The following is a 72,089-nucleotide window of genomic DNA, read 5'->3' on the forward strand; positions in this document are numbered from 1 at the left end:
CTACTTGTTCTAATCCATTGTTGAAAATTTTGACTACATGTTATAATTCCCTAAATTTGTCTCTCATTTTCAGACGTTCTGACTGTTCTTCCCTTAAAATAGCTATCTCTTTTGAAAATATTTTATTCATATCCTGAATTTTTTTTAATTTCTTTATATTGGTTTTCACATTTCTCTGGTATCTCCTTGACTAGCTTAACAATCAACCTTTTGAGTTCTTCATCTGTTATTTCAAAGATTTCATCTTGATTTGGACCCATTGCTGGAGAGTTAGTGTGATCTTTTGGGGAGTTATAGAACCCTGTTTTGTTGTATTACTAGAATTATTTTTCTGGTTCATTCGCATTTGGGTAGACTATTTTTTTCTAATTATTCTTAAATTTATTTCTTATTTGACTTTTTAAACAAATTTCTCTTTTTCTCTCTTAAGAATATGACTTTAATGTTTATAGTTTATTATGTCTTAATTTGGCTTTCAGGAGTAAAAACTCTGTATGATAGCTTTTTCAGATTCTGGTTGTAGTTGCTGTGCTTGGTGTGTGAGCAAGTTCACTGTTTCCTATTTAGTTGAAATGGCAGAGATATCTTGAAGCTTACTTTTTTCCCCAGTCATGTTCACTTTTTAAATTTATTTATTTTTTCCCAGTATTTTGTTTACTGTGTTGAATAGTTCAGGGAGGATGTCCCTGTGTAGAAACTAGTTGTGACTAAAGCAGGTGGGTAAATGCAATGGCCAATGCTGAGCCAAGGTCCCAGCCTTGACAGAGGTGGCTGAGGGAGCTCTCAGTGAAATGCACTGAGGTCTTATCATGGGGAAGGGTGGGAGCCACCTCAGATCCCCTGCCAGGTCAGCAAGAAAGTCATCCACCTCCTAGACACATTCTTGACCCAGTTCCAGCTATTTGGATCAGGTAGTATCCTCTTTTCATCTGCAGAAATGTTGATGTTCCAAATAGAGAGGACCTGTGACTCTACCTCTCATGCATGCCTGAACCTGGAAGGTGTTTCACTTGTGGGGTGGAGTGTCTTTCCAGAAAAAAAAAGTGGTCTAGAAAGGCTGTCTATATGTGCACCCATTCTGAGCTTCCATGGAAGAAGTCCCAGTTGTGTCTGCAGTGGTTGACATCAGGATAAAGAAGTTCCTTTCTTCAAGACTCTTCACAAGTGCAGAGCTACATGTCTGCTAAGGTAGAGCAGCAGACTTTCCCTGCTAAGCCCAGCACTGCAACTTTGCCTGTGCTGAAATAAACTTCCTGTCAGTGGAAAAATCTGAAACTCATGGCCTACCATCCAGATTATTTTGTTCCATAGAGTGTTCACTAGATGTGGCTCATCCCCCCTTCCCTTAGGAGAAAGATTCCCTGAGAACCAGACTATTATGGATGCTGCTGCTCCTTGAGGTCTAGCCTCTCAATGGGGCTGACACTGCAGGCTGGTATTGAGGAATGTCTGCCAGGTGTCCAGTAATATGATCGGTTCTGATGGGGGTGACAGGGGAGTGACATAGACTCTGTGAGATTCTTTGGTTGTAGATAGCCATACTGTGTAGGCTTTCTCAGATGTTAATTGTAGTAATAATGAACTTGTCACATGGACAGACTCAAGACCTTCTGGTTAGCTAGGGTGATGAAGGCAATGATAGCTGAGGTCATGCACAAGTTTTATCCTTCCTGAGTGCAGTTATCCTACCTGTAGATGCTGTATTAGACTATGTTGGTTGGCCTCTAGCCAAGAGTTGGTTCTTGCAAAAGAGCACCAGCTGCCATAGAAGCAGTGCGATTTGTGCTTGCCTTATATTACCCAGGGATATACTCTGATTTCTCTCAAAAGTTTCTGTCCTTTATATTAAGCTATGAGGGTGGGTGAAGGGACAAATCCAGGTAAAGCCTGGGTCAGGCAGGTCCATATTCTGGCTCTTCACATATAGATATGTGAGGCCCTTTTGGGAGATGGGGGTGCTTCTCTGGCCACTGGGATAATGTTGCAGGAAGGAGTGTACCTGCATCTGCTGCACAGGAGAGTTCACATAGGGAGTGGGGAGTATCTGGTGGCCGTAAGCTTCACCCAGCTTCCATGCACTTGGCAAGGCAGGACTCTCACCCACAGTGTTCACTAACGGCAGCTAGCTGAATTCCAAGCCAAGCCATCAACGCTCAGAACTCAAAAGTGTCCCAGGCAATAAGCCTTCCCTTTAGAGACAGAAAGTGTGGCTTTCAGGCCATACCCTTCCCCTTCCCCGCAAAGCCCAGGTACCCAGCACCTGTGCCATGACTGCAGCCCACTTCCCACTTGCCCCCCAGTTCTGGCCAAGGGAGTCTGTCCTTCCTGAAGTTTATATTTTACATTTTAGTTGGGAGTTTATTTCAATCTGCAACTGCTGCCTAAGTTAGTTTGCAGACTTCCACAAGGTCACCTGTGAGTAGAATCAGAAATGGCTTTCCTCAGTCCACACTGGAGACTGGGAATGTGTGCAGAGATCTTTGTGCTCCTTCTCCTACTTTTATATTTCTCACTGCACTCTATATCAGTTCCAGCATTGGGCAGGGTTGAGGCCTTCCACGGTGGGCTGGATTGCCAGGTTACCTGGTGGAGGGCTTATATCCTCCAACCAAGGGACTTACAGTTTCTACTCAGCTCATGATGTAGGCTGCAGCCTGCTGCTTCTTTCAAAGGGTCTGTGGATTTCTTTCAATTTTCCTGTTAAATTCCTGCATTACTTCTTGGAAAAAACTTTTACAACATGACTCTCTATACATGATTTTGTCTTTCCACATGGGAGAGAAATGCTAACACTGATTCCAATCAGTCATCTTGGAAAAAAAAAAGCATCATAATATTTTCAAAAGATATCCAGTTATCTATGGAAATACATAATATTTTCTATAAATATATGCAAAAAATAAATGTAATTCCATAATGAAATCTAAAATCAGTCTGATATATTATTAAAAATTCAAGTGTTAATATTTGCTATGGAATCATAAGCCCAGTAAATATTTGGGAGAGCTTATCATTTATATTCTCCTTTGTGTATAACACTGAACTTTTATGAAGTGTTTTATTATTAGGCATTAACTACAACATTACCTTTTAATGGAACCATAAATCTTTAATTATAGTTCAATATGTTGCTGACTTAAATTGCTTTTGGACTAAAACAATTCTATTACAATATACAGTATGAAGAAGCAATTTATTTTTCCCTAAAATAAATATTCTAATTTCAAAACATAAAATAGATACATGTTGCAGCACATATCATTTTGGGGAGAAAATTAGTAAGACATTATCTTTTCTGCCAAAAATATGCTTACCTCCACCTTGTATTGCTATTCACATGTTTTGTACTAACAAGAGAAAGCCAGAATAGGATAAAGTGGAAAAGGAGGTAGACTTTAAAGGTCAGTGATTTCAACCACAAATAAAATCAGAATTTACTTTCATTGCATACATAGTAATTTTAACACAAGGACAAGAATAACAGCAGCAGCAGCAACAACAACAAAAAAGCCTTTGAATGTGCTCTATTTTTTAAAAGTACCTAAAAATATAGGTAAAAATTATCTTTACATTTTATGTGTATGTGCATTTAACTCAGTTTATATGGAACCTCATACATGTGTTCATCTGTACATTTATGTGATTTATCATATGTAAAAGTTAAGAGCTATGATGGTTAAGTGTAGGTAGAATAGCAGACTTATTTAATCTTAATATTTTTAATTTGACCATAGAAAATATATTGTAGTAAGATGGAAACTGGGTTTGAATATATCTTCACATTCAATTTCTTAGTTTTTCAAATAACTAACTTTTCTAAGTCTTTGTATGATCTTATATAAAAATTGAAAAATCTTATACCTAACTAATAAGAATTAATTAAAACATGGATGTACCTTGCTTGGTAACATATGCCTGGGTCATAGTAAATATATAACTAATGGATTTTTTCTTGTCCTACTTGTATTCTAAATAACTTCTATGTACATTTATAATGAATACTTATTAAGAAGTATATTATGCTAAATGTTTCTCCAAGTATTCACTTGTGGTGATGTCAGGTACATATATTAAATATATTTTCTCTTTTGATCTAGATTCTTACACAGGAACAGTTTTCTGTAAAAGTTTGGTTTTCTTTCTCACTGTGACTTTTTATTTCATTGAGTACATCTTTTTTTTTTAAAGTTTCTGCTGTAATCTACACACAAACTATTATTTGTAAAAAAAAAAACCTCCTTTGATTCTGATGAATAAGCAGACTATTTTTAAACACAATGAAAGATAAATTCCATGAGAAAAATAATTTAGATGGTCAATTATTTTATGTAGTTAAATCACATCAATGAAGAAAATATTACATAGAAAAAAATTAAATACATTTATTTTAAAATTTGATAATGAATTTCAAATATTGGTCACAAAACAAATAAGATAAGGAGAGTTTCCATTATTTTACATTCAGTATAGGCAAGTACAGAAAAGCAGCTGCCATCTTTTTTTTTATTAGCATTATAGTGTGATTTTTTTAATTTTTCTTTTTTCAGTAATAATATAGCAAATAGCCAATGTTTAAAAACAGACACAGTAGGATTAGCAAAATAGTGTAAACAGAGATTAGCTATCTAATGAATACAGATGGTGTGGTACCAAAAACAGGTAAATGTGGATTACATTTGGGACAATAAAGGAAACAAATACAACATATTTAAATTCCCATCCATATACATAAATTCAATAACTAGACTGGAGTGATATTTTTTACTTAATAAAGCCTGTATCAACTACTGTAAGCCTTACTAGGGAATGCAAAGATGAACAAAAAATAAAGACGTTTCTCATGTGAAGAAATACATGTATATTATATTAGAGAATGTCACATACTTGAAATGTGTAGATCAGGCTTGTCCACCTCACAGCCTGTGGGTCTCTTGTGGCCCAGGATGTCTTTGAATGCAGCCCAACACAAATTCATAAACTTTCTTAAAACATTATGAGAATGATTTTTTTGTGATTTTTTTTTGTTTTAGCTCATCAGGTATTGTTAGTGTTAGAGTATTTTTTGTGTGGTCCAAGATAATTCCTCTACTTCCACCATGGCCCAGGGAAGCCAAAAGATTGGACTCCCCTTATGTAGATGATTAGGAAAGGAGAAAATTGCTTTCTAAATCAAAACATAGATATTACATAGAAAGTCTGCTTTACCCACATTTAAACTCTGCCTCTAATATATTTATACAATAATATGTAGGGAACTCAAAAATATTCAGGAATGTTCTACAGCTACCTAAAAATAACTTGCATTTCCCTTTAAGGGTGGCAAAAACCATGTTGCCAGTGAAATAACTACTTCAAAGTAATCTCAAAATTTCTAGTGAAAAAGGACATCCAGAAACAATATCTACTATATAATATTCAAAATTAACACACTCATGTGTGTGTGAGTGCACATGTGTATGTGTAAGTGCACAAAACATGCATACCAATGAAACCCTATTTGCTGGCTTATATTTTCTGCTGTTTGGTACTTAGTATGTGTGTGTTTGCGTGTGTGCGTGTGTGTGTGTGTGTGTATATATATATATATATATATATATATATATATATATGCACATCTACATATTTATAATGTCCTGAAAGTATATATAATATTATTTTAGAATTAGACATTATAAACAGTAAAAGTTTTTTTTTTTTCCAGAATTAATGAGGCATGTTAATCTTTAAGGTACGTTAAATTTTAAGGTATGCTAACTAAGCCCAAATTGAAGAAGAGTAGTAACCAGTCATTGAAACTGTGTCCCATAGTTTAGATAAGAATTGTTTGTCCCCAAGTCCCATGTTGCAATTTGATCCCCAATGTGAGAGGTGTGGCCTGGTGGGAGGTGTTTTGTTCCCTGGGGGGAATTACTCATGAATGGCTTGCTGCCATTCTCACTGGAGTAAGTGAGTTCTCATTTTTAGTTCCTGCACGTAGTGGTTGTTGAGCCTGGCACCTCCTCCCGTCTCTCTTTTGCTTCCTCTTTCTCTGTGTGATCTGCACATTTTGTCTCCTCTTCACCTTGCATTGTGAGTGGAAGCAGCCTGAGGCCCTCACCAGATGCAGATGCTAGCACCATGCTTCTTGTACAGTCTACAGAACTGTGACCCAAGTAAAACTCTTTCCCTTATAAATTATCCAGGTGCAGGTATTTCTTTATAGAATACAAATGGACTAGGACACTATATATTTATTTTAGTATAAAGATGCTCATCAAAGCCTAAGGATAAAGTTAAAGATAGAAAATAAAAAAAAGACTAAATATAAATGGAATAGAATTAAAGAAAACAAAACTATCTATTTTGTAGTATTCATACTTTTAAAAAGTACAGTAGAAAATCTTAATAATATCAGGTAAATATTTATCAAATATTTTAAATGTCTTACATAGAATTACAAAACACACTTTGTGCATCACTGCATTTTAAAACATGACAGGACAGAATCTTTGCCACCTTTATATTTTATGAAGAGTTCTATGAAAAATGAAATTTTAGTCCATCAGCCAGATGGTTTGTTGGAAAGATGCCAAATTGCTGCCTGCTTAATAATAGTTGCATTATTAACTGTATTTCCTTTTTTACTCACATTTGGCAAAATGCAGAAAGAAAAGTTATTCAATGTAACTCTTTTAACTTGAAGAATTTAATGGTATGCCATTTCTGACAACAGAGAAGATCCTTGTTTTTCATAAAAAAATTTATTTTTAAGGACAGAATACCAAAGCTCAAAATGTACTGTGTGGTATAAGTGTTCACACTATTGTAAGCCTTTCACTTTTTATTACTTCCAGAATATATTTTCAGATTCAATTTTTCACCTATCTGCTACTATGTTTCTATCAATGTACAAAAATCTGAAGAACATTTATATTGAATGTTTTAAGTACAGAAGTTTTACAATGTTCCTTCCAGAAATTTGATTGTCAAAGTAACTTAGACAAGCTGATATTTCATGTATTTGTACAAATCATATTACGGATTTGCACAAATATTAAGAAATTTAATGAGAATTTGCACTGAATATCAACACATTTTAATACCCTTGTAGCTATCATAAAAGCCCGGCTATTTAACATTAACTATGCTAATATATATCATAAGCACAACAAAGTAATTAAATTCTTACAAACTAAAAACATTTTTTATCTTTGAGCACGATTAGTGCAGAGACTTTTTATTGTTTTAATTTTTTTCATAATTTCAACTTTTAGATGTGGCGGGTACGTGTGCAGGTTTGCTACTGGAAAATGGGTGGATCTCATCACCCAGGTACTAAGCATATACTTAGTTGTTGGTTTTTCACTCCCGCTTCAGCCTCCCTCTGGGAGTCCCCAGTATCTATTGTTGTCATCTTCATGTCCATGAGTATCGCTGGTTTAGCACCCACTTACAAGTGAGAACATGTGGTATTTGAATTTATGCAAAAAATAGACAATATATAAACATGGAATTTAAAAAGTAGTCAAGTACAGTTAGGTTAAAAGATTCTTAAGATTTTTATTATGAATGTATTTGAATAAATATGAATTTTCTGTGCTTTTTTTCTCTTTTATGCACATAGTATTCAAATACTATGCACAGTAATTACTGAAGTGGTTTTTGCTGTTTGGCATCTATTATGTACATATTCATAAATGCTGTATGAGGTTTGCTACCTGTCAGCTTTTTCTTCCAAATAAAACATTTTAATTATTCAGAAAGTTTTGTTATTAAAACAAGGCACAGCCACAGCTTTCTCCCCTCCTCTCCCTTTTCTTCTCATGGGTAAAGCATATTGGCTTCAGTTTCAAAAGTGGGACTTCCTCAGGCCTGGAATACACAATTTAAATAATACAAAGAATTTCAAATATTAATAGTACTGGACTCATAGATAAAGTATATGAATGATAAACTGTTTTAAAAAGTGATGTTGCTATTTATGGATTTTTAGATACTCGCTTATAGTTCTTGAAAAATTACAAATCTAAAATATTGCCTTTATATCCTCAACCTGTTAAAACTTTCAGAAGTTATATTCTGAAATCCAGACTTTTCCCAGACTCTTTTAAACTATTTTATCAATCCATTCCTTAATTTTCTCCTCAAAACAAGTTTATTTCTACATTTTTTATAATTTTTCCCACTCTGTTCAGCTAGTAGCTCAGTAATGACTTTTGCTGAATTGTTACAGCTATATTTGCTAAATAATTCTACTCAATCAAAGTCTAACAACATTCTCTGCCTATGTGTTAAGCTTCCATTACCACATAGAATTTTAAATCAAGGGTATTTGATCAGTACGATATATGACTTTTTAAATAAAAATACTACTTAAAATACAAAGGAGAATATCATATTAGTCAGAGACATTATAAGTGTATGTTGATCATTAATATTATTATGTAAACATTTTTTTCTTCAAAATAATGTTTCAAACACACCTCAGATATTTTCTGTGTAGTGTATTAAGGTGCTAAGAATTATTTCTACCTCTAGAGAAAATGAAGACAGTAGTACCCCCCTATAAAGAGACTATGGAAGGGAGAATTTTGTGTGTAAATATTTCAATTCATATGCGTGTATGTTTATATATGTTTACTATGTATTTCCATACACAGCCATTGTATTCGTCACTTTTAAAAAAATTATATTTTAGAAGATATTCGGTGTCTAATCTCTACCTTCATGGTTTATTATTTCAATGGTTGCTTGTAGGATCTTTTGCCGCTTTTGGAGTCACTGTACTTTTAAAACAGTGGTAGATTAAGCACATCCTTTCTCCATACCAGCCGTAAATTTTTAAATAACTTTTGCTTCAATACCATTTTTGAGACTAGTTCCTAAGCTTTTTTCAGTAACTTTCTACCCTTGGATTTGGGTTTAAATGGCAGATTTTTTTCCCAAAAGCTATATACAAAACATATTTTTATCTTCTAGAAGATAAAAGCAATTAATAGTCTTCAAATCCATTGTAATGTTAAGAAGTAGATACTGAGTATATTTTATCTTAAAAAGAAAAATACAAGATGAGTTTCATAAAAGTTCCACTACCATCCTTAGGAAGAAGTAAATCTATATTAATATTTAAGATATATAAAATAAACATGGTTTACTTAAACAGTTAATTCAAGATAAATTTGTACATCGTGACAAAATCTGTTTAATGTTTTTATTTCTAGTAGCTTTACATTTTTGCAATGAGACAAAGTTTCATCCTTCAGATGAGCAGCATGGGAGAAAACAGGTCATTGACAATATAATCTGGATCTAAGAGAAAGAACTTGGAAGAAGTAAACTATTTCAGTGGCAGGACCCCAGAAAAAATGACATGTATCTTGCATTCTTCAGATATTTTTCTGGGACTCTACACAAACCTGTTAGCTTTCCCAGTAAGATGAAAAAATGATCCTAATTTCCCAGTAAGAACAAAAAATGATCCTAGGTGCAAGTGTTGGCTTTGTCTTTGGTCAAGTCCATACATTAATCAATATCTCAATGGTTCCCAGCCAAATTTATGCTGAAGAAGAATGCTTAGGTTCTCACTATTTTGTATCTGGCTTAAAAGATTAGACTATCAGCCAGTGATAGCGTTTCTTGTCTATTGTTCACATACTCAGTGTTTCTTGCCCTTGGTATGCAGTAGAGCTTACTTCACTGAGCTGCTAAGGAAAAACAGCAGTCTCTCTCAAGATAAATTCATTCTGTAGAAGCCACCCTAGAACGTGATGGAATATTTTGGATATTTCATGCGGGATTTTGTTTTCTTCTAATATATATCTGTATTTCATGCTAATTTAGTTTTACATCTATCTTGAAAATAGCCATTTACTGGCACTTTTATTACTTTTCAATTTGTATTACTTCCCTGGTGCCACTTATTTCATATTTGACTTAATTTACCACTACATTGACTGTAAGGCTACCCCAGGATAGGTCATTTACACTGTGACTGTTTTGTTGGCACATATTTTCAATACTCTAAGCAATTAACCTGCCAATTCTTGATATAAAACATAATAGAAATATTACACAAATATTGCTATAGGTGTACTCATACATTGTCTATATTGAGAGAATTACAGAGAAGAGTTACCAAATCCAGTTTTTTAATCGCTATCTATGAAGTAAATAAGTAATCCTTTTAGAATCTGGGGTACATGCACAGGTTTGTTATACAAGTAAATTATTTCATGTCATAGGGTTTTAGTGTGCAGATTATTTCATCACCCAGGTGATAAGCATCTTCTGATCACTAAATTTTTAAAAAAACCCTCATATCTACTCAATAAAAAGAAGAAAATTACCAAGTTAAATTAAGTGTAACATTCTAAACTCTTAATGACCAATAATGTAATTATTAAATTGTTCAACTAAATTTACATAAAATAATTGTTTCCTTTTTCTCTTGGTTTTTTTTCCCACCTATTCTCCTACATCTCCTTTTTCCATATTTCATACACTTTTTTCCTTTCCCATCTGTTCTCACTCTTTACTTCATTTTCTTCCCTTTCACTCTCCTACACTGCTATATTTTTCTTCTTTACTTTCCCTTTACTGCCTACTTACATAAGCATCATTATTTTCATATTCATATTTACTTCCAAGACATTGAATTATTGTATATCGTGTTATGCCATTCAAGGATCATTTCACAATGTTAATTATTTCTTATTTCTTATGGATATGGATTTTGTTGTCATAGCATAAAACCTTGAGGACATCTAGTGTATATTTCTTATTACAGTCCCAGTAGTAGGGAAGGTAAATCTGTAGTTAGTATTGATTTAAAAAGGTATTTCTGCTAGTTGTAATTTCCTCTTCCTAGAGATATTTTAAGATTCTCCACTACTTCCTTGTTAAATTGATTATCATATTATTAGAAAGTAATTATTTTAAACTTTGTGGAACATTTACTAGTGACAAGTATGAATGCGAGAAACACAAATTTTCAAAAGTTAATGTATTTTACAAAATGCGAATATTTCATGTTTTTGACCCAGAAAATCTCTACATGTATTTATATTGATTGTTCACCTTATAATAGGGTGAAGTTAAACAACAAACAAACAAAAACAAACAACAAAATCCCAGAACCAAGAAAACATGGTCACAAATAAAATCAAGCATCCCAGTACATCTCAACCTCATTGCTTTCTTGCTACTGCCTTCTCATTTTATTAATATCAGTGTTTACATCTGTCTAGAGAAAACTTATTGATTCTATAATCTAAAAAGAATATAAACTGTTAGTTTTTGTCAGCTAATATATGAATGTGTACTTGCTTTACATAGTTCTACCAGAGCTTTTAGCCATCTATTTTTCAACCACATTTTACTACTACTCAACATAAAAATAAATCAACAAGGCCGGGCGCGGTGGCTCACACCTGTAATCCCAGCACTTTGGGAGGCCGAGGCAGGTGGATCAAAAGGTCAGGAGACCGAGACCATCCTGGCTAACACGGTGAAACCTCGTCTTTACTAAAAACACAAAAAATTAAATTAGCCGGGTGTGGTGGCCTGTGCCTGAAGTCCCAGCTACTTGGGAGGCTGAGGCAGGAGAATGGTGTGAACCGGGGAGGCAGAGCTTGCAGTGAGCCAAGTTCACGCCACTGCACTCCAGCCTGGGCAAAAGAGCAAGACTCCATCAAAAAAAAATTAATCAACAAATATTTAATAAAGTTTGCCATATATGTGTGCTATATTTCTTGTTATTCAATAAAGCCAATATCTCATGTATATCTCAATATGTATTTCTCTACACAGAGTCATATTGGGAAGAGGAAAAAATATTTAAAACAAATGAACATGGAAAATATTTATTTTCCCCTTAATATATGGCAGCCTAATTAATAATTAAGCACTTTGCTGTCATATTAAATTCTGTAAACAGACAGACTTGGCCTCAGATTATCTCTGATAATGATACTCCCTCTCTCTATATATTGTATAGAATATACTCATGTAACAGGAGAAAATTTAAGTTGAAACAAAGAGAAATTAAAAAATAGAGAGAGCCTTTGCAGTCCAGAGGCATTTTTGCCAACATATTTCCTTTGTATTTAAAACCTAATTTGATTCACATTGGGATTTTTAAAATTTAATTGAGTTACTCATGAATACCATCAAAGAATATCATTTTTTGTCTTAGATGGAATATACCAATGGAGATTCATGAATGAACATTTATGTGGAAGTAATTTATTAAGAAGTCTTTAGCAAAAATTCAGGAGAGTAAGAATATGGGGGCAAGATGCTAAAACAAGCAAAGCCCTTTAAAGGACAACTTTAGTTCCATCTTGCAGGGGATTTCTGGGCTAACGGTAAATACCAACTCAGAGCTGTTTTAACAGGAAAAGAGGGGCGGGAGTATTTACATGCCACAAACACCTGTCAGTCACTGAGTTACAAAAGGGAAAGGAGATGCTGGCTCTCCATGGAAGAACAGGTAAATTGTGATCAGGCCGACTTAGAGCAAGACTTTGGTAAGGTGCAGTCACTGACTCTTACGAGTGGAAGCATACCAGTACCCAATGTGCATGGGAACGGTAAAGGGATCAGAAGGGATATGCGTGGACTACAGCGAGCTTCAATTTTTGCAAAGGAAGGAGTAGTCTCCAATTCTGTATTATACGAACCTTATTTTAGCTGAAGTACAGATGTCAGTGACACATTATTAAACCAGAATAAATTTCACCTTTTTATGTGTACATTCTGATGAATTTTGTCAATTAAATAGAAGCACTTTCACATTATTCATACTATAAAACATTTCCAGCCAATTAAAGTGTATCTTTGACTTTTTTTTGTAGTTCTTCCTTCCTCTTGCCTCCTCTGCCACCACTGGGGACCACTGACCTCCTTTCTGTCCCTATAGTTCTACATTTTCTGTACTTGCATATAAACCCTATCATAACACTTATTCTTTTGTGCTTCATTTTTTAAAAATATTGTATAATATGTTTGATATTCATTCATGTTTTTTAATGTATAAATATTTTGTTTCTTTTTATTGTTGGGTAACATCCTGTGGAATGAGATATCACAGATTTTTTATTCACTGGTTGGTGACTACAACATTGCACATTTCAATCAGATATCTCTGAGCATTCCATTTGTTCTACATTGAGGTACCGCTCCTCACAAGAGGGCATCAGCTGTGAGGGTCTGCCTGCAGACCCTGACCTAAATGATGGATGAATAAAACGTACACTGACACACAGATATTCTGTTATCCCAGTCCTGCGGAGTGTCTGACCGCCTACACACCAAGAGAGGCTGTCACTGAGGCCGGTCCTGAGCAGCTCGCACTCCAGGCATTTATTGAGTGTACAATTAACAACAGAAGCTTTGAGTAAACACACTTGTGGATGATTAACCTGGTTAAGAGAGTAGTTCTAGGAATGATTAAAGCTCAGGTATTGCAGTCTAAAGTAAATACCATTAGGGGGCAATTTCCCTGGTCGACCTCCCCGTCACCCTCCCCGCCACCCCCCAGAGGGCCATCTAGCTTAAAGGTTAGTTAATGGAGGTAGGGTTAACAGACTGAACTGAGGAAGCCTCTATTGTCCCTAGAATTTACCCTATGACCCAATGCTTTAAGGTAAGAACCGGCTGCCTTCAGCCTGTTCAATTTTTATAAGCTATGTAACCTTTCAGCCTTCCAAAAAGCTTTGTGACTATTCCCTATAACTTCCCCTAATATTTCCCTTTAATATTTCTGCCACCATCCTGAGTGAATCCCAACACTACATCCTTGCTAATATTGAGTATTGTCAAGTGTTTTGATTTTAGCAAATCTGGTAACTGTGTAGTATTATCCAATTATAGTTTTAATTTGCATTTTCTGGGTGACTAATGTTGCAGGATGTATTTTTATGTGCCTCTTGGCCATTCATAAATATTGTTTTGTGAGTAATCTATTCAAAATCATTTGCTAATTTTTTGGAAGAAAGTACTATTTTTCCACAGAACTATTAAGTTGTCTTAGCACCATTTATTGATACGACTATATTTGCTTTATTTATTAACTTACAATTGGGTTATAGAACTCAGCCTATAAGTCTGAGTTTATTACTGCACTTTCTAATCTCTTTCATTTATCTGACATTACCACTATGCGCACTGTCTTTGGTGTTACATTTTCAAATGCATTGTGTTGTTTTTGAGTATTCAAAGATGGCAATTAATATGTTTCAAAATTGTTTCAGATATTCTGTGTATTTACTTTTTGTCTTCTTTTGCTAACAATTACTTATAGATGGAGTCTCCTTTGTGACTATGAATGAATTCATTCCACTATTAGCCCTCAATCTTTCTTCAAGAAAGGAAAGATATTATCTTCATATTTCAGAAAAGGATAAAACTTTTATGTGGAAGTCTCTCCAGTAAAAACATCAGCTTTATCTATTTCAAATTTAGATTTTCAGTTTTTACTTATCTGTCTTGACGATTTATTACTAGGCTTTTTAAGATTGTCAATTCTTTTTCATGAGTTTACTCTTTCCTCATTGAGACTTTTTTTTTCTCTGAGTGTTATTTCTCCTTTGAACCCAAAGTCTCTTTTACCTGATAACAATATTGTCAATAATGTAATCCTGTTAACTTTGTATTTGTGTTTTCTGGCTTATGATTTTTTTATCGTTTTACTTTATCACTATCTTTTTTATATATTTAAATTGCAAATATTATAAACAGCATATAGATCCATCTTGCTTTTGGATCAAGACACCAAATGTCTGCACATTCTTGAAGTGTATAGTTCATTTAAGTGTAAACTAATTATTGAAATTATTACATTTAACTCTACCGACATTCTTTTATATTGGTCTCATTGATTGTTATTTTTTATTTTTTGTCTCTTTCCACTTGCTATTAGTTGAATTTACTCTAATTATTCAATTTAATCTCCCATTGGCTTTCCCACCTTACTTGTGTGTTTGTTTAGGAGCCTTTTTTATTGGTAGATTGGCAATCAAATTCAAGTAAATCAAATTGTAACCCGGGGTCCTTGGGTTTTTGGTATGCACTGTGAAAAAGTAACCACATGCAAATGTTGTAACTTGAGTTCTCATTGTTTTAAAAAGTTCTAAGAAGAAGCTCAGCCCCAGAAAAAACAAAAACCGATTGATCCAGAGACGCCTGAGTTGTAGATAAACTCTGGCAAACTTTCCTCTTTATCTTAGTAAAATCTCTGCCAAGGGAGAAGCTCATGGCCATTTTCTATACCTGGAACATATATAGAAGCATGACCCATGACTGCACCTGCACTGCCTTTACTCCACCTCTACATATAATGACTCAGCTTATCAGCCCAATAAAAGCCCTGTTTTCACCTTTGTTCAAGGTGGCATTGCTTTGAGATCCACCCCCAGTTTCCTCCTTACTTGCTGCAAGTAATAAAATCCGCTTGTTAAATCCTCACTGGTTGTGGTCATTGTAACTGCCAAGCAATCAGAATCAATTTATAAATATGTAGGAGGATAAAATACAGATATAAATCCACTGAAAGACGTTTCATTAATAGTAGCATACTCTGCACATACTCTGAATCATTTTTTGCTTACCTGCAGCTAAGACCAATCGTCTGCCTGGAGCCACATGCAATCCCAGCACAGGCATTTGGAGGCTTAGTAGTCCTCCTCTCCTTTTTCATTCATTTTGTTTTTTCTCTTATTCTTTTGTCTCTATACTCTTCAACTTTTATATTTTTTATTGACTACACTAAGCTTTTCTTGAGCTCCCTAGATTTGATAAAGTTGTCCTTCTGGCATGTTTTTGCCAGCTGTCATGGCTCATAGTGCAATTTAAGCCTCTGTTGCACACTATTGTAAATCCAGGTAATGAAAGGCACAAACTTCTCACAAGCATTATGAAGCTGACATCTGTCAAGATAAATATTGTGCACTCAGCAAGGAGGAGATGGTTTAGATGGCTAGCACAGTTAACCTTGATATTTTATTTGAGAATGCTTTAGATGCCTGATCAAAGTAGGGGAGTGTTGCTTAGCTGATATTATGTAAAATGCGTAGGTTAGTATTATGTCCTTAATAAGTAGTAGTTTAAGTTTTTAAGAACATGTTTGTATTGTGGAGGAAAATATATTTTATTATAATATTTATGCACATTATTTTAATAAAATACACATATATGAAAGTATAAATATAAGGAATATCACAATTATTTCTTCCATTAAAAGCCCAATGATGCTATTTATGGATACTTATATCTTTTTAAAATTTTTATATTGAACAACATATGCAAATTTGTCTTATTTTTCAGTAAAATTTATGTCATATACATTTCCACAGTAGTCATGTAAATTTAAAATCTAAATGCTAACATGAAGTTATCCCACTACTTTCTCTTTTTGCTGACAGAGTTCAAAGAGTGCTTTAATTGTGATGAATACAACAATGACAATAAGTACTAAAGCTGACAACTTTCTGTAGGTCAGACCATGTGCCAAATGATTAATATGTATTATCTCATTTAATCATAACACTCACCCTATCAGGTTTATCATTAGATAATATCATGCATATATAATATAAATATACATACAATGATATGGCCAATATTTTATTATTATACTTTCTAAATTTTGTAGACAATGAAGCCAAAGATTAGAGGAGTGAAATAAAATGGTCAAGACAATAAAGCCAGTAAAAGAAATAGCTGGCACTTGAATACAGTCTTATAAACAGCCACATAATTATTTATTGTAATATCCCACCATATCTAGCACTATGCAAGTGATAGTGTATTGGTTCATTCTTACATTGCTATAAAGAACTACTTGAGACTGGGTAGTTTATGAAGAAAAGAGGTTTCATTGACTCGCAGTTCCATATGGCTGGGGAGGCCTCAGGAAACTTACAGTCATGGCAGAAGGTGAAGGGGAAGCAAGGCACTAATTTCCATGGTGGAACAGGAGAGAGAGTGATGGGGGAAGTGCCACACTTTCAAACAACCAGCTCTCCTAGGAACTCACTCACTATCACTAACCCAAGAACAGAGAGGGGGAAGTCAGCCCCCATGATTCAGTCACCTCCCAACAGGCCCCTCCTTCAACACTGGGAATTATAATTCCACATGAGATTTGTGTGGGGACACAGAGCCAAACCATATCAGATAAGGAAATGAAGATACATTTTTAGTCACAACTCACAGGTAAGAGATTTTCCTGTTTTTCATCCCAATTCCTTGATATATACAGAGATCACTGTAGAAACAGATGAATGATAGTCACTATGAAAAGAAAATGGTTGATTATATAAGAATAAAAAGACAGTCTTCAGTCATTCCCTTTGAGCACACAGAAGAAATAAAAAAAAAACTGCTTGTACCAAGGTATAAACAAAAACTTGGAAATAACAATTCCAAAAGAATTATATTTGCTTTCTTCACCAGACAGCAAAACACTGAAGATCAAGAGCAGACAGAAGAAACACTATTGTTATAACCATGCTTTTATTATTATTTCTTAAGAAACAAAATACTGAAAACTGATTTTGGAAATCATCACATATGCTTTATAAAATTTTTCCATATACATATATACTAGTTGAGGCACATATTAAATGTGTGAGTCTTTTTTGCATACTTCCGCATATGCTTTTTAGATAGTTACTAAATTCATATGTCTTTAAAATTCTGCTTATTTTTGTATAGAGGTTAGGAATAAAAGAAAGACTATGCCATCAGAGTAGAAATTGAGGTGCTCTTATCTACACAGTAAAGCATCACTCTCTTATGAGAAAAAATAAGAAGTGGGGGGACAGCTAATACAGCATGCTATCTTTTCTGCAAAAAGCTTAAAGAAGATTATGCAGGTATATTTGTTTAATTTCAAGGAATTTAAGATTGAAATATTAACTACTGAATGTTTAAATAAAATAATACAGAAAAGAAAATACATTAATTTAGTTTTCACTTTGAGCCATATTTATGCTTTATATTTCTGAAAATGAAATTCAGTACAAGGATAGAAAAGTACCATGAAAAAATATAAAAAATAAATGTAAAATTAAGCACAAATGTTAAAAAACAAATCTAACTCTATTAAATTTGTAACATTGTGCTAAAGAATAAATATTTCAAGTAGTTTTAACACAGTTCCTGACTGTGTAGGGATATAACAGAATATATCTAAGAAAAAAATCAACTACAAAGGCACTTTAAACTTTATTCAGTAGGTTTTTTGTTAGCACTAATGTTGACACTGTAATTTTTAAACTACATTAAATATATTATTTTAACCTATATTCAATATTTATAAATTTATTTAAGATAGTTATCTGATAATGTATATTACGGGAAAAAGAAAATAAATAAACTTATTGAGGATATTGGGAAGTAGTTTTTATAGTACAAAAGTATTGAATAAAATAAATTAATAAAACTTTATTGCTAAATTTGAATAGAATACAATAGTAATTATAGTTTAAAATATTTATTTTATATATATTGAATATATATTTCAGCATATTTTTTAGTATATATTTCAGTATTTTCAGTATATTTTTTGTTCTGAAATAATCTAGACACAATGACCTCCCAGGAACTACATGTCCACATAGCACCCAGATCTTGGTTTTAAAAACCACTCTCCAATATAATAAAAAAGTTGATAATTGGAGAAATAGCTGTTTCTTTGGCTGATAACGGACAATACAAAAAGTGCAAACTGCACACAATATTCTGATCAAATAATAATGTGTTTGTATCAAAAATTGTAAGAATAAGGTTATTGACTTGTGTGGAAAAAGGGCTTTTATCAATATAAAATATAATTTTTGTCCTTTGAATACTATACACCTTGAAATCTTCATTTGTTTTACAATACAAATAATAAATCAACCTTAATTTTGGTGATATACATTTGGTATATCTTTCTACTACATTTATTTTTAAGTTTTTTTGTATCATTTAGTTTTAAAGCCCTCTCATGTCAAAGACATAGAGCCTTTGAGGAGAGGGAGAGGGAGTGAAATTCCAATAGGAAGACAGTGCCTTTACATTAGTAGCTTTAACCTATTCATGTGATTGTGATTTCTGAGGTGAATGAAAATATTTTATAATTTTGTTTCATGTTAATCTATCATTTTATTAGTTTGATTATACATGTCTTTTCCTATGTTTTGATGTTTTGAGTTTTCTTTGCTTCATTTTGTTGCAATTTGTAAAACTATATATTTCTACTTAGAAATTTTTAGCTGAATTTCCTCCACATATTTGATCACTTTAAACTTAAATTTTCTAATAAAGCTGAAGTTTAACTGATCAGTTTTACTCACTTCAAGTAGACAGAAGTACCTATTTTATCCTCTCTTTTTCTCAAATCTTTTTCCCATTAATAAATGAACATGTGTCCATACATCATCACACAAAAATGTATTTGTTTTTACGTAGGTAGTAGTTTTTAACCAAAACACTTTTTAAAACACTCACTAGTTATTTAGAATAACTGATATATACTGATACACACACACACACACACACACACAATTAGTATTATTGCAGACTTATTCGTAGTACCAAATTCTTTAATAACATTATACAAGTGTCAATAAGTTTAATAATTGACAAAAATATAACACATCAAAGATGGAATCTTTGCTGTCAATACTGATCTTCATATTTTCAAGGTTGATGAAAATACCAGCTAAGAATTAGATAAGGAGTTAGTTCATATTATGAAATGTCTTGCTAGTGTCAGTTATTATTTGATACATTATACTGTCTTTCTCTATTCTTTCCTTCCATTCTACATTTCTTCAGTGTTCTTCTGTTGTCTTAAATTTTACCCACTTAAACTAGAAGTAAACAAAATAGTCTGGGGGCAGTGGCTCATGCCTGTAATCCCAGCAATTTGGAAAGCTGAGGCAGATGGATCACTTTAAGGGAGGAGACCACCCCTCATATTGTCTTACGCCCAATTTCTGCCTCAAAGAAAAGGTAGGAGTTAAAGAAAAGACAGAAGTGAAATCAGTAGTCAGACAGCCCAGTGCTGCATTCCAGGCCTGGTAGTTAAAGATCCACCCCTGACCTAACCGGTTATGTTATCTGTAGATTCCAGACATTGTATGGAAAAGCACTGTGAAAATCCCTGTCCTGTTCTGTTCTGTTCTGATTACTGGTGCATGAAACCCCCAGTCACATACCCCCTGCTTGCTCAATCGATCACAACCCTCTCACGTGGACCCCCTTAGAATTGTAAGCTCTTAACAGGGACAGGAATTGCTCACTTGGGGAGCTCGGTTTTTGAGATGTGAGTCTTGCTGATGCACCTGGCCGAATAAAGCCCTTCCTTCTTTAACTCAGTGTCTGAGGGGTTTTGTCTGCGGCTCGTTCTGCTACAACTTGAGATCAGGAATTTCAGACCAGCCTGGCCAACATGGTAAAACCCTGTCTCTACTTGAAAAAATACAAAATTTAGCTGGGCGTGGTGGCAGGCACCTGTAATCCCAGCTACTTGGGAGGCTGAGGCAGGAGAATCGCTTGAACGTGAGAGACGGAGGTTGCAGTGAGCGGAGATTATGCCACTGCACTCCAGCCTGGGAGACAAGAGTTAGACACTGTCAAAAAAACAAAACAAAACAAAATTTCCTACCTACATGTAAACAAAAAACAAAAAGTCAGTGCCAGGGGACTTGGTGGGGGTGGTGGTGGTGGTGGTGATGTGTTTTTTCTCTAGTAATAGACACAGTGCTTGATTAACAGTAACTTCTTAATACTGTATTTGACTAGAAACCAATAGACCTGTGTAGGCCTTGTTTACAGTGAAATCGACTTTGCAAAAAATATATTAGTGAGAAAAATTATATTAGTAAGCTAAGCTAGCACAACCACCATTTTGCCTTTCCCTTAATTAATCCTAGGCTACTGGGCCAAGCTAACTTTGGAAGTCATTCAGGCTATAGTTTAAATGATAATAGGCCTTGCCCAAAACTCAATAGCTTTTGTAAAGCTAATAGGAGGGCATCAGGCTGGGGAGAGGAGAGGAAACGGAGTGCTGCTAAGGCGCAGACATAGACAATTGTCAGGCATTATTCTGGAAGGTTATAAGATATGCTGCTTCCCCAATTACTCCTGGGAAATCTTTTCAGGTTTTTGCATGTCTGCCATGGCTCCACCTTGAAGGCCCCACCTGGACCCTCCAACTTAGCTCCTATGTCCCCACCCAGAAGAGATTCAGCTCACAGGAAGACAGCTCCCGTCTCCTATGATTGTATCTCCAACCCAACCAATCAGCAACAAACAGCTAGCCACTGCCACCCCTTCCCCCAAACTGCCTTTAAAAATCCTCTAACCTATAAGCTTTGCATGAGATGATTTGAGTACCAACGCCAATCTCCCATATGGCGTGGCTGGCCTAGTGTCTATAAAACTCTTTCTTTACTAAGATACTGTGGTCTCTTTTTATGCAGTGGGCAGGAAGAACCCCTTAGGCAGTTACAATAGTTCAAATTTCTATGCATGGTGTTAAAAATCATCATTCAAACACACATATAATGAACACTTATTATGTGTCATAAATTATTCCAAGCCTTTGGTACTGATGGTAAGTAGTAGAGTCAAGATTCAAACAAGCAATTTGATTCAAAACCAGTTCTTAAACACCACACAGTGCTGCTCTCTAACCTTAATTAATGGAGTGAAAATAAATTTTATGGGACCACACTAATCTGTGGAAATAGCCTCCCTAATAGATAAGTTTTGATCTAAATTCTAAAGAAAACAAGAAGACAAAGATAGATATAGGCTTTACAAGTCAACTTTGGGTTTGTGAGGGTAAGTTTTACAAAGCATAGGGACAACAGACACATTTACTTAAAGACAAGGTGTGTTACAGTAGGTAGCTAGTAAGGCATGAGCAGGGCAGGAGAGGGCTTCCCGCACCACCTGGAATGTCAGACGACCATCAGTTGATGGTCAGGCAGTTGTTAACTGTTTCTCTAAAATAATCATTGGTCACAGTCAGTGCCAGAGAAAGGCAGTCTCCCTGTAGATAGAAAAAAAAAACAGAAAGTGTTGATCAGCAGCTTCCCAATAAGATCTCAGCAGTTGAGCAGTTGAGCAAGAGGCAGAACGGCAGAGTTTAACTGGTGTGTGACCTCCTGGGGACATCCAGCTGGTGAGGGAAGAACTCCTCAGGTAAGCAAGAGTACAACTCCAGCAGGCACACTGTGCATCCTCCCCTCTCAAGTGCTAGGCAGGCACTGCACATGCAGGAAGCGCTCCCCAAGCACTGCACAATCAGGGAAAAAGTAGTGCAAGACCCCGGAAGCATGCCAACATATAAAACCCCAAGTCAAAAAGTCAAACTGCGCACTTGATCTCTCAAGTTGGCCACTTGGCCCTCTTCCAGGTGTACTTTCCTTCCTTTCATTCCTGCTGTAAAGCTTTTTAATAAACTTTCACTCACTGCTGCTCTAAAACTTGCCTTGGTCTCTCCTTCTCCCTTATGTCCTTCAAATTCTTTCTTCTGAGGAGGCAAGAATGAGGTTGCTGCAGACCTGCTGGTAACATATTTTGGTGCCATGTAACTCGAATACCTTCCACTGCTACCAGATGGATATTCATGATGGAGGAAGACTGATGCAGAATCTAGAAAAATAAACCAAGAGAGGAGCTCAACTTTGATTTAAAATGTAGTATTGTCTTACAGAAAAGAAAAATTCTGTAAACTTTCTGTGAGGAGAAAGGTCTTTGGTTTAAGGATTGTCTGGAGTAAACCTTTGTGAAAGCAGGCACATTTCTTATAATATTGGGACCTCAATTCTCACATTTATAAAATAAAGATGATAATAACTCCTTCATTAATTATTTCTAAGGATTAATGAGTAACTGCATGTAAAATGTGTACCCACTTGGCAAAAACTAAATATGCACTAATAATGATAGTCTTCATTAAAGAAAAAAAAAAACTTACATTGCTGTACTGAGATAATGACATAATAAGTCATCCTGAAAAGAAATTCAAAATGTTGTTCCCAAAACAACCAAAGCTCATTTCTTTCTTATGTAACAATTCCAAAGAGAGCTCCCTTTAAGGAAGCTCTCTGCTCTGGGAGTTTAATAAGGGACCCAAGTTCTTTCTTTGATATGGCTCCACCATTCCATAGATTCTTTTCATCATCCAGGTTACAGCTGCCAGGAAAGAGAAACAGCGTATGAAAAAGACACACCCACTCTGTTGAGAGCCCTGGACTAAAAGTGGTTCAAACTATTTTTGCTTACTTTCAATTGAGCAGAATTAGCTGCATGTCCCTCGGTAAGAGGCTAAGTGTACAACCATGGTTCTCTTTCTTATTTTAGCTGCAATTACAATGCAAGGTTCCAGTCTGGCTCACAGTCACCTCATACCACATGCATACTGTCTTGATCCTATGCCATGTCTTTTTCTGATTTTTGCCTGTAATTTTCCCAGTAACACACAAACACAATTTGGAAGTGCAGGAACATTAAGAGGAGCAGGAAGGGTATAATATGTCCATCAGAGCTAATGGAAAAATTCTCCAGCTTTAGTTATTGAGAAAGACCGTACTGAGAGGATTTCTGTATTTGTCTTAGAACACCCCATGGCAGCAACTCCAGAGCATCCTTATGTTGAGACTCCTCCTAACTTGTCTCTCTCTCTCTCCCCCCTCCATTGCTATGCTTCTTGAAATCGGTTCTCAAGTAAACTATCTGCACACAATTATTTTTCTAAGGTTCTGCTTTTGGAAAAACTCAAGTCATAATTATTCACCATTTATTTATAAAGAGTCAACTGTATTTTCAAACCTTCTCCTCCTAGTAAAGTCATTCATCTTGAACAAGAGAAAACAAAAGATGCAGTAACTATATCTATCTTATTCTATTTAATTAATTTATATAATTTTATACCAACTTAGATTTATCATTGTCTTTTTAACTGTGACAATAGTGGATTCTTGAACACTTTATTTATGAGAATTTATAAATTTTCATTACTCTCCTATACCAATAAATGAGTATGAAAACCTATCCAGTGGATTATTTTGCTTTCAAGTTTTTTCTTATTAACAGAGAAAGATGTTAAGAAAATGATAAATGATATATGCTCATTTTAATCATATTACATTTCTAGAGTCATTTCTAGCTTCATGTCAGAGTCTATAACAATAACAAATATAATAATAAAAGAAAACCGTCATGCTGACGCATAGTGGGGTTAAAGTGAGAAACTAAAGCACAAAATCAATACATCAAGTGTTTGTTAAAAGTTGATAATCCTGGTAGACACTACACCTCTATAAGGATGAACAGTGTGTGGTGGCAAACCCAATTAACACATATTCAGACAAATTCTATTCATTTCAGTGCTATTGCAATATCCAAGGTGGAGATGTTGTCAAAAGGGAGCTATTTTCAAGTTTGCATTTATCTATTAGATTCCTGCAAAACAACATGAATTTTCACAAAGCAATAGATCAGCTCCCCTTTCAAATCATTGTTCCTGGAGTGTCTTAGCAGGAGTTATGCCAATTTTCATAGCACGACCAATTTCTGCTTTATGAATCACTTGTCTACATTGTAAGTCCTGCCAAACTATGAAAAAAATAATTACTTGTGGACAGGAAATATTCAGCTGTAAATTACTTTGATTTCCCTTTACCTAAATTCAGTGTTCTAATTCCTTAATTCTCATTCCACTGTATTATTACTGTTTCTATTTTAGCATCTCATACAAGCTATAACCTTATTGCAAAATATTAAATAAGCAAATGTGTAGACACACACACACACACACACACACACACACACAAACTACATACTCAAACATTTGTAAATCAGTAAATCATTGGCTTTGCTTACCTTACAAGCATTAATTTGCAAACACAAAGCAATGAAAAAACTTCTATACTCTTTTAAAATGTGTAAAATTAAGCGGCAACATTAAGTAGGACATCTACCAAATTCTTAAGTGCATATATTTTATACCACCATTTCATTTGGTTGTGTTTCTAGTCTAAATCTAAAATTATCTGACGTGACCAGGCGTGGCAGTTCAGTCCAGGAATGGTGGCTCACGCCTGTAACCCCAACACTTTGGGGGGCCGAGGTGGGTGGATCACTTGAGGTCAGGAGTTCGAGACCACCCTGGCCAAAATGGTGAAACCCCACCTCTACCAAAAATACAAAAATTAGCTGGGTGTGGTGGTGGGTGCCTGTGGTCCCAGCTACTCAGGAGGCTGAGGCTGGTGAATTGCTTGAACCCGAGAGGTGGAGGTTGCAGTGAGCCGAGATCATGTCATTGCATGCCAGCCTGAGCAACACAGCAAGACTGACTCAAAATAAAATGAAATAAAAAATGAAATTATTTGATATTAATATACTTTCCACAAAATCCTATAATCCATGAATACCCCTAAATCTGCACATTGTATTAGCAATACTGTTCGATATTTTAAAGGTTCATTTTGCTATCATGTTCTGAAACAGGTACATGAGTGAGAAGAATAACAGCTTTGCATTCCTCCCGAATATGAATAGGTTTGCTGAATTAACTTTCTGAAGCAGGTGTTTCTGAACAAGAAGTATCATTGGGAAACATTCAACTTCTGTCAGCATTGGGGATATATTACAATGTAGGCAATGACTGTTTTCGTTTTCACTCTCCCTAAATGCAGAAACAACCTCCCTGTTCTTGAGTTTCCATTGCTTTGAAACTCAAAAAAACCCAATTGCCTTCAAGCCCTTTTATTTCTATTTCAGCTCTTGCTGCACACTGCAAAAGATTTAGCTGGCTTATTTTCTCAGTTATCTTATGGATCCTCCAAGTCAAAAGATCCAGGAGTGAGAATTTTCTTCTTTATGGACATAAAAGTTTACTATATGTGGAACCACGAGGAGAGTATTTTACATTATCAGCCCGGGTATTTATAAATAAAATTTTAGCTATGGCGTCATGGACCTCAAACACAAATTTTTAAAATCCTTTTACTATTGTTTTTACTCCTTAAAGAGTATTAAAGTAAGAGCCAAATGATCTCACTTTTGTAAAAATCATAAAAAGTTTTCCAGAGCTCAACGTGTTCCTTGGCATCGAAGCTTTATAGGCATAATTTACAAATCCACATCTGGAACAGCTCTCTAGATTTATCCTTGCTTTACCTTCAAGTTAGAGAGAACTCTTAGGTCACAGGATGCTGATCTTATCATAAACTAGTACGAAATCTCTAGTTAAGGAGGGACTTTTCCTTAGAATTTCATGAAATATATGTTTTATCATGTTTATTTATCATTAAAGAAATTGCTATTCTCAACCACACAAACACACCCATAGAGGTAAGTGTTGCAATTGTACAACTATATGGGTCCATTTACTGTCTTTCATTTGCTTAACAATTGAGTGTTGAACACTTACTATATTCAAGGCACTTTCTAGGTGTTTTGCATACATCAGAGAACAAAATAGACAAGTTTCCTGCTCTCAAAGAAATTAAATTTTAGGGGAGAGGCAATAATCAATGAATAAAATGAAGAAAGCATATTATATACTCTGTAAGAAAAGGGTAGGTGATAAGTGAAACAATACTAGTAGATCAGGGCAAATGGGTGGCTGTGTCTGTAGCAATGTTATTTAAATGAGACTTCTCTAAGAAGCTGACATTTGGTAAGAGCTCAAAGGAGGCATATCCATCAGGAAATGGAAGATTATTCAGATTTCACGAAGGATTTAAGTAAGGAGCATGCGTATTGTGGTTGATACTCTCAAAGAAGATGGGTGTAGCTGCAGAGGAATGGGAGAAGTATGCAGGGGGTAGGGGGAATTAATAGCAAGAAATAAAGTAGCCAAGTCATAAGGATCCTTAGAGAATATTTTAAGGCCTTTGTCATTACTTGAAATAAGGCAAGCAGACATTACAAAGATTTAAGCAAAGGAGTGACAGTGTATAACTTATACATTCAAAGGCTCATACTGGCTGCCATATGAGAATATGAGGGCAAGGATAAAATTATTTTAAATTGTAATTTTCATAAAAGAAAAAGGAATTTTAAACATCATTCTAGAAAGCATTTTTTACTTCTTAGATAGATTTAAGTCTAGAATGTTGATCCCAGAATGAATAATATAATAGTAAATATTTAATTGTACCTATAATTACAATGAAAAATTATGTATCTATACTCATGAAGTTATAAGGTATTTTTTTAAAATAGACAGTTAGCTTATAGTATTGTCATTCATCTCGATGAATGCCAAGTAAAAGCAAAATATCATATTTGGCTTTCTGTATTATTATTTTACCTATGTATTTTTTATTCTGTACAATTCAATCTTGTTATACACTCTGTAAGTTTTGACAGCACAGTATTCAAAAACCACAGACCAAATTAAGACATAGAACACTTCCTTAACTGCCCTGTATAAAAGTTCCATGCTGTCTCTGTAGTCATTTACACTTATTCCAAATCACTCATTTATTATCCACTGTCATACTTTTGTCTTTTGATGAATGTCACAGAAATGGAAACATATAATACCTATGAGCTTGAGCCTGGCTTATTTCACACAGCATAGTGGATCTGAGATTTATTCATGCTGTGTGTGTCAGTTCATTTTGTTACATTGCTGACTGGTATTTCATTGTATGGATGTTACATAATTTGTTTTTTCATTTACCTGTTAAAGAACATTTGGCATGTTTTCACTTTTGAGTTATTACAAACAAAAATGTTATAAACATCTATGACCAGATTTTTTTGTGAACAAAATTTTTTGGCGAATATTTTTAAATACATAGGAGTGGAATTGCTGGTCATGTAAGTGTATGTGTAACAATTCAGAAACTGCCAACAGTTTTCCATCACCTTCTATCCCTACCAACAATGTAGGGAGTTTCATATTAATCTACATTCCAGCTGACACTCATTAATGTCAGTTTAATTTATTTTTTAATTTTTTTAGTGTGGCACTGTGATTTTAATTTGCATATTCCTAATGACTAATTATCTTAAGAATCATTATTTAAATGTAATAAATGTATGCAGTTTATTTTCCAACTGTATACATTTTTTGATAAAGTGTTTATTCAAATCGTTTGTTCATTTTTTTTAGTTGTTTTGTTTGCATTCTTGTTTAGTTTTGAAAGTTTTTATATATTCTGGACATAGATTATTTGTTACGTAAATGGTTTCAAATATATTCTTCTGATTTGCAGCTTGTCTGTTCATTCCCTTAGTAATATTATTATAGGGCAAAGTTTTAAATTTGTATGGTCTATTTCTTTATCTCATATGGTTTTTCCTTTTTCTGCTCTATCTAAGAATCTGTTGAGTAACCCATGTTTACAAATACATTATCTTAGGCATTCATATAGAAGTTTTGTAGTTTTACATTTCACATTTAAGTGTGCATGGATTTTTTTTTACATATGGTTATATATAAAAAATAATTATTCCAGTACAATTTTATTAAATGACCAGCTTTTCCCCAGTGAAGTATATTTGAAGCTTTCTAAAAATAAATTGCCACACAGATTAAAAAAGAAAAAATAAAAAAGATTGCTCTCACTTGCCAAATGACCATCCTAGGGGTATCCTGGAAAAACAGGAAACTTTTGAATAATAATGTTACTCTATAGCCAAACACTATAGAAAAATAGTAGTCTTTGTTCCATACACACAGGAAAAGGCTAAGTGAGAATACTAGAAGTCCACTCTCATAAGACAGTAATGAAGCTCCACAATACTGAGAGAAGAGAGAGACCCTCTCATATTGCTTTATACTCAGTACCTGTTTTAAGAAAAAAAAAACAAGGAAGTGAAATCAAAGACAGGCAGCCAGGCGCTAGGCCCAAAACCAGACCTGGGCCTGCCTGGCCTAAACCTAGTAGTTAAAAATCAACCCATGACTTAGAAAGCGATGTTATTCATAGATTCCAGACATTGTATAGAAGAACATTGTGAAACTCCCTGCCCTGTTCTGTTTCTCTCTGACCACCGGTGCATGCAGCACCTGTCACGTACTCCTTGCTTGATCAAATCAATCACTACCGTTTCATGTGAAATCTTTAGTGTTGTGAGCCCTTAAAAGGGACAGAAATTGTGCATTTGGGGAGCTCGTATTTTAAGGCAGTAGCTTGCCGATGCTCCCAGCTAAATAAAGCCCTTCCTTCCATAGCTCGGTGTCTGAGAGGTTTTGTCTGCGGCTCATCCTGCTACAATACCATGGCAGGGGTAATGCCAGAAAAGGCCAAATAGGGAGCCAGGACTTTCATCATCACCAGCTAATATAACAGGACCTCCCTCCCCCTATGCTGCCGTTCACTGGAGATCACATGGGTAGCTTAGACACCTACCCTCATCTAGCAGTAATAAGGCATCCTTGCCGCTCTGTGCTGGCTATCTCAGAGAAGTCCTAGTGGATAACTAGGACTTTCAAAATCATCTGGTAACAAGTTGTAACAAAGCCACTCCAACCACAGTGTTAGTGAAGACCATGTGAGGAGCTGACACTTCCATCCCAGGCTATCAGTAATAAAGAGCTCCCTCTCAAGTGTCAAAGGAGGCCACCTGGAAGGAACGAGCCATCCATTCTTCTCCTGCCACAGCACTGTCAGAGGAAGCCAATTAAAACAGAATATTTAAATAAGATTGAAAATATCATAACATAATATGAAAATATTCATGATTTAATAGCAAATCATTTACCATACCAAGAACCAGGAAGATTTCAAACTAAATTTAAAAAAAAGATAACAGATGCCAACACTGAGATGACACAAACACCAGAATTACCCAACTAGCATTTTAAATCAGTGATGGTAAAAATGCTTCAATGAACAATTTTGAACATACTTGAAACAAAATGAAAAAAGATAAAGGCTTAACAAAGAAATAGAATTTCTCAACAACAACAACAACAAAAAAGGAGAATAAAATGGAAAATTTATAACTGCAATAGTATACAATATCTAAAATAAAATCTCAGTGAAGGGGCACAATATTGCTAAGATGTATGGAAAAAGGAAAGAATTAATGAATTGAAAGAGGACAATTAAAAATACACATTATAAATAAAAGTTAGACTGAAAAAAATAAGCAGAGCATTACAGACCTGTTTATCACAAAAGATCTAATATTCATGTTATCAGAATTTCAAAAGTAAAGAAGAAAGAAATGGAAGCTGAAAAATTACTTGAAGATATAATGGCTGAGAACTCCAAAAAATCTGTTGAGACATAAACTTACAGCTTGAGGAAAATGAAAGAACTTCAAAAACGTTAAACACAAAGACATCTATGCCAAAATCATCTTAATCGCACTTCTTACAACTAAAGACAAAGAAAAAGAAAACAATCTTGAAAGCAGCCAGAAAAAAAGTAACATCATACTTTGGGGAAAAAATTATCTGAATGACAGGTTTTTCACAGAAGTCATGGAGGCCAGAAGAAAGCAGCACACTCGTTTTGATGATGAAAGAAAAGAATTATCAATCCACAATCCTACATCTAGGGAAAATATCCTTTGAGAATAAAGAGAAGTAAAAACATTCTCAGAAGAAGAAAAAGAAAGAATTTGTCATCAGCAGATTTACCCTAAAGAATGACTAACAGAAATTCTCTAAGTAGAAAAGAAACACTGAGAGAAGGAATGATATGACATCAGATTAGAACAAAATACATGGTAAGCAAAAATTAGGAAAAAATACAGTAAGTTTTCTTACACTTTTTAAGTTTTTTAAATTAGGGTTGATGGTTAAAGCAAAAATTATAATACTAACTGATACAGTTTAAATATATGTACAGAAAATATTTAAGTCTATTAAATTATAAGCAGAGAGAATAAAGGACTGTAAAGAGTAGTAAGGTTTATATGTTCTGCTTAAATTTCATTACCTAAATTTCATGGAGGTTAGAAGATATATATAAACTGTAATTTTGAATTACTACATAAAGGAAACCTGCAATTTGAACTAATTTGGAGATAATAAGTTAAAAGAACATAGACAAATATATGATTAGTTTTATATACTCTTTGGAATGGTTAATTTTATTGTCAACCTGGCTGAGCCACAGTGCCCAGATATTTAGTAAACATTATCCTGGATGGTTCTATGGTAGTGTTTTTGGATAAGATTAACATTTAAATTGGCAGAGTTTGAGTAAAACAGAGTGCCCTCCATAATGTGTGGGCTTCATTCAATCAGTTGAAGGCCTTATTAGAACAAAGACTGACCTCCCACAAGCAAGAAGGGATTCTTCCAGGAAACTGCTTTGACTTCCAGGGCAGCTCTTCCAGGAGTCTCCAGGCTGCAGGCCAATGCTATCAGATTTTCAGATTTTAGAATCTCCAAGCTTCTGCAATTGCACGAGCCAATTCCTGTCTTTCTATTTCTGTCTCTCTTTGTCTGTGTCTCTGCCTTTGTCTATCTCTTTGTCTCAGCATCTGTCTCCATATCTATCCGTGTGTGTGTGTGTGTGTGTGTGTGTGTGTGTGTGACTAATATACCCCTTGCTGATTTTATGTCTAGTTCTTCTATTAACTGTTGACAAAGGGGTGTTGAAATTTTCAACTACAATTTTAAATATGCTTCCACTTCAGTTTTATCAATTTTGATTTACATATGTTACCTCTCTGTTGTTTGGTGCATACACATTTAGAATCGATATATAATCTTGGTGTATTGACTCTTTAACCATTATAAAATGATATGTAAATACTTTCTGCTTCTCTCTACATGTTACCTTATTCTAGAGTGACTCAGGACATCTACAGGCTCCATTTCTGAGGTACCTACTATGATATGTCGTGTTTTAGACTGCAACAAAATAATTTCAACCGATTTAAATAATTACAATTATGAATCTCTTCTCAACATAAAATGTAACCAAACTAGAAATAAATAACAATTTTTTTCTTCATTCTGAAGAATCAGAAAAAAACGCATTTGTAGAAAATTTATGAGTCAAAGAGGAATCAAGAAACACATTTAAGTGAATAAAAATGAAAATGTAACATATTAATAGTTGCAGAACATAGCTAAAACACTAACGAGTGGTCAACTTGTAACACTAAATTTGTGTGTTAGAAAGAAGACACCTCAAATAACTACTCTCAATTACCACCTCAAGAATCTAGAAAAAGAAAATAAATCCAAAGCTAGCTGAATGAAAGAAATAATAAACATAAAAGCAAAAATCAATGAGATTGAAGACAGAAAAACAATAGAGAAACTCAGTAATACAAACAGCTGGTAATTTGAAAACAATAAAAAAACTGATAGAATTTTAGTAAGACTAATAAAGGAAGAGAAAACACAGATTGTTAATATTAGAAATGAAATAGGGCATGTCACTAGAAACCCTGCAGATATGACAAGGATAAAAAAAGAATATTATGAAAAACTCTACAAACATAAATTTGACATTTTAGATGAACTGGACCAGTTACCCATAAAACCAAACTACTGGAACTCACTAAATATGAAATACATAATTTAAATATTTTATAAACATAGTTCAAAAAGTAAACAAAACAAAAATCCCAGGCTAATATTCCTCATAAATATGGAAGAAAATTTTTGTAACATTAGCAAATAGAAATCAACATTATATAAATAGAATTATACACCATGAAGAAGTGAGTTATTTTAGAAATGTAAGACTTCCAATATTTGCAAAGCTATTAATTTAATCTACCAAATTAACAAGCTAAAGAAAATCAGATGATCATATCAATTAATGAAGAAAAAGCATTCAACAAAATTCAACACATATTCATGACAGAATCTCAAAAAATAGGAATAGAGGAGCACTTGCTCAAAGATGAGGAACAAAGAAAGCATGTCCATTCTCTTATTCAAAGCAAGCTGTCCACTCTTATTCAAAATAGTGCTGGAAGTTTTGCCAGTGCAATATAGCAAGAAGAGCAAATAAAAGACACACAGTGCAGTGAGCCGAGATTGTGCCACTGCACTCCAGCCTGGGCAACAGAGTGAGACTGTCTCAAAAAAAAAAAAAAAAAAAAAGACAGATCAGAAAGACAGAAACAAAAGTCTCTATCTGTAGATTACATGATAGTCTATGGAGACAATAATAAGACATCTCTAAAAAAAAAGAAAACCTAGAAATGTCAGGTAAGTTCAAAAATTGAAAGATAAAACATAAAAAATCAACTGTACGTCTATATACTGTCAATGATGAAACAGACAATAAAATTAATAATCCAGTATTATAATTTGCATTTACAATTATGATTACAATTACTTCAAAGACAATGAAATATATGTGTAAAACTAACAGAATATGTGTAGTGTCTGTATGCCAAAATATATGCAACAACAATGAAGGAAATCAGAGAAGATTTAGATAAAAGGGATACCTTGTTTATGAATTGGAAAACTCAAAAGCGTAAATATGTCAGTTGTCTCCAAATTAGTACCTGGGTTTAACATGATTTATATATAAATTTCTACAACGTTTTTATGTGCATAAAGATGAAATTATTCTAAAATATATATGAAAAGTTCAAGAAAGTAAAAGAATTTGAAAAAGACGTGAAGAATGAGTCTATCCAATTTCAAAACTTATTATGTAGCTACAGGAATCAAGACTGTGTAATACTGTGGGAAAGATAGGCACAATTTAATGGAACAGAATAGAAAACCCAGAAAGAAAAAACTCTTAACAAATGTTTTTAAAGCAATTGAACAATCATAGAAAAAGCAAACAAAAACAATCTCTCAACCTAAACATTACACCTAATAAAAAAATTAATTCAAAAACGGATTATAAACTTACATGTTAACTGTAAAGTTACAAAACATTTGGAAAAATAAATCTTGGGAAAATGTCTGACAGGCATTATGCTAAGCAAAAGTTCTTTAGATCTGACAACAACAGTGAAGGAAATATCCATAATTTGAGCTTCATCAAAATTAAAAACTTTGCTCTGTGAAAGACTTACCTTCTTAATTTTTACAAAAAAAATAATGAAACCATGGGCAAATCTTTGGACTCTAGGCATGATCAAAGAGTTATACTTGACATCAAAATCAGAACCCATAGATACAAAATTTATAAGTTGTACCTGATCAAAATTAATTTTTTTTGTCATGTGAAAGGCTCTATTAAGGTAATGATAAGACAAGCTGCAAACTGCGAAAAAATATTTGAAAATTACATATTCAACAAAAACTACACGTAGAATATATAAAGAACTCTCCAAAATAAACATTTTTTGAAAAGAACCAGCAATTGGACTAGAAATGGGAAGGAACAGACATTTCACCAAAAAGATTATACAGATGGCAAACGAGCATACGAAAAGATGTTTAACATCATTAGCCGTTAGGAAACTGTAAATTACAACCACAATGAGATATCATGATACATCTATCAGAATGGCTAAATTTAAAAATTAAAAATATATACCAACACCAATTGCTGGAGATGATTCAGAGAAACTGGATTACTAAATCATTGCTGTTAGGAATATAAAATTACATGGCCACTTTGGAAAAGTTTGGTACTTTTTACAAAATTAAACATGGCAACTATCGTACGACCAATGATTTTGCTCTTGAGAATTTATCCCAGAAAAACTACAAACAAACGAAAAAACCCAAAATTTATTTTCATACAAAAACCTTTACATGAATGTTTACAACATTTATCATGGCCAAAAATGGAAGCAATTACAATGTACCAAATGTGAATGGCTAACCTACCAGTGGTACATCCAGATACAAAATAGCACTTAGCAATAAAAAGGAAGAAACTACTAATAAAATTAGCAACCTAGATAAATTTCCAGAGAATTATGCTGAGTGAAAAGAAAGAATCCTAAATGTTTACATCCAATTATTCTATTTGTATAACTTTGTAAAATGACAAAATTTAACAGGTAGAGAAATGAATAGTAGTCACTAATGGTTAAGGTGACAGGGTGAGGATGCAAGGGAAGTAGGTGTTGCTACAAAAGGGCAACATGAGGAGTGCTTGGGTGGTAGAAACATTCCATATTTTGATTGTGTCAATGTTAATATTCTGGTTGTGATACTGTATCACAATTTTATATGATGTTACCATTAGAGATAACTGGATAAAAGATACACAAGGTCTCTCTGTACTACTTACTTGTTATAATCTATGTGATTTTTAAATCTAAAATCATTTCAAAGTTGAAAGTTAAAAATAAATTACCCAGCTGGGTGGTGGCTCACTCCTGTAATTCCAGCACTTTGGGAGGCCAAGGCGGGTGGATCACCTGAGGTCAGGAGTTCAAGACCAGTCTGGCCAACATGGTGAAACCCTATCTCTACCAAAAATACAAAAATTAGCTGGATGCCATGTCACACACCCAGCTACTCGGGAGGCTGAGGCAGGAGAATCACTTGAACAGGGGAGGCAGAGGTTGCAGTGGGCCCAGATCACTCCACTGCACTCCAGCCTGGGCGACAGAGCAAGACTCTGTCATAAAATAAAATAAAAAATAAATAAATAAATAAATTACCCGTATATATGTGGCTCTATTTTTGGATTCTATTTTCCACTCCATTGATCTGTATGTCTAAACTTTCACCATTATCATACTGTCTTTATAGCAAGTCCTTACTTTATCTGTATCTTTATAATAAATCTTAAAATCAGGTAACATGAGTCCTCCCGTTGTGTTCTTCCCTTTAATAGCAAAAGCAAAGGATTTGAGATTTTATTCTATTGGTAGGCTAGATATTTTAACCTGTTACATTTTCATATTTGCTGGCAAAAGACATGGATATGTGGGACAGGGAAAATGGACTGGATTGCACCGAACTCAACAGGCAGCATGAGTTTCAGATTTGCTTCTGTTTACCTTGTCCCTAAAGTTCCCTGGGGATAAGGCAGAGGCAGGCCCAGATAGATGCTCCAAAGGCAGTGGGATTGCTCCAGAGGCAGTCGGTTTGCTCCACAGATAAGGAAACTTGAGTTTATTAAACTGACAATCTTATAAGGGTTTTGCTAGTAAATCTGTCCCGTCTTAGCTCCGGAGGGGATAAAGATTGTGGACGCTATGTCTGTCTTCTCAGTCTGTGTGTTATACAAACAACCTTGAGAAGAGATTCTGGGACAAAAGGTGATACAAGTCATGCAGAAATGCAAGAAATAATGGTAAATTGTCTCCCAACAGTATTTACATTTTTTCTACATCTTAGCTTCTGGCAAATTTTCCTATAAATATGACCTTCTGACAGTTTTTTAAATTATTCTAACCAAATAGGGATGTGAACAAATTTATTCAATTCATCTTATACAGTATTAAATTGAAGCTACTATCAGTAGGACTGAAGGCAGAGGAATGAGGCCAACCTGCAGTATTGACTTTAGCCATTCTCCCAGTGTCCCAACTCTCATCCCCTAAACAGTAAGTAATTAGAATACTGGGGGCTTTCACTTTAACTTTTTGTATGAGCTTTTGCATTTTGTCCATGGCATTTATCCAGGTAGGACAGAATGTTCTAATGTTTACAGACTCCGCTTTGCCCCTTAAAAAGGGACTTAGAGCATTTCCGTTATTTTCAACAATGCTGGCCAGTAACTGAATCCAATTTGAATGATTTTAAGGGTTGAGTAGGTGTTTTCTTAAACATGTAAGGTTTCTTATGACCATCCCCGAGGTGCAATTCACCATATTTTCAAGAGAGGCAAGTTAATGCTGGGCTTTCACACAAGAAGTACAATACCCAGAACGCAAATGGTATTCCTGGAAAGAAAATGTTCACAATTGTTGTGTTCCCCAAGTAAATAAGTGAGTCCTCAGTCATAAATAGCTCTGAAAGGCAAAGATTATTATTTTTCTTTCTCTTCTCTGTACCTCCTGGAATCTAATGTGTTCCCATCCCAGGAACCAAGGTATTGTCCTCCTTTAAAGCCTCAGATTTTTGGTGTGCCATTCTAGTGGCTCACTCCTGTAATTCCAGCACTTTGGGAAGCAGAGGTGGGCTGATCACGAGGTCAGTCGAGACCATTCTGGCTAACATGGTGGAACCCCATCTCTACTTAAAAAAAAAAAAATAGCTGGGCATGGTGGCGGGTGCCTGTAGTTCTAGCTACTTGGGAGGCTGAGGCAGGAGAATGGCATGAACCCAGGAGTTGGAGCTTGCAGTGAGCCGAGATCGCACCACTGCACTCCAGCCTGGGCGACAGAGCGATACTCCGTTTCAAAAAAAAAAAAAAAAAAAAAAAATTAGCCGGGGGTGGTGGCGCCCGTAATCCCAGCTACTCAGGAAGCTGAGGCAGGAGAATCACTTGAAACCAGAAGGCAGAGGTTGCAGTGAGCTGAGATCATGAACTGCACTCCAGCCTAGGCAACAGAGTGAGACTTCGTCTCAAGAAACAAAATTTTGGCCGGGCGTGGTGGCCCACGCCTGTAAGCCCAGCACTTTGGGAGGCTGAGGAGGGTGGATCACCTGACGTTAGTTGTTCAAGTTCACCCTGGTCAACATGGTAAAACCCCGTCTCTGCTAAAAATACAAAAATTAGCTGGGCATGGTGGCATGTGCCTGTAGTCCCAGCTACTTGGGAGGCTGAGGCAGGAGAATCGCTTGAACCCAGGAGGTGGAGGTTGAAATGAGCCAAGATCACGCCACTGCACTCCAGCCTGGGCAACTGAGCAAGACTCCGTCTCAAGAAAACGAAAAAAAAAAAAAAACCCAAAAAAACAAAACAAAACAAATATATATATACACACACACACACACTCACACACACATATATATGCATATATATATATATATATATATATATATATATATATATATATAATCCTCTACACATGCCCAAACTTTATAAATATAATCATAATTGTTTGACTCCCCTCTACCCCTTTCTTACTGGGTTGCCATCTAGAGGTTTTATCAACAAGGGTAGCTTGAGGTTGCTGTCAGCAGAAAGAATAAAGCATTATACTAAGGAATGATCAGGAAGAAATTGTTAATCTTCAAATTAGCTCTACATATAATTCCTATACTCCCTAGGTCATAAACAACATAATCTTACCCAAAGAGAGTTCTGACCTTTGTTTTTGGCTTATTGGGGCTAGTCTCTGAACCCTTAGAATAGCATGCCCAATAAGAGTGTCTTTGTCTGAGAGCCTTGTGTCACACTGGATAGCCTAACAATGTGATTTAGGGTGGGGGCTTTTAATCATGCAGTATCAGCAGACCTCTAGAGGAGCTGGAAACTTGAGACTGCGTCCCCTATGTGGACAGTCAACGGTACCTGTGTGATTCAGCCGAAAGTAAAACACTGAACACCAAGGCTCAGCAGGTTGAAAGTACTCCATGTGTATTGCCACACACTGATGCTTGGAAAGTAATGCTGACTCTCTCTCTCTCAGTGGACTTCATTTTTAGAGTAATTTTAGGTTAACAGCAAAACTGAGAGGAAAGTACATAGAATAGACTTTCCGTATGTACCTAGCCTGCTTACATGCATAGCCTCCCCTATCGTCATCCCCCAACAGAGTGGTACATTTGTTACAATTGATGGACCTACATTGACACAATATTACCCAATATCGGTAGTCAACATTAGAGTTAACAAGTGGTATCTTACGTTCTGTGGGTTTGGGCAAATGTGTAATAACATGTATTCGCATTATAGTATCACACAGAGTAGTTACATTGCCATAAAAATCCTCTGTGCTCTGCCTATTCATCTATCCCTCACCCAACATTTGTTGCAACCACTGATATTTTTACTGTCTCCACAGTTTTGCCTTTTCCAGAGTGTCATATAATTAGAATCATACTATATGTAGCCTTTTCAGATTGGTTTCTTTCACTTAGTAATATGGATTTAACTTCCTCCCTCCGCCCCCTGTCCCCCGTGTCTTTTCATGACTTGATTGCTCTTTTCTTTTTAGCACTGAATAATATTGCATTGTCTGAATCTTCCATAGTTTACTTATCCCTTCACTTGCTGAAGGACATCTTGATTGCTTCCAAATTTTGGCAATTATGAATAAAGCTGCTATAATCGTTGGTGTACAAGTTTTTGTGTGGGTTTTAAGTTTTCAACTCCTTTGGGTAAATACCAAGAAGCATGATTGTTGGGTCATATGGTGAGAGTAGGTCTACTTTTGAAAGAAACCACTAAACCACCTTTTAAAGTGACTATGCCATTTTGCTTTCCTACTAGTAATAAGAGTTCCTGCATCTACACATCGTTTTCAGACATTAGATGCTAATGTCAGTTTTCTAGATTTTGGCTTCTTGACATTCTTCAACCCACTTCTGTCATGTATTACTTCCAGGAGTTATTTTTGTTGATTCTTTTGAATTTTTTACTTAGATGATTATATTATCTGTGAACAAAGACAGTTTTATTTCTTCCTTTCCAATCATTATACCTTTTATTTTCCTTTCTTATCTCATTGCATTAGCTAGGACTGCCAGTATGATGTTGTAAAGCAATACCGAGTGGAGATCTTTACCTTTTTCCTAATCTCAGTGAGAAATCAAGTTTCTCAGTGCAAGAATCTCTTTTCAGTGTTTTTCTTTCTTTTTCTTTTTCTTTTCTTTTTTTTTTTTTTTTTTTGAGACTGAGTCTTGCTCTGTCGCCCAGGCTGGAGTGCAGTGGCACAATCTGGGCTCACTGCAAGCTCCGCCTCCTGGGTTCATGCCATTCTCCTGCCTCAGCCTCCCGAGTAGCTGGGACTACAGGTGCCCACCACCACGCCTGGCTATTTTTTTTTCTTTTGTATTTTTAGTAGAGACGGAGTTTCACCGTGGTAGCCAGGATGGTCTCGATCTCCTGACCTCATGATCCGCCCGCCTCAGCCTCTCAAAGTGCTGGAATTACAGGCGTGAGCCACCGCGCCCGGGCTCTTTTCAATCTTTTTCATGTTGGTTCCTCCTTATGATCATTTTGATAACGCTCGTCAGCTCCCAGTGTCCCCTTTTCCTTGTTCTTAAATTTCCTTGCCCTGCATAACTCTATGTGGAGCAATGAGATAAAATAGAGAATAAATAATAACGTTCAAACCACAAAAGGAACCTTTTTTACTTCTTCTGGTCCAAGATAAATATTTTATTTCAAGTTACCTCCATGCTCTATGGCCATGATTGCCACCATCGTTATTTCTTCCACCTCTACCACCACTGTAGCTACTATGGGAGTATATAGTTTTATCAGTGGGGCTTGCCTGAAAATAGGACCAGAAAGACAGAGACAGAAGGTCGTGAGAGACAGAGAGAGAGAGAGATGGAGATGAGGGGGGTGTGTAGTTTCCACTTACTATATCCCTTTTGTTTTCTTTGTTTTGCTTCTGCTTTTTATTCTTCTTGGGAACACCTCTGTCTGTGTCAGCTATGCAGTTACACAGTTCCGGGATCAGGCTGCCTTGCAGGAGATATGGGTTGAAAAAAACAAGAAAAACAAAACAAAACAAAATAAAAAAAAAAAAAAGTAGAAAAAGAGTGAATGTACCACTGCATTAGTTCTTGGAATTTATTTCCTTTCCAAGTTTTCCCACAATTATTTACTTTTCATAAACTATAGGTATTTTATGTATTCTGCATTGGTGGTGGTGGTTGTTGTTGTTGTCATTGCTTACTCTAACTTAGGTGAATCTGGATGTCTGTCCTGTGATTTTTAAAACTTATAAATTCTATTATTTGAATAAAAACATATAGTTGCAGCTATAGCTGTTTTTCCTTATGACACATTTTTATGGAATAAAAGCCACAGTTAAAATGAAAAAATAAAGCAGAAGTAAAATAACACTAGAAAGAATTTCCATTCCATAATTATATTTTTAAAAATCTCTTCTACCTTTTACTACTATTCATAATTTCATCAACAAAAACATTGACATGCTAGATTCGTATTTCATTTACTTACACATGGTCGTTAACATAAAAACTGAACATATAAGTAACCTCTTCTTTTTTTATGTTCATTGATCCTTGGCAGCAGTCTTTTACTTTTATTTTCTATACTTTTCTAAGCACTGTACTGAAAATAATTAATTTTGGAGTAAGGCAACAATTTTCTTTGAGACTTTCAAACTTTGTTTACTTTGTTAAAATAGTAGAATAAAAATGCTGAGTGTTTCAGTCTATGAATAAGCAATCTGTCACAAAATATATTTCTAATTAAATTCAGTATTTCTACTCTAAATTATTGCATATAAAATTTAACCAGTTGAAGAATTGAACACCTAATTAATTCACATATAGATATATGCCCATTTTGCTGCTTGTTTTGGTAACCAAGGTAACCTATTTCTAAACACGTTTTAGTACTGTCAGAACTCTAAACTTTCAAAGCTACAGATATTAAAAGTAAATGGGTTTTGAGTATACTTGTTTGTTCTAAATCAGTTTTATGTCCTGTTGAGATTTAGAGACAGAATATTTAAAGTATCTAATTTTAACATTGGCCTTATTGATGAAAAGGAAAATAATGTATTACTAATCAAGCCATCAAACAATTTGAATCTATTTTGGAGACATGGTGATTGAAAAAGCAACAGAACAACTGAGTATTTTGTGGATTTCTTTAGTGAAAGGTTGTGCTGTTTTAGTTGAATAGTCAATCAATATTGTGATAGACAATTCACGTTAATTTCTTCTCTTTTCTCACCCTTATAATTTGCCTACCAAATAGGCATCACATTTCACTTAACTTACCTAGCACAACTGTGAATTTTTTCTCTACATTTTCCACATTTTAATTAACATATAATAATTATACATATTTATGAGGTATATATGATATCTTCTTACATGTATACAGTATTTAATCATTAAATCAGGGTAACTGGGATATCCATCACCGCAAATATTTATTATTTCTTGTGTTGAAAAGATTCACGTCTCTTCTAGCTATTTCGAATTATACAGTAAACAATCGATAACCATAGCCACCATATTGTGCTATCAAACACAAGAATCTGTTTCTTCTATCCAACCATTTATTTCTATACCATTAACCAAAAGCTGTTTATTCCTGTGACCCTCTACTCATCCCAGCTTCCAGCAACCACCATTCTACTCATCATCTTCTTGAAACCAACTCTTTAAAGATTCCACATATGAGAGAGTCCATGTGATATTTGGCTTCCTGTTCCTGGCTTACTTCACTTAACACAATGTTCTCCAGGCTCAATAAAATTGTTGCAATAATAAGATTTCATTTTTTGTGGCTGAATAATATTCCACTGTGTGCATATCTATATACATATGGCAAATATATATATATATATTTGCCATATCTTCTTTACCCGTTCATCCACTGGCATATATCTATGGCATATATATATATATATATATATATATACTATTATATAAACTATTATATAAACCAATAAACTATTGGTGAGAAAGTGGCCGGGCGCGGTGGCTCACACCTGTAATCCCAGCACTTTGGGAGGCCGAGGCAGGTGGATCACGAGGTCAGGAGATCGAGACCATCCTGACTAACATGGTTAAATTTCCTCTCTACTAAAAATACAAAAAATTAGCCGGGTGTGATGGCTGGTGCCTGTATATATATATATATATATATATATATATATATATATATATATATATATATATATGCCATATGTTCTTTACCCATTCATCCACTGATGGACACTTAGGTTGATTCCATATCTTGGCTATTGTTGACAGTGCTGCAATAAACATGGAAGTTCAGATATCTCTTAAATGTACTGATTTTATTTCTTCGTTATATATAACCAGCAATGGCATTGCTGGATCACATGGTAGTTCTATTTTGAATTCTTTGAGGCATCACTAAATCTTTTCCCATAATTGCAGTATTTATTCACATTCTCACCAGCAGTGTAGAATAATTCCCCTTTCTCTGCATCTTGACCATTATCTGTCATTTTTTGTATTTTTATTTCAGCCATTTTATCTAGGGTGAGATGATATTTCATTGTGCTTTTGATTTTCCTTTCCTTGATGATTAGTGATGTTGACTTTTTTTGTATACCTGGGGGCCACTTGTATGTTGTCTTTTAAAAAATATTTGCTCAGATGTTTCATCCATTTTTAAAATTGGATTTTTTTTTTTTTTTTTTTTTTTTTTTTTGCTGTGGAATTGTTTGAGTTCCTTGTATATTCTGGTTATTATTCCCTCATCATGGATAGTATGCAAATGTTTTCTCCCATTCTATAGGATGTCTCTTATTTTTTGGTGGTTTCCCTTGCTATCCAGAAGCATTTTAGCTTGATATAATCCATTTATCTGTTTTGCTTTTCTTGCATCTGATTTTAAGATCTTACCCCAAAAATCTTTGCCCAGACTAACGTCCTGAATCCTGAAACGTTTCCCAAAATTTTGTTCTAGTATTTTTATAGTTGTAGGTCTTACATCCAAATCTTTAATTCATTTTATTTGTGTGTGTGTGTGTGTGTGTGTGTGTGTGTGTGTGTGTGTGTATCATAAGAGACAGGGGTCTAGTTTCATTCTCGTGCATATAAATATCCAGTTTTCACAGCACCATTTATTGAAGGGACTATTCTTTCCCTAGTGTATATTATTGACACCTTTGTTAAAAGTGAGTTGGCTGTAAATGCATACATTTATTTCTGTGCTCTCTTGTATGTCATTGGCCTATATGTCTATATTTACGCTGTTACCATGCTGTTTGGTTATTATAGCTTTGTATATTATTTGAAGTTGAGTAGTGTAATTTCTTCAACTTTTTTCTTTTTGTTCATGTTTGCCTTGAATAGATGAGGTCTTTTTTGGTCCCATACCAATTTTAAGATGGTCTCTTCTATTTCTGTGAAGATTGTCATTGATATTATGATATGGATTGCATTGAGTCTGTAGATTGCTTTGAGTAGTATGGGCATTTTAACAGTATAAATTCTTTGAATCCAAGAACATAGGATTTTTTTTTTTCATTTTTAGTGTCTTCTTCAAATTCTTTCATTTGCATTTGATGTATTTTGTTGTAGAGGTCCTTCCTTTCTTTAGTTGAATTTATTCCAGGTTATTTTTTTTGGTAGCTAAAGTGGATTGCTTTTTTTTAAAAAAATATCTTTTTTAGATTGATTGCTGTTGGTACAAATAAATACTACTGATTTTTGTGTATTGATTTTGTATCCTGAAACTTCACAGAATTTATTAGTTTTAGCAGGTTTTTTTGGTGGAGTCTTAGGTTTTTCTAATTTAAAAATCATGTCATTTGCAAACAAGACTAATTTAAAGTTTTTGTTTCCAATTTTGATGTCCTTTAATTCTTTCTTTTACTTAATTACTCTGGCCAGTACTTCCAGTATTATCTTGAATAATGGCAGCAAGAGTGGGCGTGTTTGTTTTGTTCCAGTCTTTAGAGAAAATTTGTTAATATTTTTCCATTTGGTACTGTGTTAGCTATAGGTTTGTCATACATGGCTTTTGTTCACTCTGGCTGGGGGTTTATCAACTTTATTTATATTTCATAAAGACAGCAACTGGTTTTATTGCTTTTCTATATTGGTTTTATTGCTTTTTCTCTGTTGTTTTCTGTTTTTAATTAAATAGAGTCCTCCCCATATTGTTATCATTTTGTTTGTTCTGCTTGCATTGAGTTTAATTTTAGGATTTTTTTCTTTAATTTTAACCATGTTATTTTAAGATCTTTTCATTTTTGATTGTAAGTTTTGATGCTGTAAATTTTCCTCTACGTCCTGTTTTAGTTAATTTTTTTTGATTTTTTATTTTATTCATTTTAAAACATTTTAAATGCATCCTGAGACTGCCTCTTTGGCCCATTGGTTATTTTGAATTTTATTGCCTCTTTTCTGAAACCAAATTATTTTTAAATTATCTTTCTGTATTAATTTCTAATTTAATTCAATTATGGGCTGAGAAATACTGCATATTATTTATATGCTTTTAACTATATTAAATTTTTTAGACCATAAAAAACATTCTCAATGAATGTTAATATACACTTAAAAATAGCATGTCCTTTTCTGTTATTAGTGTTATTAAAAGCATGTTTAATGGAGATCAGTTGGATCAAATTTGTTGATAGTTTTACTTGAGTCTTCTACATTATTACCAGTTTTCTTCATTTAAATTCTATCAATTTGTAAGAAAGAACAGTGATAAAGACACTCCGTGCTGTTTCTATTAGCTCTGTACTTCTATTTATTGTTACTTCATATATTTTGAGTCTCTCTTGTTGGTTATATAGATATCCAAAATTGTTATGACTTTTTGGAGAATTGATTTTACAACAATAGGATTGTCCTTTTTATCCTTGTTAATATCTCCTGATCTGAAAGCTATTTGACTTTACTTTTGGTTATTGTTTATATGGTAAATCTTCTCCATTCCTGTGCAAACTTTTTTTGTATCTTTATATTTAAATTCTTTTTGACAACATACTCCTTGCTGTTGTCAACTATGCTTAATCTGAAAATCTCTGTCTTTTACCTAATAAACTTAGATATTTCACATTAACATGAATACTGATATACATGGATTAAAATTTACAATTAGTTTGTTTTCTATTTGTTCCTTGTCTTTTGTAACTTATAATTTCCTTGTATTCTACCATTTATCAATTTAATTTAGCATTCATTTTTCTTTTGATTTAATGTCCTCTATTGACAGGTTATTATTATATCTTTTAAAATTTATTTTTGTGGTTGCCCCAAAACATACTGAATACGTCATCCATTAATCAGAATTTATCTTTATATCATATTACATCACTTCATATATAGTGCAAGTACCTTACAATAGTACATCTCATATTTCCCTGCCTCTCGTGTTTGGGATATTATTGTTATATATTTTACCCCGTCCTGTGATTTAAATAGAGCATTTTGTTAACAATTTGTTTTAGACAGCAACTTATCGTTCAGAATGTTTTAAAATAAAAATCAATTTATTTTATCTTTAAATCATTGTGTAAACTCAGATTTTTCTCTGGTAATGTGTCTTTTTTTATCTTTATTTTTTTGCCTGAAAAACTTCCTTCAATAGTTCTTGTAGTATGAAGGTGGGCTGCCAAAAAACCTGTCAGATTTGTTTGTCTGAAGTATAATTATTTCTACTTTTCTGTTTGAAAGATATATTTTTGTCAGTTATATAATTCTCTGTGTGTGTGTGCGCGTGTGTGTGTTTGTGTGTGTGAAAATATATATGCTTTTAAAATACATCCATTCAATGTCTTTCTGTTTTATGGCTTTTGGAGAGAAGTAAGTCCATTCTTTCTTCCTTCTTACTTTCCTTCCTTTCCTGATTATTCAACAAACCTATTGTAAACGTATAGTGTCATTCTCTGTTCTACTTATGGATATGCAATCTCACAGAAACGCTCTCTGAACATATCTCCAAATATGTCCTTAGATAAGTTTCCATTCTTTTCATTTTTTTCCTCATTTATAGGTTTTTTGTCCCATATCCTCTGAGTATTTTATTTGCTTCTAGAAAAGAATAATTACATAGAAAATAATGGTTGAGTGCCCATTAACATTTTTCCTGCTTATATTAAGTTGATGCAAAAGTAATTTTAATTTTGCCTTGTTGAAATTTGCCATTTAATATTGAAATACCTTCTTAAATAAATTTGTTTATATTATTACATCATTATAATGCACATTTCTCACTTTTTGTTGCTAATGACTTATTATTTGCTGTTTATTTTGTATTTATTTTAGACTATGAAAATGGTGTCAGACCAAAAGCAAATTCAAGCGATTTTCTTATTTGAGTTCAAAATGGGTTGTAAAACAGCAGGGTCAACTCGCAACATCAACAGCATTATTTGCCAAGGAACTGCTAACGAATGTACGGTGCAGTGGTGGTTCAAGTAGTTTTGCAAAGGAGATGAGAGCCTTGAAGATAAGGAGTGTAGTGGCCAGCCATTGGAAGTTGACAACAGCCAATTGAGAGCAATCATAAAAGTTGATCATTTTACAACTATATAAGAAGTTGCCCAAGAACTCAACTTCGACCATTCTATGGTCATTCCACATTTGAAGCAAATTGGAAGGGTGAAAAAGCTCAATAAGTGGGTGCCTCATGAGCAGACTAAAAATGAAAAAAAAAATTATCATTTTGAAGTGTCATCTTCTATTACTCTATGCAACAATGAACCATTTCTTGATCTGATTGTGATGTGTGATGTGTGATGAAAAGTGGCTTTTATGTGACAACTGGTGAAAACCAACTCAGTGGTTGGACCCAGAAGAAGCTTTAAAGCACTTCCCAAAGTCAAACTTGCACCAAAAAAAGGTCATGGTCATTGTTGGGTGTTTTGCTGCCAGCCTGATCCACTACAGCTTTCCGCATTCCAGCTAAACCATGACACATGAGATGTATGCTCAGCAAATTGATGAGATGCACGCAAAACTGAAACTCATGCAGCCAACATTGATCAACAGAAAGGACCTAATTCTCCACAACAACACCCGATGGCATGTCATACAACCAACAATTCAAAAGTTGAATTAATTGGGCTAAGAAATTTTGCTTCATTTGCCATAGTCACTTGACTTCTCCCCAACCGACTACCACTTCTTCAAGCAACTAGACACCTTTTTGCAGAGAAAATGCTTCCACAATCATCAGGATGCAGAAAATACTTTCGAAGAGTTTCTGGAATCCCAAAGGACGGATTTTTATGCTACAGAAATAAACTTATTTCTTGTTGGCAAAACTGTGTTCCTATTTTGATAAATAAACATGTATTTGAGCCTAGTTATAGATTTAAAATTAATGGTCCTAAACTGCAATGACTTAACTTTAAATATGGTGAGAGGAACTAGAGGCAGAACAATATAGAAATATGCTGATGCACAGGTTACATTTTAAGTCCTCCCGTAAACTGAACTTTGCACATGATGACCTACTCCAACTACACAAATGTCTGGGCTAAACTGTATGTACAAATTCATTGTTACTTCTGGAATGGAAAATAAAATACAATAAATAACTTGTAAAATGTATCGTAAAGGCAATTTCTTTGCTCAATTTACAACTACAGATTTTTTACTTCAAATACAGTTATGCAGTTTTATAGGATATAAAATACAAATGACATATATAATATGTCAAAATATGCATGTTAAAGTAATTTTTGCCGTAAGTTTTTCAATACATGTATAAAGTTTATTTTGGCTTAATATTAAAATATTTCTCTCTAATCTGACATACCTGTGTATCACAACTGCCAGGTAATAAGGAAATTGAATGAATGCCCTGATAACTCTGTAAATTATTTTTGAGGTTCATGGAAGCATGAAATTTAGCCAAGGCATACTCATCTTTCTCCTCACATCACAAGAAAGTTCAACATGAATGTGTGGGTTTCTTTTACAAATTTAAAATATATTTAGGAGCGACTACTGATTAGTTCAGGTGGAAAGGATGATTATCTGCTATCTGTTTAAATGCATCTAATATTCCAGGAACACACATAAAGTCACACTGAACATATAGACCAAATAGTACTTTGGATATAACAACCTATATATCCATGTTGGATCAGTTGCTTTTTTTATACCTACTCTTTCTAAATGAACATTGTTTGGTACCCTGCTTTACATATTTACAGAGTGCTTTTGAAATGAGTTGTCACCTATTCTCTTACATTCAGATTTCTTCTTTCACAATATTGTAAATCACTTTTAATTATAAAATGTTTGTTGACGAATACATAGCGTGAATCAGTTTAAAAGAATGGTCTTTGTTATTAAGATTTCTCTAAATTGGTATTCAACCATCACAATTTTATGGAGATTTAGAAAGTTAACATTTTTTTATAATCTGTAAAATATGTAAATTACTCTATCTCTGTTTCAGAGTTGGCATAAGGATTAAATGAGTTTCTATTATTTCCATAACCTTTATGAGTTTGATCACAATCTTCTAGTAACAAAAACCTTACAATTGATCAAAATACCTGCAATGTGGGTGATTAATGAAAATCATTAATGTGTATTTGCTTTTGATATAAGTTTCTATTAATGAATTTTAAGATATGTTAGATGTTTAAACAACTCCATACTATTGGCTTGTTCAGCTTAAATTAAATATCAAATCTGAGTGAAATGCATGCTTCAAATGCTGCAGTCACATATATATTTTACTTCCCAACAAACAGGTTATTTGTTAGAATTGCAGTCATACAAATTGCTACGGGGAAAAATTTTGTGCTCTAAATTTAATCAGGTAAAGCTGTAAACATATCAAAGTGCACAAACTGCTGTCAGTTTAATGTGATTTGTTTACTACAATTTTTCATATACATATAAGTGAAGTTGGAATTATATCTATATTCCCTCTGAAAGTTAATCTGTTATCAAAATAAAAGTGTATAAAATTGTATGTGTATATATGTATGTATGTGTGTGTTTACATACAGTTTTTTACTTGATCAACAGTACTTAAAATCTTATACTATATATAGAGGTGGGGTTTATCTATAAAAAAAAAATCACTGACACCTTTCAAACATAATTGTGAATTTCTTAGCTTAAGACCAAAATAGAATGAAAATAAAATGACAGAAATTATAGCAAAGACAAAATATATAGAATTGCATTGTTAATCTTTTAAATTTTTTCATGCAATTAAAGAAAAAATATATAAAACAACAATGTAAAGTGACCAAGAAAAACTTTTATTCAGATTATTGTAGATGGAATTCTTCCAGGACAGCCTACATATTTTTCCTATTCACCACTGTATGCCTGGAGCCCAGCAGACTTTGGTGCTTAATATACTTGGGAAATATTTAAAGAGAAAATAAGTGAACTAAAAGATGAATGATGAATTAATAAATAAACGTAAAAGTCTACCTATTTTGTTAAAAATCATATTTTAATAAGTATTATTTATTAATAAGAAATTTTATTCTTAAATTAAATAAAGCAAATATTTGTTGTGCACTTGATCAATGTAACATGTCATGTCAAATGTTAAAGAAGTGAGTAGACATTGGAGCTGCCTTTATATACTTTATTACCTTAAAAAGAGCACATGGCTACTATTAAAAATAAATCGAAGTCAAATGTAAGTGCAATAAAGAAATGCTGGAGAAAGTGGGGTCAGCTTTGCTTTCCAATAAAAAATTTTAACATTGAAATATAATTTACATGTGCTAAAATCTGAAGATGTTAAATGCTTATTTATATGAATTCTGACAATTGTATAACCTGCATATTCACCATACAAAACAAGATATATATCTTTCACCTAAGATTGTTTTTTCTTGAACTTTACATGCCCCACTGACAACCACCCTTATTTCTACAATCATTGGTTACTTTTGCCAGTTCTTGGACTTCATAGAAATAAAACTATGTAGTAAGTACTCCTGGATTCTTTTGCACAACATAATGTTTTTGTGATAAAACAAATTTTAATATCATAAAAATATATATGCTTAAAAATCTGAAATATTGTAGAGATAAAACAAAATAAGATGTGTGTGCTTCCCTCCCCTAACATCTTAAGAGACCCTCCCATCTCTTTGCTTATTGGCCTATCTGATGCTTGTTCGAAGAATCTAGAGGCAGAAATTCTGGAGATCCTGAAATACTTGTGGTGAGAAACCTGCTTTTCATGATATTAGACTCCTATAAACAAAGTCTGTCTCTGTTTTTTGACACCATTGAGATTTTAGAGTTGTTTGTTACTGCTATTAGCATACCCTAACTAATAAATAAGTAGATGTTTTGCTTATTGTCATTTTAAGAACTAATACAAATTAAAAATTAAAAAAATAAGACACTTAATTATCTTTGTTGAAGATAAGGGAAGAGATCACTTCCTGCCCCACACTCTTGTCCTTGTCTTTTCTTAGAACATTTACTCCTAGAAAACTTGTAATGGTAAATTATCTGTCTCCTTAAAATATATGCTAATCCTCTTTAAAGCTAAATAAGCCTCTTGCCACATTTCTGACCCAGGAACATCTTTTTCAAGGACTTGGAAGCCATTTCTTTGAAATGTAATTATCAAGGAAGACAGAGTCCCTATCTGCTGGTTTCTGTGGAAGGCTAGGAGCTGAAAGGGATGGAGCTTAACTTTTGTGGGCACTTAACTCCAAGTTTCAAAACTACCTCTTCCCACAAAAATATGAGAAGTTTCTTGTTTCCTTGAGTAAAGCCAGTTAGCAAAGATGACCACCTCAGTTATGAGGTGAATTTTGAATGAACCATGTATGATTAATGGTGTTATCGATTTCACTCTCTTGTGGAGTGGTTACTGTTTATTTTGAGAACTTGTGTGCAGTGGGTTGTATCTGCTTTGTTATATCAAAGGGCGAGCTTTCATTCTGTTTTTGCAATTTCATTAGTGGATTGCCTGTGATGCATATAATATTCTGCTTTAGTGCTTATTCAACAACACAATTGTTTTTCTTTCTCTTCTACCCTTGGGCAGAGTCTTTATGGGTTGAGAGAAGATTTTGTTTTTAATTACATTTCACCAACAATTCTGTCATGATATCAGGTAGTCCCTGAATTGAGGAGACTAGCTGAAGGTCTGTCTCTAGCCACACAAGTCAGGTAAGAGACTCTGAATTACCAACAGTTTCTCACCTCTCTTCTCTGTTGGAATGCTGCCTGAATGACCTACTCTCTGCGAGTTCAATATTTTACTGAATAAGCATGGGCAATACGGGTTCTAAAATCCCAATAGGATCATTATATGGTCAGAAAATAAATAAAATATCTAGAAGTAAACCTAATCAAAAAAGTGAAATGTCTCTAAAATGAAAATTATAAAAAATTTATCAACAAATTGAAGAGGACACAAAAAATGGAAAGATATTCCAGGTTCATGAATTAGAGAAATCAATATGGTTAAAACATCCATACCACCCAAAACAATCTACGAATTAAATGCAATTCAAATAAAAATACCAATGACATTCTTCACAGTAATTTTAAAAAATGCTAAAATTTACATAGAACCACAAAAGACCCAGAATAGCCAAAGCCATCCTTAGCAAAAAGAACAATACTGGAGGAATCACACTACCTAACTTTAAATTATACCGCACCTAACTTTAAATTATAGTAACCAAAACAGCATGGTTCTGGCATAAAAACAGGCCCGTAGACCAATGGAACAGAATAAAGAACCCAAAAACAAATCCATACGTCTACAGCAAACTCATTTTCAACAAAGGTGCCAAGAACATATATTGGGGAAAGGACAGTCTCTTCAATAAATTGTGCTGAGAAAACTAGACATCCATATGCAGAAGAATGAAACCAGACCCTATCTCTCTCCATATACAAAAATCAAGTCAAAATGGATTAAAGACTTAAATCTAAGACTGAAACTATTAACTGCTAAAAAATAATAAAAAATGTAGAAGCTACAGCATGTTGAAAATCTAGCTAAGATCATTGATAAAGGTGGTTACACTAAACAGCAGATTTTCAATATAGACAAAACAGTCTTACATTGGAAGAAGTTGCCATGTAGGTTGCTCATAGCTAAAAATGCTTGCTTTCACAGTTGCAAAAGGTAGGCTTACTCTCCTGTTAGGAGTGAATGCAACTGGTGATTTTAAGTGGAAGCTAATGTTCATTTATCATTTTAACAAATGATTTATGGCCCTTTTAGAATTATGCTAAATCTACTTAATCTGTGCTCTATAAAGGTAACAACAAAACCTGGATGATAATAAATCTGTTCAAATATTTTAAGTATGTTGAGACCTACTGCTCAGGAATACAAAAAAATAATTCCTTTCAAAATATTACTGTTCATTGACAATGCACCTGGTCATCCAAGAACTGTAATGCAGATGTGTAAGGAGATTAATGTTGCTTTCATGCATGCTAACACAACATCTATTCTGCAGTTTTTGGATGAAAGAGTAATTTTGCCTTTCAAGTCTTATTATTTAAGAAATGAATTTTGTAAGGCTATATCTGCCATAGAGAGTGATGTTTCTGATGGATCTTGGCAAAGTAAAGGTGGCAATCTTTTGGAAAAGATTCACCTAGATGTCTAGATGTCATTAAGAACTTTCATGACACATGGGAGGAGGTCAATATATCAACATTAACAGGAGTTTGGAAGAAGTTGATTCTAATCTTCACAGATGATTTTGAGGGGTTCAAGGCTCCAGTCGAGTAAGTGATAGATGAGGTACTGGAAATAGCAAGAGAAGCAGAATTAGAAATGGAGCCTAAAGATGGAACTGAATTGTTTCAATCTTCTGATAACCTTTGAATGGATGAGAAGTTGCTTCTTACGAATGAGGAAGTAAAGTGGTTTCTTGAGAATGGAATCTACGCCTGGTGATAATGCTGTGAACCTTGCTGAAAGGAGAACAAAACATTTAGAGTATTACATCAACTTATTAGATAAAGCAGAAGCAAACTTTGGGAAGACTAAACCAAATTTTGAAAAAAAAAAGTCATGTCTATTGTAGGTAAAATGCTGTAAGACAGCATCGCATGCTATCTCATGAAAGGAAGAGTGAAGCTATGTGGCTAATTTCACTGTTGCTTCTTTTAAGAAATTGCTATAGCAACCCCAACCTTCAGCAAGTAACAACTCTATCAGTAGGCAGCCATTAACATTAGAACAAGACCCTCCACCAGCAAAAAAATTACAACTTACTAAAGGCTAAAATGATCATTAGTACTTTTTAGCAATAAAGTATCTTAAAATTAAAGCATGCACACTTTTTAGAAATAATGCTATTGCATACTTAATAGGACTACAGTATAGTGTAAATATAACTTTTATATGTACTGGGAAAACAAAAACAAATGTGAGAATTGCTTCATTGCAATATTCACTTCATTGTAGTTGTGTGGAACTGAATTCACATATCTCTGAAGCATGCCTGTATATTTAGATATTCAGGATTTTGTGGTAGTTATTAATAAGGTAGGTTAGATAAATTGGTCTTAGAATGTTGAACCATCTTTGGATACCTGAGAAAACCCTCCTTGATCTTTATTATCTGTTTATATGGTGTTGGGTTTTGTTCTAGTTTTCTATCGTCATGTAAAGAATCACAAACCTAGCAACTTAAAACAACATGGGTTCATTCTTTTACTGTTTCTTTGGGTCATGGTCTAGATGCAGTGTTAACTAGGTTTCTTGATAAAGTGTCTCACAAATTTGGAATCTAGGTGTCAGTCAGACTACATTCTGTTCTATAGCGTAGGCCTCTCTTTCATGCTCATTTTGCTATTGGCAGAATTCAATTCCTTATGGTTAGGCATATAAGGTTTTCGCATTCTTGCTATTTGTCAAAAAGGGGACCCTCAGTTCCTGGCCATCTCCATACTTCTTGCAACATGGGTCTTTCATAGGTCTTCTCAGAATACAGCAGTTTCAGCAGTTTACTTCTTTTAGTAAGCATTTTTACTTGTATACATCCAGTATAGTATTTTTTTTTTAACTCAAAGTCAACTGCTTTCAAACCATTACATCTGCAAAATCTCTATGTCATGCAAATTGTTATTCTGTAGTTTACTTCCATTATAATGTCTTTGGTTTTGGTAGCAGTGTAATATTGGCCGTACATAATGAATTATGATTCAATATCCACTGTTCAGTGTTTGGTATATTTTGTAGTGTTTATATTATTTTTTAAATTAAGCATTTGGTAGAAATCACCACTGAAGCCATCAAAGGCGGGACTTTTGGTGCAAGATTTAAGTACGGTTTCAATTAATGTAATTGCTGTAAAGCTGTTAAAGTCTATCAGTTTGCTTCTGAGTAATCTGTCATCATTTTGGCTTTTCAATGAAGTTTTTTCATTTTTCCTAAATTATTTATTAGCATAAAGTTATTAATATTTCTATAATTTTAATATGTATAGAGCCTAGGAATGGGATCTCTTTCATTTCTGATCTTGATAACTTGTTTTCTCTATATTTTTTCTTACTTTGTTTCATTTTAGGTACACTGATTTTACTATTTTGTTTTTTCAACAAACCGGCTTAAGTTTCATTGATTTTCTCTGTTGTGCTGTTTTTCTGTTTTCCATTTCATTCATTTCTACTTTGATTTTTTCCACTTTATTTCTTGTACCCCCATTTTGCAACTAATATGCTCTTCTTTCTTACATTACAACTTGAGATTCCCGATTTGAGAGTTTTTTTTCAAATTTCGGGGTTCAGTGTTACAAATTTCCCCACTAAATATTGCTTTAGTGGCATGCCACAGTTTGCTGTGCTGTTTTCATTTTAATTCAATTCAAATGACTTTCTATCGTCCCTTGTGATTTTCCTTTGACTCATAAATTCTTTAGAAATGTGGTAGTTAATTTTCAAATATTTGGAGATTTGATTTCCAAATATTATTTTCTGTTAATGATTTATGATCTAATTCCTTTGTACTCAGAGAACAGACCTTTCATGACTTGAACATTTAAAATATACTGAGGCTTGCTAATGGCTAGAGTATGGGATATATTACTAAGTATTCCATGCCTACTTTAATAAAATATATTTTCTCTTGTGGTTTGGTAGAATGTTCTATAAATAGCAATTAGGTCACGATGGTTGATAGACTTGTTTAAATCTTCTCTATTCTTCCTAATTTTCATTCTAATTGTTTTGTCAGTTGTTAAGGAAAGTATTATCTGACAATAGCTGTAGAATTTTTAGTGTCGCTTTCAGTTTTTCTTCATGTATTTTGAATATCTCTAATTGGGTATACAAACATTTAGGATTATGCTGTATTCTTAATGAACTAAACTCTGTCATTATGACATTAATTTCTTTATCTTGCTAATATTCTTTTTTTCTGAAATTGACTTTGTCCGATATTAATAGAGCCACACCATTTGATTCACTTGATTAGTGTTTAGTTTAAAAATTTATATATGCTTTTCCATTATTTTTATTTTTATTTCATTTATTTTTCATTGATTATATTTGTATCATTTTTCTTGCTGGCAACATCCAGTTAGTTGGTTGTTGTTTTATATCCAATCATATAACTTCTACTTTTTAATTGTGGTATTTATACCATTTTTCATATGATTACTGTTTGATTAGGTTTAAATTTTTCATCATACCGTTTGTTGTTATGTCTCATATGATCTTGCTTCTTCATATCCTCTTTATATTCCATCATTTGGGTAATTTGAGAATTTTTTATCCCTTGTTATTACAATATTTCCTTATGTATTAGCTATAACTCTTTGCTATTTTAGTAGTTATATTATTTATAGCATGCATCTTTAATTTATCACAGTCTATTATCGGGCGAAATTCACCCCCGATATTTCAGCCAGTCCCTCCGTTCAGGGTCCCTGACTTCCCTCAACGGTCTACCTTAAAGTGATATTGAATTTTGGATGTAGATTAAGTTTACATAAATTATTTTTGTGTCCTCTCTGTTTTTTGTGTCATTGTCATGTTTATACGTTTTTGCTAACTATACACTACGTTATTATTATTTTTCTTTAAACAATACATTATATTTTGACAAAATGAACAAATTGAATAAAATATCTATTTGCCTGCCTAGTTTCCATTTCACATTGTTCTGATTCTTTCACGAAAATCTATGTTTTCAACTGTTGTTTTTAATTTTCCCTGTGTCTGAAAGATATCTGAGTAACTTCTTTTATAGTGTGCTCTGCTAGTGATGAATCCTAAAAAATATATTTATTTTGCCTAATACTTGAAAGACTTCTTCTCTCCATAAAAAATAGATAGATGATAGTTGTATTATATTTTTTCAGTTCATTGAAGGTATTTCAACATGCTCTCTAATGTATTACTTCGAATAAGAAATTTACTGTATTATTTATATTTTTATGTCTCTATATGTAACATTTCTTTTTTCTCTGGCTGTATTAAGACATTCTATTTATCACTGATTTTAATGAACTTTATTATTATATACCTTGGTATGGTTTTCTTCACGTCTTGTGCCTGTGTGTATTTGATCTTCCTGGAGTGAGTTGTAATTTTTATTCTTTTTATAAAATGTGTCCATAGTTATTTCTTTTTTTTTTTTCTGTTTCCCCTTCTCTCTTCTCCTTTTTTACAACATTTACTACACATATATTAAGACACTTGATGTGGTCCTGCAACTCACTGATGCTGTGTTCAATTTTATTAATTCTTTTTTTCTTTTTCTGTTAATTATGAAGACTTTCTATTACACTGCATTATGTCTTAAAGTCCACTGATCTTGCTTTCTGCAAAGTCTAAAGTGTTCTTATTTTCATCGAGTGTTTTTTTTTTTACATGCACATCATAGTTTTATATCTCAACGGTCCATTTGGAAATTTTTGTATCGTTTATGTCTTTTTTTAACTGGACATTTGTTTTTCTTCTTGAGATACATACTTCACGTGCAATAAATACACACATCATAAGTGGACAGTTTAGTAGAGAATGAATAGGTAATATCATTTTTTGGAATGTCATTTTTTATCCCTTCGTTTTCAGTCTATATGTGTCTTAAATCTAAAGTGAGTCTCTTGTAGACAGTAGAGTTCAGAATCATATTTTTTTAAAAAATTCATTCTACCACTGTATAAGTTTTCATTGGGGAATTTAAGGTAATTAATGACAGGTGAGGACTTTCTATAGCAATTTTGTTGTTTTATGTGTGTTTTGCAGTGTTTTGCTTTTATTCTTTTCTTTTTAATCTTGTGAGTTTCAGTTATAGGATTTTATTTTTATCTTATTTTATTTCTTGAGCCAGGGTCTTGCTTTGTCACAGTGGCATGATCTTGATTCACTGCAACTTCTACCTCCCTGGCCCTAGCGATCCACCCAGACTCACAAGTACCTGGGGCTACAAGTGCGTGACCCAATACCTGGCTAATTTTTGTATTTTTTGTAGAGATGAGGTTTCACTATGTTGCCCAGGCTGGTCTTGAACTCCTGAGTTCAAGTGATCTGCCTGCCTTGGCCTCCCAAAGTGATGATATTACAGACATGAGCCACCATGCCCAGTCTGTTATAGGTTTTTAATGTGTGGTTAGCTTGAGGTTTGCATAAAATATATTGTTGTTATAACCATCTATTTTTAGTTCGTAATAACTTTCCTTCAATCAGATACGAACTCTGCATTTTTATTCCCCTCAATTTTGCATTCTTAAATTCAGAGAGTTTACTTCTTTTTATATCATATATGCAGAGTAAGCTTTTGTCTTTTAACTTTTATATTAGAGATAAAGTTATTTATGTACCAACATTGTAGTGCTGTATTATTCTGTATGGGTATATATTATTCCTTTTACCAGAGAGATTTATACTTTTATGTGGTTTTGTGGTACTGTTTAGCATGTTTTCTTTTCAAGTTGAAATACTTTCTTAAACATTTCTTTTAAGGCAGGTCTAGTGGTGATGAAATTTCTTAGTTTTTGTTTGCCTGGGAAATATTTTATTTTCTTCATGTTTAAATGATAGTTTTGACAAGCATATTATTTGTTGTTGGTAGGTCTTTATTTAACTACTTCAAATACATGATTCCTCTCTATTGTGGCCTGAAAGGTTTCTGCTGAGAAGTCCACTGATGGTCTTATGAGGGCTTCTTTGCATGTGATGAGTGACTTTTGTCTTGCTGTATACAAAACTCTTTGGCTTTGAGTTTTGGCAATTTGATTATAATGTGTCTCAGTGTAGACCTCTTTATCATCAAACTATGTGTAGGGCTTTGGGCTGCTTGAATCAGGATGTCTATTTTCTTTTAGAGATTTTTAAAGTTTTCATTTTTTTAAAATAACCTTTATCTCTCTTTCTTTCTCTCTTCTCCTTCTAGGATTTCCATAATAGGTATATTGCTTCACTTGATGGAATCTCATAGATCCCAAAGGCTTTCTTCACATTTTTCTTTTAACTTCTTCTCCTCTGTCTGGATAATTTCAAATAGTTTGTTTTTGAGTTTGCTGGTTGAAGCTCTGTATTTTATTTTTTTATTTTATTCATTATATTTTTCAGCTCCAGAATTTCTTATTAGTTCTTACGATTTTTATCTCTTTGTTAAACTTCTCATCTTCTTTATGTATTGTTTTCCCTAATTTCACTGAGGTGTTTGTACACTCTAATAATTTGCTAAGCTTCTTTAAAATAATTTTCTGAGTGTAATTCATAGATTTCTATTTCTCTGTGGTTGGCTACTGGAAATTTACTGTGCTCTTTTTGTGGTGTCTTGTTTCCCTGTTTTTCCTTATTGTAGTCATCCATTTGTTTCTGTGCATTTGAAGAAAAAAGTCCCTTCCTCTAGACTTTACAGGCTGGCTTTGGTGGGGAAAAACCTTCAAAAATAGTTGGACATGAGAGGACCAGGCTGGTAGGGCTTATGGCAGTGATGGGGTCCAATGGGTGCATGGTGGCTCGTGGTCTGAGTGATGTGTGGCTGCCCCAGGGCTGGGAAGTGCAGTGGCTTCAGTTCCAGGGGAGTGCAGTTAGATGGTCTCTGTGCAGATCTACTAGCTAGGGTTTGCAGTGGCCAAAATTATGGGATGCTCTGCCGCAGTGGCTGTGTGGGTCTACAGTGGTTGCAAGAGCTGCTGAGGGTTTTCTGCTCTCGTTTTCTCCCATGGAGGAAGTCATGGCTGAGGGGATTCTCTTTGGCATTGAGCTGTGTCAGTCTGGCAGACGGGGTAATGTGGGTAAAATCTCTTCTACACTTTTCTAAGTGGCTGTTCTCAGTTCCTTATTTTCCTGGGTTGCTGCAGCTTTTTAATTGCACTCTGGAGCACTCCCAGAGCTACTTTGGTGCACAAACAGTTGTTAACTCATTGTTTTTATTGGGGATGTGGGGGTGGTTGAGGCCTAGAACCTTGCAGTCTGCCACCTTGCTTATATCACGCTGCTGGTTTCTATTTACTGTGATGAAAGGGCGGGGACTGCAACTGCAGGCTGCCATGAGCACAGTGCTGGGAAGTTAATGGCTGGTGAAGGGCAGCATTGGGGCAGATAAAAGCTACATGATAAGGCACCCTCCTGTGCCCCAGGTCTAGACTCTTGCTTCGGCACTTTTGCTTAAAACGGAGGGAAACATTGACGCCATTGCCATCTCTGCACCTCTCTTTCTCTTCCATGTCATGTTTTAATTGAACATATGAAAATCAGTTTTAATAACTCTTTGTATCCTTGTCTGGTAAATCTAACATTTATGCCAAGTCTATGTCAGTTTCACTTGATTAGTTTATTGCCGTATTGTAAGTCACAGTTTTTTGCTTTTTAGAACTTTTGATGGGATGGTAGATATCATGAATTTTGCTTTGTTGCCTGGTAGACATTTTTTATTTCTCTATTCTTGAGCTTTCAACTGTGATGTAGTAAGGTTACCTGGAGCAAAATTGAAAGCCGAGTCTTGGTTTTTAAGGTTTTATGGATACTAATGGAATAGTCCTGAGTCTAGGGCTTATTGTTTCTCACTGCTGAGAAAACACCCTATGAATGTAGAGCTTTTCCAGTCTGACTTATAGAAAAAGGCACTATATCTAACTCTACATCAGCAATGAACACAGCTATTACTAATCCTTTTGGGTAGTTTAATACCAAATCAGGAGTGGTTTTCCCTCAGGTATGTGCAGATATGCACTCATTTAATGTTCCAAGGACAACTTCTGCACATCTCCAAACGTTTCTCATTGTGCTTCAATGACTTGATCACTCTGGACTTTCAATTTTATTTCCTCAAATCAGGGAAACTGTTAGTCTCCTCTTGGAATTTTCCTTCCTGTGCTGTTTCCTGAAAACAAACAAACAAACAAAAAAAAAAAACAAAAAAAAACAACATTTAAAGGCAGTAAGTCAAGGTAATTGCTGGACTGAATTCAATTGTTTCTCTTCTCTCAGGAATTGCTTTCTTTCACTGTCTGATGAAGTTATTTGTAAGTTATTGTTTCATACACTTTGTCCTTTTTGTTTGTTTTATCAAGTCATTTTAATAGTTTACTTGTCTCCACAAATAAACATGTACAGCACCATAATAGAATAAATTAACTAGTTTTTTTATAAGCTACAATTATAAGCTACAAATATAAATTCATTAGTTTATTTAAGAAATTAATCTTAAATATTTAATTTTTTGTTAAAATATTGTTTAAAAATGTCTCATTTTATATACCTATTTGTAATGCCACAGAAAACTTCTAATCACAAAAGAAATATCAAGTCATGATTACTTTCCCAGAAATATTAGAATATTATTGTTAATTAGCTGTTATGTCTATTTTCCAATTACAGTCGAAATGGAGTAAAAGAATCTCAATACTTAATTAAGCCTACTCAAGTTCAAAAATGTAAATTTCCATTTTTTTCCATAGTTTTGAGTAGGAATACTGAAAAACTATACAATGCAACTAGATGTTCTTTGTACTTTATATGTAATGAGGATTTTGTTTAGTATTTGCTAAACTTAATAATTTTAAGAAAATATTATTTCATCATTCTGATTGCTTTCAGAAATCATACTAATAATCTCAACATATCTTCTTTAGAAATAATTTTGAAATTATACATATGAATCCTAAATAATTAGGGATAGAAATCAATACTGAGGAAGTCCTACTTTTTTTATTTTGACATTAAAATAATATCTGGGCCACTGGGTATTTTAGTGTGTTCTCAGTAGCAAAATCATCCCATGTACTGTATAAATCACTTTCAAGGAAAGCAAATTCAAAAGTTTGATCACACATATCACATTTGACTGAGCAGTGAATATTCCTTTTGTCCACACTAAAAGGTTAATGCTTGCAGTAGTACTGTAGAGCTATATACTGTTTCTCCACTTCTCCATTCTTGACAAGCTATTGAGGATCATAATGATACACAAGCCAGCCAGCATCTCAGTACTCAGATGATTTCACCTTTCTTTCATTCCACACATTTCGTAATGTATTTATCACCTTGATTTATCACAAGCAATCTTACACTGAAACATTCTTTTGTTCTTTTCTGATGTTGCTTTCTCCTGAGCTACAGTGAGGATTTGGTGTCAGCCAAATATTTAAAGGGAGTATATAGATATATTTTAGGGCTTCTCTCACCATATGACTTTCTCCTTTCTGGGATCTCTCTCTTCAATTTCCAGCTACGCTGACAGCCTTAATTGACATCTTATGATATATCTAGTCAATAAAATAGTAGCTTTCTGCTTGAGTTTAATGGCCTCAGGGAAAAAAACATATAAATGTAAATCTCACTCAATGAGTCGAGGTTTCTTTTTTCAAAGGTTAAGTCATCTACAAGTTTTGGTCCTCTACCATGATACTAAATATTTGTTTGTATAAATATACAGTTTTTTTGAGCTTGTCATTGCTGCTGCAGTGTTATTCCATTATAACTCACTCCACTATCACCTAATCTGGAACACTTAGAATTATTTATATTTAATTCTTTTACATGGGATATTTTATTTCTTTAGGCCTGAAATAACATATTGTAAGGAATTTTTATGAGGTTATTTGTTTGCAGCCTAAAGATGTTTCAACAGTGTCTGAATTGTCTATACAATTTAGAGCTGTTATATAGGCTATTTTTTATGCAAAATTGGATAAGCATATAGAATTTTAATGAGCTTCAATCATTTTCAAAATTATCTATTTCTTAAGCAATGAAGTCGTTTAAAACGTTGTGATTAGAGAAGATGAATTCTAAGGGAAAATAATGTAAGGGATTATGATATGTGAAAGCTGCCTGAAAACAAGAATTAATTATCTGCTGAATAAAAAGACGTATGTCCTCCAAAACCCTTTATTTGATTTATGCAAATTAGTTTTATATCACATCTGAGTGAAGGTTTGTAATGATTTACCTTAACAATGAATGGTCTTAATGCTAAAGGTGGACAGCTAAACAGGAGAAACACCATTATTAATATGTACAATAAAGGCTACGTTGTCAATAGAAGTTGTGAACTAGAAATGAGCCCAGTACCAAACTCCTACCTGACTACAGAAAAACTCTTGTTGTGGAGCAGTGGGGAAAGAAATTATTTTCTGAAGGTTTGTGCTATAAGCTTCCCCTAAGAATATGCAGAAACATTTGCATCACTGATATGACCGAAAAATCCAAAATGATATCTTTAACTCCAAGTGTATCATATGTGCTCCCCCAAAAGTGAAACAGTTATAATTATCAAAATCAACTTCCAGAATGCAAATATGTCACAACCTGGCCCTGAGCCATATTCTATTTAAAAATGGCATTTATCTGTATCCTCAACTCTATAACCTGAACTCCCAGATGGGTTTGGCAAGCAGTGTCAAGAGTTACATACTAATTCAATACTAGCAAAGGGAATATAATGAGCTGTGATTAGGAATCATTGATACATTTCTATCATTCTCATTTTTTTTATTTAAAGCATGAATCAGTTTTAAAAAAGCAATTTCACACAAATGAAACTGAACTTCAGTAGAGGTTAATATTTTATTGCCAGTCCATCACTGACATAAGTTAGCAAAGGCAAAGTTTGCATGGTTTTTCTTTAGAGCTTGTGGATATAGTTCATACACAAATTCTATTCAATGGGTTACCATACCACAAGTAGTAATAACTAAAAGGGGTTCTATTCTCCCATAAATATTTTATAATTTATGAAGAATAACAAAATAGTCATTTGTTCAGCTTACCTTTTGTGTTTATTCTGTTTATCAATGCTATTTAGGTAATGCAATAACATAAGGCAAGAAAAATAAAGCAAAAGGCCTTAAGAAAAGCATTTCAATTTTTTTATAGATGATATGATCTTTTATATAAGAATTAGTATAGGATCTCCAAAATGCTGCTAGAACCAATAAGTGAATTTAACAATGTGCAGGATATAAGATCAATACACAGGATCAATTTTATATCCATATATTCACAAAAAACAATTGCAAAATGATTTTAGTAAGCTAATATAACATAATAGCATATACATATCTTAAAATGGATCTATAAAAATTGTGCAAATCTTTTACACAGTACACTACAATGTAGAGCTAAGGAAATATTAAAAAGATTTAAATAAAAGTAGATATGTAATACATTCAGAAATTATGACTGTATTTTATGATATTCATTCTGCATAAATTAATACATAGTTTCAACACAACTGCATTCAGAATGCACGCAAGTGTTTGAAAAACTGGAAAGGCAGCCCCTAAGCTTTCATGGGAATGCAAAAAATCTAGAAATACCAAGATTCTTAAGAAAAGATTAACAAAGTGAAATGACCTAAAATTACTGTTGCCTAGTTTTGCTTTAAGGGTTACACAGTCAAGATAGTGTTGCATTCACATAAAAATAACAAATAGATCAGTAGAACATAATCAATAATGCAGAATTAGACCTATACATATGTATTCAGTTGAGTTTTTACACACATGTATTTATTTTGATTGATACCTTTTACCCACTTTTCATGTCAAATAAATGGTAAAAAAAAAATATTTTGAACCATTGGCACTGATGACAGTCAAATATTTTCATAGAAAAGCGAGACATGCCACTCACCTCATTCTGTACATTAAAAAATAATTCGAGACAATTATAGAATACAGAAACACAAATATTTTAGCATAAAAAACATAAAAATATCTTAATGACTTTGGGTTAATTAAAGTTTTTTTAGATGGTATATAGTAAGCAGTAATCATTTTTTTAAAAAGACAAATTATCATAATATAAAATGTATTTACTATTAAAAATACATCATTAAGAAATTGATTATGTAAGTCACAGACTTTACGAAAATATTTGCCATAACATATATCTGTTAAAGAACTAACACTCGGATTTTAAGATATTCATACACATCTGCAACTGAAAGAAAAACTAACAAAAATTGGCAAAAATATGACACACAATTTGCAAAAAAATTAAGAATGTCGAATAAACACAGGAAAATATGTTAAATATTATTATTCATTTTGAAAATGCAAATGAAACCCACATTAAGAGGTTATTTCATACATTCTAAAATAGCTACAACCAAAAGTACTTATGTTACCACATGCTGGCAAATATTGACATAATTAGAACCCTTAAACATTGCTGGTGGGAGAATAGTTATATAACCACCTTTTAGAAAACTGTTTTAATTAATGCTAAATATACATCTAGCTTATAACATTGCAAATTAACATGTAGATACTTAACCATTAAATTACCAAAAGGTCACAAAAATATTTGTACATATATATTCATAAGAATCTATAGTTGAACAAAACCCAAATGTTCACAACAAAAAGCATAATCACGTTAAAATTTATTCATGGTATTGAGTAATATTTTGCTATGAAAAAACAAATTATTGATAAAACATCATAGATGAATCTAAAAGACAGTATTTTAAACAAAAGGAACCACAAACACTGATAGTTTATTCACATTAGCAGGCAAATCTAATCAATAATGATAACAACCAGAACGCAGCTGACTCAGAGAAAGACAAAAATGAATGGTAAGGAACTTGTGTGAATTTTCTGGAGTGATGGAAATGTTCTATGTGTAATTTTTGGCTGTATACACACGGGTGCATACAATTGTCTAACTTATCACACGAAACATTTCTGTATAGTTTGTTGTATACATTATTATAAATTCATTTAAAAATGATCAAATAATTGTTTTAGAAACCTAAGTTTACACCACAATTATTAGAGCATGCAAAAAATCTTACACCAGTGTGCTGAAGTTCTTATTCTTACATAAGTAGATGGTTTAAGTTTGTTGTTATTCATATTCAGTAGAATGTTTGGGGTAGTAAATGAGACTTGTTTGAGACTTATTTTTCTGAAGAAAAATAACAAGCATATGCTAGTACTTCAAAAGTCTGAATATCTGAAACTCTGTGCAGTGTTTTTGTTATCATTCAGGTTTAGATTTTTTTCTTCCCCCTAACAAAAGAAAGCTTGAGGTAAAAAAAAAAAAAAAGTTCCTGATACTCCGTGGAGAAGTGGTGTTTGTATTCTCTGTTCAGTTTGCAAAGTCATATATCCATACTTCTTGTTGAATTTCTTTTATTTTTCCATAACTGCTGACCTTTTCTAGAAAAAAAAACAGCTGATAGCTTTGAATGAAAGATATATAGACTGGCATTTACATCATGTCCATCATTCGTTAAATGAATTTTTATTCTGGACACTACATTAGGCTCTAAAATAAAAAAGCAATCAGGATAGTTTTTATTATATCACATAGGTAAAAACTAACTAGCCGTAATATTTTGCCCCAACTTTCTATTCTTTTAGCTAAGATGATCTTTTCTGGCTCATTTACTAACTATATTTTTATTATTTCAAGAGGTTCAAATACAGTCTCTTCTCATTTTAAAACCTGACTATACTGTCTCATCTCCACTTTAAATTCCCATCAAATAATTAAACATAATAGCCTGCGTACCTTCTTGATGGTTCACCTCATTTTTGTTCTCTGGGCATCTTTCCACTGTCTTTCTATTTCATTATCTGTACCTGGGGCATTTCGTTCTCTATCCATCTGTTTAGCTCTCTGAGTCTTCCCTCCAGGATTGATCCTACCACAAAATTAAACTGTACCACCATCTGTTTCTCACAGGTAAACAATAGAACATATAACATTGGATATACTACTAAATGTCTATTAGTTATTCTAATTTTATAAGACCACATAGAGAAAACCCCCACACAAAAGAAAACTATTAATTCTCATATCATTAATTGCACAAGACTAAATTATCTCTTATAGTTTTAAATATGCACAGTTTTCCCAATCATAGTTTTATTACCAATATGTTTTGTTCAGGTTATAGAAGGTCTGACTTCATGTTATAAAGGTGTAATTATTTTCTAAGAAATGTCATGATTATCAGTAAAACTGCTTTAAAATTAAATTTTGAGTCATTTAATAAAACACTATTTTGAGTTAGTGTTCTTATTTCCAAGAAGACTATACATGCACACAATTTGTCCTCCTAATTGCCAAAACTGCATCTCATCTAGTAAGGCATATATTTTATTAAAGTTCACAATATGAGATTAATAAAATTAAATCATTTTAGAATTAGTCATAGAAATATGTAGCTAAATAAGTGTGCAGGACATATATCATATATCCCCCAAATAAAAAATAAGCTAATATAAGAAAACTAGTCTCAAAATTAGAAGTAAAATTCATTTTGTTTGCTATTTTTCAAGGGGTTAATCATTTCCAAATTAAAAAAAAAAATGTATGACAGCTCTGAGCAATCTTTTAAATCCTCTTTATCAGATGGATAAAAATGTATGTACCACCACCAAGTATCTATGCATCTCCACAACAATCAATGTTACAGTTATATACAATCTAAATGTGGAAAGAAAATTACAAATTGTTATGATTCATACGAAATAAGCTGTTTCTTCTTCATGTGATTTTCCCTTCTTTCTGAAATAAGCGCAGTTTTTTAACCTTGTTTCCAATGGACAGATTTGTGTGATTTTGATGATGAAAGAAACTGATTTGCTCTTCCAATAATACATTCAATTGATCTCTATTGACATATTTTGGCCACATAATAAGACGTTTGGTATGCAATATTCGACATGTTCCCTGCCCCCTCTGGATCTTACAGTATAGCACTCATTCACCAGTGTGAGCACTTATATTAAGCAAGAAATGTTTTACGCACTAGGGGCATAGTCATAAACAATCAATTTTGTCTTTGTCTTTAGATATTAGGAAAAGTACAACGTGTACTATAAAAGTGAAAGTACTGAAGGTTAGATAAATATATAGCATATCATTGTAGGGATTCAGAAATGCCACATAAAAGAAAATTTAATATTGAGGGATGAATAATGACAATCTTAAAATATTTTAAAAATAGGTGAAGGAGCTAAGTAGAACAAAAAACATAGAGAAAGAGAAAAGAAAGAGCCTGGAATATCACAGAATTTAGACTTAATTTCATATGATATTGATAGTTATTAACTGCTGATTTTTGAACCGACTCCCCTCTGGTATTTTCTTCACAGGTTACATTCTGGTGCTGCAAGCATGGATTATGCAGACTCGAGAGAAAACCAGCATCTCATTTATCCTGGTCCTTTTCATTGTTTTCCAGTTACTACAATCATGCTCAGCTTGTCATTCGATAGTATAAGAATGATTATTATTAAGCAATATGTAAAAAGAAATATGTTACCTTATATATTGATATAATTCAATTAATATGATTTGCATTAAATTGTAAAAATTTAACAAAGAAACCCCAAATATTTTAGGAGATATAAACTTGCACTTTTAAAGTTTCAATATGCAAGCCAAAAAATCACAACAGTAAAGACAGGCAACATAAAATGAAAATTCTAAAGGATAACCTGAAATACACTCTGTAAGAAAAGTATTGACAAAGTGAAAATTAGACTATTTAGAAAGTATTCATACATAGTTTAATTTCTACCATTCCCCTTTCATAGTAGTTTTTTAATATTATTAAGTGTTGGTGAAAATAATATGTGCTTTTTAATGTGATTTTATTGACTGTTTCTATTACTGTAAAATAGGATGTGAGCTAAAGTTGCAAACAGCCTTTGCATGATTTACTGTAAAACAGTTTTTCCACTGCTGCAGGCACTGTAGTGCAAGTCTTTTTACTGGGGCATTGGCTAAGAAATCTGAAAACTCACATGAAATACATATTTCAGAATATTGATGGAGACCAAAACAAGTTGTTTTTAAAACTTTTCTTTTAAATTAATGAATGAATGAATTTGAAATGTGTGTTGATCTCCTTAAATGTGATTTTTCTTGACAGGTAATGTCATATCAGCAAGAACAGTTCAATGTTATTCAACAGCATGCACTTATGGAGTATTTACTCTGTCAGAATATGCAGATATAGCATAGGCTACAGGGAGAAACTGACTTCAAAACTGATAACTTACTGTATCTCATGTGAATATTCTGATCCAAGTTCTGTGAAGTGAGGAATGGCAGTGTTTAATTTAGATCTTTGTATCCAGAAAAAAATATCACGGAAGGACAGGCAGATGGGCATACTAAACATAAACATGTTTTCAAGATGCGAAAACACCTGCATAAAACGGAAAAAAAGTTTTGTTTACAAAGCAAATGAATACCTACATATAACTGAAGGTTTAATTTTTGAAAAGTATTTTATTAATATCTATCATTAGTTCTTAAAAATTATATTTTGAATCCTCTTTTTGAATCTGATCAAAGCTATAGACCTCTCTGAGCTAAACCTGAACTTTTTCATCCTTTCCACATAAAATAATACCTGTTTGGTTCAAACCGTGGTGAACGATGAAAATCAACAGTTCACAGCCTTTTCCTATTCTTGTTCAGATAAGAACCTCAAGAACCCCACCAACCTGACTTACTTTTTTTTTTTTTTTTTTTTTTTTTTTTTGAGACGGAGTCTCGCTCTGTCGCCCAGGCCGGACTGCGGACTGCAGTGGCGCAATCTCGGCTCACTGCAAGCTCCGCTTCCCGGGTTCACGCCATTCTCCTGCCTCAGCCTCCCGAGTAGCTGGGACTACAGGCGCCCGCCACCACGCCCGGCTAATTTTTTGTATTTTTAGTAGAGACGGGGTTTCACCTTGTTAGCCAGGATGGTCTCGATCTCCTGACCTCATGATCCACCCGCCTCGGCCTCCCAAAGTGCTGGGATTACAGGCGTGAGCCACCGCGCCCGGCCCAACCTGACTTACTTGTTCAGAGTATTTGTCAGTAGCTTTTGTCTGTAGTATTTGTATAAATATTAATTTTTCATCATAAATGATTTAGTTTGATAATTTATATATTTTTTCTTTAATATATTATGTAACTTTACTCTGTTTTCTTTATAAATTCATTTCTGTAGGCCATTGCTCAAGATATTGTAGTTTAATCCCTAAATTATTGTTTAGTTCCTTATGTATGTACCTACCTGTTGGGAACTCAGCTCAGCTGGAGAGAGAGCTGAGCTGCCAGGTGTCAGAGTAGTCACTTATAGCAACAACAAGCCAAAATGATGGTTAACTATTAAGACTTTGATCACTTACCTTGATAGTAAAAGCAAGAAGCTAAAATAAGAGAAAGGGCCTTTTCCATTTTGCCCCATGGAACAGGTGCACTGGTTCAGGGATCAGGAGGGTTGGCGCAGATGTGGTAGTCCTCATTGTTGAGGTAGCCCAGACAAGGGGAGGCTGTAGTTTTATGGACCCTGGGGCCCAGGGAAAGGCGAAAAGAGGGGCAGAAAAATAATGAGTACTGAGATAGTAGGGAAGAGTCTTCAAGGTTTCCTCTTCCTCCTTCCCATAAGGAACCTCAGAAAAGGAGAACTATGAACGAAGGTACCAGAGCTAAGAATGGAAATATGTGTAAGAGCTTGTTGGCCCGCGGGAACAGAATCCTTGACTGCAGCTTCCTTCAGAGGATGCACTGCACTGGCTGTGCACCACATCTGGTGTGGGGAGGGCAGTTTTCGCTTGTGAGGAACTTCCAGGTAAAGGCTTTATAATCCCCTAACGTTAGGTCTGAAAATTCAAACATAGATGTAACCAGGAGCCACACTTTTGTGACCAGGAGCCACACTTTTGTAACCAGGAGCCACACTTTTGTAACCAGGAGACACACTTTTCACCTCCATTCCTTGACTTTTTGGGACTTGAGCAAGAAAATAGGCCAGTTTACCATGAAACCAAATAGGTCATACTTTGGAGGCCTGTCAGTAATTTGTCTGATGCAACAGAAGATCATGGTTATGATTAAAATTATTCCTAGCAGAATGATCAGGCCCTTCTTGACTATAACCATGAGGCCCAACCATTGCCAAAACAGAAAAAAACAAAACGTTCCATAGCCCCTCTGGATCTACTTTAGAGAACCAGGAAGTTTAAAAAAAAAAAGAATCATAAATATTTTTTATCTTTTTTTTTTTAATCTGGCCTAAGGCATACATTTACTACATACAGCACAATTCTGGCCAGTAAGTTGAGGCTAACCTAAATATCTTTCAGAGCTAAGGCAATTTCCTGAGAAAGTATAATACACAAGAAGTACAATCCCATCAGAGATGTTTGGTGCCCTGGAAACAGAGTTTTCAATGTAAGGACACTGCAAACATGATATTCACTAATCAGGTAATTGGGGTAACTGAAGCCCTGATTGTGGACTTCCAGCATGTGGCCTCCTGCCCTGGGGTCCCCTATCCAGATTGAACAATTCAGTTCAGTCTTTGTTTTCTGAGGCAGTTCGATTTAAATAGTTTTGTGTCCATGACATCAGTTAATATGTCTCACTACTGTGGACAACATCTGGAGGTGTTTTGCCAGGAAAGTGCAGGAGCTGAAACCATTGTCTGCTATCTTAGTTAGCAGTCAGGTGTGACGATGAATTCAATATTTAGCCTGAGTTAAATGTACTCACAGCAGCTTGGAAAGGCAGCCTAGGGAGTTCTTTTTTAGAAGGAGTAGCGAGTTTTCAGGAGCAGGTCAGAAATAAAAAGATCATTAATATCCAGCCCTCTACCCCTGCTCAGGTGCTGGGATTTTAGTTTATTTGGTTGTTATTGCTGTCTCATTTAGTCATCACAACTTTACATTTAAAAAAATTGCTGCCTACTTTAATCCAGACCTTTTGTCTGAAAGGGTTGTATGCAAGAGTGATGTGTGTAGCATATGACTAAGTCCTAGCCAGCAAAATGTAGATTGAAATATTGCACATCACTGTCAGGGCTTGTTCATTAAAAGAAGGAAAGGTGAGAAGGGGAGAGCAGGGGAAAGGCGGAGAGAAAAAGGGAGGGAGAGCATATGTAATGTACTTTCCCCAACTGCGAGTTTAATGTTAAGGACTCTGACAAAGTCAAATCCTAGAAGAGACAAGCAGATAAGCACTAAGGTCCTTGAGTCATTGCTACTACGAGAACATTCCAGAAGAGTGAATGTGTACCAGAAGGTGTACCAAAGAACACCCATGTTGGACTTTTAATAATTACTAAAATTTAGGTGTGATGATGCAACTGTTTGCCTACCATGAATAATATATCCTTTAGCCCCAGTGATTTATAAATTAGGTAGGAATATGGACAAATTAATAACAACTTTCATAGCATGAAAATGTTTATGGTAAAAGTATATAGATATTTAAAAAAGTACAATGTGTACTATAAAAGTGAAAATATTAAAGGTTAGATAAATATATAGCATATCATTGTAGG

General features: G+C 33.9%; 1 annotated feature.

The window, feature by feature from the left end:
• Positions 20,692-21,506: an enhancer, noted in NCBI's record as "OCT4-NANOG hESC enhancer chr3:95067628-95068442 (GRCh37/hg19 assembly coordinates)". NCBI's record gives its function as "activates a minimal SCP1, AML or CMV promoter by ChIP-STARR-seq in primed H9 embryonic stem cells {active_cell/tissue: H9 hESC(primed)}" and the evidence as "EXISTENCE:reporter gene assay evidence [ECO:0000049][PMID:30033119]".

Source organism: Homo sapiens, chromosome 3 (assembly GCF_000001405.40).
Source record: "Homo sapiens chromosome 3, GRCh38.p14 Primary Assembly".
Taxonomy (NCBI): Eukaryota; Metazoa; Chordata; class Mammalia; order Primates; family Hominidae; genus Homo; species Homo sapiens.